Source organism: Melitaea cinxia, chromosome 4 (assembly GCF_905220565.1).
Source record: "Melitaea cinxia chromosome 4, ilMelCinx1.1, whole genome shotgun sequence".
In the NCBI taxonomy this organism is placed as follows: Eukaryota; Metazoa; Arthropoda; class Insecta; order Lepidoptera; family Nymphalidae; genus Melitaea; species Melitaea cinxia.
Genome location: NC_059397.1, coordinates 2,518,834 through 2,590,922, shown reverse-complemented (window position 1 = coordinate 2,590,922; position 72,089 = coordinate 2,518,834). Strand labels below are relative to the sequence as shown.

The window sequence follows — 72,089 nt, the reverse complement described above, 5'->3', positions numbered from 1 at the left end:
GTTTCTTTTGATAGTTCACTTATGTTTTTTGCCAAAACATTATGCCATAATAATTATTGTATTTTTTATCGATCGTGACATTTTTATTAACTGCAAATACAAGTCTATTGAATGAATATCAATGTGATAGATGATCAGTATAGTGTTTCACATAGTGCACTAACTAATAGTAACTCAATAAAAACGTTACAAATAAACTGTGTGGCTACGGCAGTAAAGAATATAACCACCCTCTCTCTTTCTGTGGCTGTCGTAAGAGGCGACTAAGGGATAACACAGTTCCATTACCACCTTTAAACTTAAAAGACAACCAATTGCGGGATAACCATCTACTGCTGGCTTTGAAATACACAGGTCGAAGACCGGCAGCAGCGTCTTCGGTGTGTCAAAGCCAGCCCTGCGGTCACCAACCCACCGACCCAGCGTGGTGAGTATGGGCATGCTATTTTTGGCGCGAAGTTGTGGATGCCTATGTCCAGCAGTGGACTGCGATAGGCTGAAGTGATGATGATGAGTGATGAAATAAGTCCAAAAAAATCACTAAAGGCTTTATTCAAATTCAAAATTAATGATTATTCTAAGGTTATTCTTTAAAATGTTTCACATTTTATTTAATGTAATTTCTTCATTAATTATAAAAGATAAATCTTATGATACAGATGTACTACACATATTTTACAAATTATATCAATTCAACCTATCGCAATCCACTACTGGACATAGATTTCCACAAGTACATGCTAAAAATGGCACGAACTCATGTGTTTTGCCAACACAAAATTTGTGTTTACAAATTATATAAAAATATTTAAAATGAAATATCGTTATTTTAAGCTTCACTCTTGTTCACTTCTAAATTCTCGTTAAGCGGAACATTTTGAATGTACACAAAAACAAACAAAAGTGGGACAACTAAAACGAGCTAGAAATAACGAAAAAGTTCATATTAGAACGTAGAATACGGTCGGAAATAAAAACTTTTTTCAGGCATAATTTTAATACAGCGGTTTCAATACAAGAAAATTAAAACTACGGATAGTCTAAAAGTTTTGTAATGTTACTATAAAGAATAAAATATAAAGGTAAAGATTTGAAAACGGTTTTAATCTAAAAACACCATTAAGACTTAAGAGCTGTTTTTTCATATTTTCCTATCATCATCATTGGCCTTAGTCCATCTATTGCGGACGATTTAGACAGTGTCAGACAGACACTGTGTCGCCTAGGACACTCTTTAGGAAAACGCAGAGTTGCCGAAGCTCTTCGAACGAGACGAGTCGATACATGTGAAGCTAGTTCGGATGCAAGAGTCAAAGAAATGAAGAAGAGGCAGAATAAGAGAATGCAGAAGAGGAAATTGAAATAATTTCAGTAATAACAAGCATATTTTTGGGTTATCAAATATGTCGGTAATGTGATGTATTTGAACGGATTTTAATGCTTTAGACAAACTTAATTTTCTCGCGCTGCAAAACCTGGCCGTACTAACAAAGAAAAAAAGAAAGAAAAATATTTTATTGTTCACAATAATACAAATCAAAACAAGCGCTAAAATCAAAATAAGCGCAACAGCTACTCAGCATTTACCACACCATTGCAACAATGGTGAGACGCTAATTTTCAGTGACTCCTCATTGTCACTCGCTTGAAGCGACATCACTGACAGCACTCAACCAAACACACACTCACACAAATTGTAGCTCACTTAAACCATCCACTTAACCGACACCAACATACACCACTAGTACCCTGCACATATCAGAAAAACATAAACATTCATTTGCAGAAAAAAATTATTACGGGGGAAACGAAATGAAAAGAATTAATGACACAAAGCGGGTTTTTGCAGATTCATTATTTCGTGCGGTGCTGAGTTAGGTATAGTAAGATCTGGGGCGAGGTAGCGAACGCTGGCGCGACCCTATCTTGCCCAACCCAGGCAGACGACTGCTCACACGTGGTGGTTTTTTTAGCCAGTAAGAGTCTGGCATAACCGCTCCCGCGCCATCCATGATGGATTTTCCCCACGTAAAAAAAAAAGGTATAGTATCTTACTACGACTTTGCTATATTACGATTCAGCCTTTAACACTCCAAGAGTTTCTTTCTCCATGTAGGAGAAGGATCGGAACTTAATCCACTACGCTGCTCCACTGTGGGTTGGCGGATATATTCCCTACTTTGAAAAAAGATGGCTATCAGGTGTATACGATTACAACCGAGACCAACAACGTAACGTGTTCTCCGAGGCACGGCGGGAAAGCCCACAAGGACTGTCCAAACACCCAGTCCACAGCAAATATCTCTGTGGCTAATACAAATATTTATCATGTGCGGGCATCGAACCCGCAACCGCTTGCTTTCTTTAGCTTCAAAGTTTTTCAAGTATTATACATATTTACAATGTAGGTACATATTAAGAACAAATTACTAATATTTTATTCCCTTTATAGATTTTATTTACTATTGTCTTTAATTTCCTTTCCTCATTTTATATCAGATGTATGTATAATTTAATGTTTTGAAAATCAATGTATTCAGTGTTCAATAAAATTAAAGTGATAATCAATTTTCCCCTCACGTCGTGTCATTGCATAAATAACGCAATCACGCTGTTTGCCTGTCGACTGCCGACTAATTAACCGCAAGACATACGTGAGGTGGCAAACACACCAATATACAGTATAGAAATGTACCATACTACATATGACATGGTTCCACTTACCCAACTTCCTATGCATATAACAACATGGCTCAGGATCAGAATCGTCGGTCGTAATACTGTCTTCCAGGTCGGAAGAAGCATTTTCATTTTCTATTTCGATCATTTGTAAACTATCATCTATTACAAAGGTGTCTGGTCTCCATCAAGCAGATTTGTTTGCTCTAAAACGCTTCTTTATATTAGTTTTATTACTATTTTTGCTTAGACGCGCGTAGCTGTAGCATCACATAGTACGCGCAATGCTTGTCTGTCATACATCGGTGCTTGCTCCGTTTTATAATTTAAAAGTCAACTGTTATTTATGGACGGAGTATAATTATAATGTTATATATTTCAAGTGGTAAGCATGTGAGTGCAACTACTTATTTTAATTTAACTGTTTGTACACGGCATCCAAATAATAGACCAGAAAAAGATAGACAAGCTAGCTGTTGCATATTCTGTATGTTGTGTGAAAGCATACAACATTTAAATTTCGTTCATTTGGCAAGCGAGTAAGTAAAATTTTTAAAATAATTTATTTTATAATTTTATTTATAGCCATAGCCATGTCCTTAATTTTATGGCATTATATGTTCTGATTATTTTTTGATGAAATTTAATTTTCATTTGTTAAGCAGGTGAGGGAAGATCGATCTTACTTGGAATCTACTATAACTAGATAGAAATAAACCAGAATAATTTTGTAAAGAAATGTAAATGTTTCTCATGTATGTAAATGTATATTTTAAAGTACTACACTGATTGTCTAAGGTAAAAGGGACATTGCAGTTTTTCACGCTGAATTAGCATATGTGCATGTCAGTGAGTTTGTCCTGAAACATGCAGATTTCGTCGCAATATTTGTATAAATTTAGCATTTTAAATTTCATACATTTTACATCAAATTTATAATTTAGTTGCTCGATGCCTTGAATCGTCTCAGACAATTGCACCTAATTTTTTTAACATGAAAATTTAAGAATAAATTACAAAACCATCTACATTGATACATCAAACGAAAATACGTTCAATCAAGTGACTATACCATACAAGTGATATTTCTCCTGGGACCCGTAAATATTAATTAGAAGACCTAACAAGAAATAAGGTTAAAGGCATCTTCTTGGTAAAGTTACCTAACTTCGGTAAGATACTTTGTGTACCTTAATCTCTACTAGTCATTATCATAATGACATATAAGTAAGTCGAGTCATTAGTGCGATTAACTTGTCAGGAACAGAATTCCATGGGTGATAAGCGTCATCGCTTATTAAGATTAGCTTTTAAGAATGATATCTGATTGTATACTTAACTAGGATGAAACGACAACCCTAAAACTATAGTTTCATCACATCACCATGACGAGCCACTGTTACAATGAAAGACAGTACGGTACAACGATTGACAATGCTGATACTGATTTATGCATATGTACTATTGATTGATTGGTTTAATGGCTTTTAGTTATGCCAGTGGAGCATAGTTAATTCCGCCAATGTCACGAGGAGTGAATACGGCCTAGTATGGTAAGAGATTAACACTCCACCTTTTGTTGATGGTGTTATATGTTCCGTCACACGTTTTTCATTACCCTTTAAGACTCAAAATGTACTCTAATTCAGCTATTGCTAATATTGATGTGAGATAAGGAAAAAAAATTTAATACTCACTCTCCCAGTTTTAACAGTCAAGTCCAGATTTAACACGCATTAGTTCAAATTCCGTAAATATTTTAATATCGTGACATTTTTTTTTTTTTTTTTTAATGTATTTCGGGGATAACTTCATCGTTTATGAACCGATTTTGATAATTCCTTTTTTTGGAAAGGAGATATCCTAAGGGTGGTATCGTGATAAGGAAACCAGGATCTGATGATGGAATTCTAGAGAGATCGAAGGAAACCCTCGAAAATTGTAGTGATGACTAGTGCATTTGTTAACTTTTTTCGTCTACTTACATTGTATTACTTGTCGATGTAACTGAAACCGTGTTTTTTTTTTGTTTGCTAGCAAACACAATTATTAATTCGAGACTTCGTTAATTTACATAACAAATTTATTTAAGCTTCAGAAGATAGTAAAAGACATCAACAAACAAGCACCAAACATTCAACTTTAAACAATATCTTGTTTGTAATATTTAACATATTTATGCGGTTGTATTTTTCGTGGATTGTACCTCATGACGTCACACTAAGTACAAACTAGCCAACGATCTAAGTGCTCAACAAAGCGCCCACAGGTGCTATAAATCTCGCCTCAAGAAACCCACCTTATACGCTTTATAAGCTCCATACATCCACGCTTATCTGCTAGCACTAGCTCTTATTTATGACTCCCATTTCACAGTACGTAGAACGAGAGAATTTTATTGATTTTATATTTATAACCTTCAATAAAAATCTTATTACGTATTCTAGTGTACGTCCTCCTTCATCGTGTATGTACTCTCTGTAATAAAACTAGCTATGACCCACGGTTTTACATGCATTAATTTAAAAGAAAACATAGTCCATAGCCTTTCTCAATACATGGGATATCCAACACAAAAAGAATTTTTCAGTTCGAATCAATAATTCCCGAGATTAACGCGTTTAAACATACAAATAAATAAATCAACTTTTCAGCTTTATAATGTTAGTAAAAATAGTAATGGCTGTAGGCAAGAGACAAACAAAAAACTACTAAAGGGGATTTTACTTAATCTTGGCGAATAGAATGTATTGATGTTCAAGATTAGATGTTGTTTTATAGTTATGTTCATGAAAGCTTGTAGTAAAATCTTGTATTCTTTAATTTGCTATTTACTTTTGCTTTTAGGACATTAATTGCCTTGAAATTTGTACTTGATTTTTGTTGTACAGTAGTCTTATTCAAGTTTATCCCTTGCATATAAAGGCTAAATATTCTTATGATAAACAAAAAATGATTAATATTATTGTAGGACAAAAATCCTAAACAATTTCACATTAATATCAAAATGTTGACTGACTTTAGACTGATTGTTAGAGTGAAACGTCACCGTTTGTAAAGTGACGAATTAGGCATTCTATCTGCAACAAACGCACAAAGTGAACTCCACTTCGCTTCAATAGTATAATTATCTTGTCCTACATGCAACTCGTATCATTAGACTTTGTACCATTAACTCATTCTCTAACACAATAATGACATTTTCTTTGTTTTATGTTCATTATTTTTATTTAAAAAAAAATGTATAAAATAATATAAAATCTAATATGATTAGAAATTAAATTTCTTATACTAAAAATTATCTCAGCTCGTATCTACTATAATATTAATAAGATAATTTGATATATATGATAATTAAATAATAATATAAATTCAATATATTATCTATATATTAATACGTGAAGCAAAAACTTTTTACAAAATTTGCGCGGACGGAAGAGTATGAAATTTCGTAAACTTATAGTTTATATAGAGGAGTACAGAATACTAATATGTTTTTAAAATTATGCAAAAAAATATTTTAAATCAATAAAAAAACATTACACACACTACCGCGTATTTGACACACACGCGCATATTATACTCTTTTGTTGATTGTCAAAGTCTGTAGTCGAATTGAAAATTTTAAAGAAAGGTTCTTTATTTTCATATTTTTTTTGTTTTTTTTTAATTTAAAATTTTAATTATGGTCGAATTTCGAACTCTGTGCGACCACTAGTAATTATAAAAACGAAAAGAAATCTATTACATTGTCAATTGAGACAATTTTTCTTTATAGAAATTATCTACATAATATATAGGCACTTCAGAGTAAATCTCTCCAGGCCTAGAGGCATAAACAGCACTTGTTTATGACCCACATATATTTAAGCTAATGCTACTACTGCTTCTTATGGCTCATTTAGTCTCGGTACTCGCACCTCGCCTCGTACCTCGCGCTCGTGATATATAGATTAAAAAGAGACAGATAGATAAAAGAGATAGAGACGAAAGATTGATAGTTTTAGAACCTCGTAACGCATAGACTCTTTGAGTCAGTAATAATGGAGGACGGCGAAATATAAGCGGCAAAATCAAATTATTGAGAGTATATATTGTGTGGTACTGTATAATCTTTTGTCGTAAATATGTCTGTTTTTGTGTTTTTTTTTTTATGTCAAACTTGTCTTAACCATAACATATACAAGAAAATATCAAATCTGTTGGAGTTTTACAAATACTCAGGACAACCACCCTTTGTTGACTGAACCGTAATTTTCATCAACAATGGACATGATCAAATGCACACATTTCTTTTGAGGCACAGCAGGATGTTCCTGCCCAAATCTGGAGAAAGTCGTCTAGAGAAGTACCACAACCTTAAATTTACAGCTGGTTAACACTGTTCTCAAGTGGTGTTGTGTTCCTGTGGTGAGTAAAGTGCTCAGAGCTCCTGGGGAAGAATGGACGGTAGAGTTGGCTACGCGCGTCCATAGGCTACAATAATCCCTTACCCGCCAAGTGACTGGTATGCGTGCTTCCACTCTGTAATATTTAAAAAAAAAGTATTTGTAACGATGAACCAGTTTTCTATGAAAAAAACATAATTTTCTTAACTTTGATTGATAGTATAATTAAATTCTGGGAATCATTCGCATCATACGTCTACATACACACACATACACACACACAAATAAACCCACGCATATAACAATAATATTAATATATTAGTATTAATTATAATAATTATATATTAATAATTATCATATTTTATTACCTCATACTAAAAAATATTGTTCACCTATCAACATATCCGACCTAATTTTTCAGTCATTCATTTTGATGGTTATCAATACTGATGACAAATAGTACAGACAATTACTAACGAAGTGGATTTTTGTCGAGTTGATTTGACAGTTGTCGAAATAAACAATGAACTCACTAAAAAAATCAGTAAGTCGTTCGGAAATGGTAGCAGCTAAATAAAACTCATCGATATGTATTTCACGCGCTAACAAAAATTTTCGTTCGTTAATTGACAGCGACACATTGCATCATTGACGCTGGCGTTCAGTATCGAATGAGACAATGGATTTATTGATCACCGTTTTAATGATTATAGTTTATGTATTAAATACACATTTATTACACTTCAACAAATGGCTATATGGTTTGCCGTGGTTTTTTTTATGTCAAATAGGCAGGTATTTGACCACAATCTCACCTGATGTTAAGTGACGATGCGGTCGAAGGTGGATCATGCCTTCCTAATGACAGCCTATTCACTCTGGCCTTGAAGGCACCCAGATTGTATCGTTCGGGAAACACAGACGCGGGCAACGAGGCAGGTCTGGGCAAGCATAAAGCTTCTCTGTCGTTTATTAAAACAAAACTCATACAATCCCCGAAATTGGTACTAATATAGTGCCATTTTCACTTGAAGCTAATAACATTTCATAAAAGCTGACTAGCATTGACATTAACCCATATAAAAGACTCAATTTTCAAAACAATTTTCGTAACAGCGAAATTCCGTTGATTTATCAAATATATTCAAATAAACACGATAGAATGCGGAATATGTGAAATCGGAATTGGCAAAAGTTATTTAATTAAATGAATATGCGAACAATACGGATCCTAACAAAATTGCTTTCGATATTTTATTCGATTCGATATTCTTCGACATCAACTATATAGCTTTATGAACAGTTGCTAGTAAGCAATAACCGTGCGAATAATTCGCACTAAATAAGTAAAGAATTTACCGACCGTCAATCATGTTGACGTTCTTTCAAAATTAAAGCCGTCTTATATGTAATTTTAATAATTAATTAATTTACAAAAACAAAGGCAATAATATTTTTAGCAATAATCTTATTTAGTCCTCTGCCCAAAGGTTGCCTGGAAGAGATCGCTGTATTAGCGATAAGGCCGCCTGTTGCAGCTGATGCAAATTTTATTTTTATATTTTATTTGTTATGTTGTTAAAACCTTTTATTAGTGTGCGAAAGTGTAAATAAATAAATAAATAAATAAATAAAATTTTTTAGTTGCTGGTGCCGGTAGATCAAGCAGTAATTGTGAAGTTTTTTTCTAAAAAGGGAGGTAAAATATCGTAACCTTAACGTATTAATATATATGATGTCTCATGCGGCTTTACCCGATATCGTCTAACATAATTTATAAATACATGTGCATAACATTAGCTTACAGCGCTGATCCTTTTTTTGGCTTTGATAGGAACTCTTATATCCTAATGTATTGTAAATATAATCTTTTCTTGTTGTTTTTATTCGGTAAAATAAAACTTCAGTATCATTTCCCACTAACTCATTATGAAGAAGTTACATCGCGTAATATGACAAATGTCAAAATTTATTTTTAAAATCTAGACGTACATATTTTTTTATGAAAATATAGAAACACAAAGGAGATTATATATATTTTTAAGTACGCCACATTAAACTTATTTTTAGATAATGCGTAATAATTCTAGGTAAGCATCTAATGATAAAACAGTAATTAAATCAGTTAAATACAAACTACAATCAAATACAAATAATTATTTCATGTGTATTATATCACCATTAATAATAATTATAATAATAAATACTCGTTAAAATGAAATATATCGGTATAAAAATACCACGAAACATTACAAAAAAATGTGTATTATTATAGTCTTCATGTAGTTTTTAATATTATTACTGAACGTATTTAAAATGATATCAACTAATCGTGAAAAAGTACGCTCTCAGCGAAGCTAAGTTCACACGAGAGCACGATAAATCTCGCCTTAAGGGGTCGCAGATCTTACACGCTTTATAAACTCCGTACACCCTCGAATATACTCGTATACCCTACCTCGAATTTACTATTATTACGCACAAACTATATGTACGTTACATTTATATATTTAGTAACATATTAATAATAACAATAATACCAAACACATACATATACATATACAACATATAATATTCAGCTACATCAGCCGGCTGTTACCTATAATACAAGCATTAAGTTGCTTACGTTATAAACAGACGACTATGTGAATGGTATTAAAAAATTTCATTTTCATTCGAATAAACTTTATGTGAACATATATAGACATAGGAATTAGAATTAATCTTGAGCTAGTACCTAATTCAATTAATATTAAGATACCATCGCTTTTCCTGATTTTTAAATATCATCGTCATCAAATATACAAATTAATCAGTTTCTCCTTTTCTTGTAAAAAAATCAACTGAAAAAGCTGGAACAAGATAAAAATTCAATATGCACACAAAGTCAGCGAAATAAATAGAAACAATATCAAACATTTTGTGCTGTACATTTAAAATATATTAATACGGTAGTCCTTCGAAACTTTATGCAACGTCGTACATAACATGCAGTCGGAGACATGCACAAAGAGAGAATGATTTGATTTATCCTTCAATTTCATGCCTCCGACTGCATATTATCTACGACGTTGCATAAAGTTTCGAAGGACTACCGTATTAATATATTTTAAATGTACAGCACAAAATGTTTGATATTGTTTCTATTTATTTCGCTGACTTTGTGTGCATATTGAATTTTTATCTTGTTCCAGCTTTTTCAGTTGATTTTCTATTAGTTGTTCTTCACGCAGGCGGGTTTTTTTTTTTTTTAATTATTATTTTATTTATGTCTTTTTAGTCAGACAAATTACGTAATCGGTTCAATTAATTAAAACAGTTTACATCATGTGGTTGATTAAGTAAATTTTTAGGGTCAAGAGAACTGATAGCAAGCCCGGAGAAAGATCTCACTCTGCTCAAAGCAACGTAAGCCTGACCTTTAGCAAATAGGTGACTGCTTAAATCAACAACTATTAGTTTTAATATAATGAAATTATTATTAAAATTATTTGTTTGTATTTGGTATTATGTATTTGTTATTAATTTTATTAATGTAATTGTAAATTGGTGTGACATTTATTAATTTTTATTTGTAATTTTAATTGTATGTTTTTTTTAACCATTGTATTTTATTTGAAAGGCTACACCCCGAAGTTGATCGTCGCCTAGGAGGCGAGTTTGACATGGCATAGGCGTGCGAAAGAGCAAAGTCCACATTTTTTAAACTTTAATATTGTATTTCTGTCTTAGTATTACGGTAATAATAATCATGATATACCTTTTTAAAATCCTTGTATTGTGCCCTTCAATTTGATACCCATATTGTAGTATTCGAGAAAAAAATTTTTTTTTTCATTAAATACAATGGCTTCGCACAGCCGCCATGTTTGATTTTTTTTAATGTCACCTATCTAAGAACACTTGGGCAGCAAAGACGAACCTAACGATACCTCAGTTATGTAAATCCGTTTAGTGGTTCTGGAAATATGAGGTAGTAAAGAATATTACATACATACATACATACAAGATACGCGCGAAAAACATAACCCTTCCTTGGCAGTCGGGTAATAACGTTTTGTACTTGAATTACTGAATGTAGAGTCAAAAAACGAAATTACAAACTTTCGTTATTTTTTTTATTCAGAAAGAGTATCTGAGAAACTCTTGAATGCTGATATTGGTTTTATAAAAATAATATTTTTTATACAAATGAAATGAACAAAAATAACAATCAAAATAGAAGCCAGTAAAAAGTTACGAGATAAATATAAAAATACTATCGAATCGAGAACCTCTTATTGAAGTCGAACATGGTAAACATGCAATTGTTACAAAAAGATGAACAGTGGACAAAAGAATTGGTTTCATTTTACAAATGAAATTGTAATTTAAGCATAAATTAAACTTTTAAAACCAAAGTACGCCATTAACTTTATATGGGCATTTAATCTTTCGATTACTTTAAAATCGAAATTCAACGTACACGGAATACAGTGGCCAAATATTTTTAAATACAAAACATTCGTTCTGTGTAATGTACGCTCACGCGGGATGGCAATCGTGAACCTGAATGGTATATCAAAATGTCTCCGTTCGATTAATTAAAATAATTGCGAATCTTTTAAATTCAGCACAGTGGCGCGAAAAAACCTATATCGACGCTCCAGTAAAGTGCTCTTCGTTCTGACAGAATATTTCCATAACCTGAATTAAATTTTATAATATTTCAAAAGGACGATAAGATTTTTTTAATTTTCTTTTTGATAGAAAGTTTACATAATTTTGTGTTACTCTATTTGTTTCACAAAACTATTTGTTTTTATAACAAACCCTGAGCCATCTTGACCTCTAGTGTCGATCAATGACTATCAAGTTTTGATTTGCTCGTGCTAATTGTAACTAATGTTATAACTATTGAAGTGTATTTCAAAAGCATTAGTACGCATTATGATATGACGCTTAATTATTAAAATGTATACACGAGCAGAATTGATGAATCAAATTCGCAACCTAAACAACTTGGTACAATTATTTTTAAGATAGTTCTTAAATTGATAGTTTCATTTTACTAAGAGGTCACAACAAATCTAACTGAATTAATAAATAAACGAAAACTAAGATCGAATATACACGTTCAAAAAATTGTGAAAAACCCTCATTCAAGAAAAGAAACTCTCGTAAACGTAACACGACGCCGGCTAAATGGAGCAATTATATGTATTAAAAAAATTGTTGCACGAGTAACAGTCTTTGACCGATATGCTCAATAAAATCAAACTCACTTATATATAAAACAATCGTGAGCTTTAACGTATTTCCACAAAACAATGCTAAAACAAAAATCAAAATAGAAAAAATTGGAACGAGAAGGGTTGAATAGATTTGTTAGTAATATTTTGCTAAGCATTATATGGTTGTTATTATTTGATGATTAGTTTGTTATTATCATTTCCCGCCCTCTCTTGAAATCCTTATTGACATTATAAATAAAAACCTAATTCAACCTAACCAAGAGTAAAATGCATAAGGATACTCTTATCTTGATTTATTTATATTTCAAACGCTAGCTTTAAATACAACTAGAAAAGCTGAAACAATAAATAGATGATTAAAAAAATAAACAAAAACTTGATTCCAGACGAAACACAGCGAAAACGTTTCAGAAAGCATCGCGTGCATTTTCTTCAACGAACCGAAATTCAATCATGCATCCAATGTTTGTAGCGCTAAAATTGTAACGGCGAATTTCGTTTTCCATTTTTCGAATTCGCACCACTCGTCTGATAATTGACACTGACACAATGCACCACTGAGGCGGCCGTGTTGTAATATAGAACGGGACAATCGCTTGCTGTATTACTTGTTTTCATTTCACCGTGAAATATTCGGCGTTTATTGCTACGTTCTTTAACATCTTCAATCTTTGTTATTACTCTATACACTGACAGCTCTGAATTTGGTATTTCATATGCTAGTATCTTTTATTTTTGTATATTGATTTTTTTTTTTATTTTGATTGTTGCGTTTTGGGTTACTGCTCCGTTTTTAACTAAATTTTTATCTTTCTATATCTCTTAAACTATGTTTATAACGAGTCCAAACAAAAATTACATTGTCTTGATGCATGACATGCAGAATTATTATTCACATAAATAATTCCTGAATTTTAGTTAACTTTTGATACGAAATGCTATATTGTGGTCTTCCTACCAGAAATGAGAATAAGACGTAATTTTTAGACTTTTGGAATTTACACCTTAAGAATCGATTTTCATATAAGTACCCCGGGATGAAAAAAAAATATATGGAGTAAAATCTACTGAACGACGTTCAACGACTTCGTTACGTTTTTGTGCGCAACCTATTCCTTTACTTTTCGGTGTGTGCGCGTCGTTGTCGTAACGCCATCTATTGGAACTCAATAAAGTTCCGATAGATGGCGTTATTTGATGATTCTTATTTTAATCGAAAGCTGATGCTTGCCTTGTGATCCCATTTAAATTTGATCGAGATCTGATAACTTATATATAATTTTTTTTAGGTATTTTATTTATTCGTTTATTTACAATTTTAATCTTATTCTTAGACTAGTAAGCCTTTTTTGTGCCTATTTAGACAATCGATTTAAAAGAGTAAAGTCCAGTCGTGCATCGTAGCTGACACACACATTTTTTTTAGATCTACAAAGACTATTTGTTGATATGTATTATACTACTTAATTGTTTTACAAATGTAAGTTTTTCCCACAAAAAACTTGTTATTATGGCAATAATTTAAAATAATAAAGTTTTTAACCTATATATATATAAATAGTGCGTAACATTTATTTCGTAGCTGATGTGCATTCCAGAATTAATCATTTAAATAAAATGTTAGTTACTAGTCCAATTAAGTAAATCTTGTGTTTATTTAAGATATAAAATAACTAAAAAGTTGTCTAAAAATTACAAACTCATTTTAGTCCTTTTTGTAATCAACGAACCCGCTTTAAAATGTTAGTTAGGAAAAAATTTCTCCTAGCGTATGTTGACCTAATTCACTTTGTCTCATAAAAAATATCAGACAATATGACCCACAGCATTCCCAAACATAAGCCAATCATGATATTAAAGCAGCATATCAATAATATTTTAATTTATTAGTAGTTTTACGCTAATCGAAAACCTTAAATTACACTCATTGTTTTGTTCTGGTGTAATGGTGTGAGACCAGCTGAAGATTGTGGGTTACATTGCTTATTAAATATTTTTATTTCTTTCTTATGTGAGTGTATATCTTTATCTGTCTCTACAGTATTAAAACCATCGGTGCTGATTTTTCTAATAGACATCAGTTTTGAATTTATTTACTAAATATCAAACACAGTCACTGCAGAAGCGAGGCGTGGTGAATTCCATTTCAACGATAAACTATATGTGGAGGGGACTTTGCTCAGTATTTTAACGATTAACACCAATTAATTCATTATTCTAATGTCTATTTAATTAACACTATGAATTAATTTTAATGTCTTATTAACTTGCTTCTAGACCATAAATAGTAGATGCATATTGCTTTCATAATGTAGTCTATGTAGATATGCTATTTTTAAATGCAAAATAATCATCACTTCAGCCTGTTATATTCCATTGCTGGGCATAGGCCTCTTTTTCCATATAAGATCAGAGCTTAATCCACCACGCTGCTCCAAGGCGGAATAATCATACATTAGGAAATGCTAGTGCAAAAATATTTAATAATGTATACTATATAAAAAACAATACTAAATAAACATAGCACACGGGCTTAGTCATAATTTCTGTAAGCGGGTAATATAGGTCATTAGCACATTGCACTAGTATACTCAGCGCCACACATCTTGATAAAAGATCAAACAATAGTCTTAATGATCTAGCACAGTGTAAGTGCCCCACTAAACGCACCATAAGTGCCATAAATCTCGCCTTAAGGAGCCCCACACCTCACGCTTTATATGCCCGATACATCTGCATTTATCTGTTTAGTTTGTGGCTTTGTTTGCCTTATGTTGTATGTATAAATGTGTAAAGCTTTTAAAATTTTACTTTTATTATATATTTATTTTTAATTAAAATATTATGAAATTTTTACAGTACAAAATAGAACATTAGAAGAATAAGCCGGATAAAAAGTTTCTATCATAAACATTGTGCATAAGTAAATCTGTGCAATTAAACAATATTTTACTATTGTATCCTTACGTGAGACGCATAAAATTCTTCTTTAAGTTGATTTGGAATCGTGATTTTCTATAAAAGTCATACAAAACTATTTAGGACTAGCCTAGTCCTAAATAGTTTTGTATGACCAAACAGACCCAACAGACTTCTCTCTCTTCAACTCATTCTGTTAAAAATTCATAGTAAAAATACTTTTTTTTTGTGTTCAAACTTCACGTTACCTTACGTTTGAGCCTCACGGGCCTTAAGGAACATGACAAAAAAAAAATAGTCGAATTGGTCGATTCATTCTCGAGTTATGCGCTTAGCAACATTCATTTTTATTTATATTGAGATAGGAGGTAAGTTAGAATTATTTGTACTCCCCGTACTTATATCTTAATTACTAACTACTTATGATATGATTTAATGGAAAGCTACAGGATCAAAAATGAATGATTACGTTATTCTTTAATATAACCCACTCCTAACAGCCTTAAGTTTCATCTTAATTTATTCCTTAAAATTTTATAATTTTGATATCTATACTTTTTACCTTGTTCAGCAACAAAAGATCTACTAACAACACGTAAATGTTTTTAGACAAACTTGTTTGTTTTCTCACTCGGGATATAGTCGTTAGTTTGCGTGTGTAAATTAGATTGCTATTACAAGCTCAACCAATTAGTGCATGTGTGCTTTGTGGCAAACATGGGAAACGCGTGATTAATTTCAAAATGATCAACGTTTAGACGTGAATAAAATTGAAATATGATTACAGGTTTATTAGTACGCTGTCAAATTTCCACTGAATTTGAATATTTTAGAAATAATAATATGAATCAGTGCAGAAAGCTTCCAAGAATATATGCCACGTTTAATAATCTCGCGTTTTAACCGACTTCAAAAAAGGAGGAGCTTCTCAGTTCGATTGTATTTTTTTCAATCCACTACTGGACATAGACCTCCACAAGTTCACGCTAAAAATGGCGATGACGTGACCCGTACGGTGCCCATAGTCACCATGCTGGGTAGGCGGGTTGGTAACCGCAGGGCTGGCTTTGTCGCACCGAAGACGTTGCTGCCCGTATTCGGCCTGTGTATTTTAAAGCTAGCAATTGGATGGTCAAAATGGATGGTTTGGAAACCTTTTGCTTTTCTAGAACTTATTCGTCTCTCAGTGAATTTTCTAGAGCTGATTAGTTTAAAATCTGTAATATACTCAGACGTAAAGAGAAATATAGTAACGAAAACATCATTAGGAATTTAGAAATCCATGCATCTGAAATCAGTTGTCAATATTAATCAACAGTTGAGAATAGTTTGATCTTCAATTCTTTAATTTATTAAACTCTTCGACATTACGTCAAAATAACAATATACGACAGAAAATGAAAAGGTTATTGAAATATCTTAACTTAAATAAATCTTACTAAGAATGGAATGAGGAAATCTCGTCAACATTACGTGCGCTCACTAAGCGCGTGGCATCTTCGACCAATTTGTTACTCGTCGGAACATCGAGCTTTAATGTTCAAATATTCAGTACGCTAGGTGTAAGGAGTGACTGATGCCCGACCCGAATTTGAAAAATATTTTTAAAAAGAATTCTTATGTTACAGATCTTGTTTACGTAAACTAAATTGGGACATCACATCACAAGCGTCCCTTAGAAGATGAAGATTTACTTATTTATTTATTTATTTATTCTCAGTCAATTCCAAAACATTTTGTGGCATTTTATCATACATGCGAATACCATAAGGCATAATTGTGTTTGCTCGCAAACGAAAAAAAAACCGACTTCAATTACATCGAAGAGTAATACAACGTAGATCGACGAAAAAATAGTAATACTTTGTTCGTATTCCATATAACACGACATTATAAAATTGTAGAATTATATAATGTTCTACTGTTATTTCTAACATTTTGTTAGCGATTGTAGGCAGAAATTTCATAAAAGGCCCGTCGTCGATTCGCGCGAAGCGCTGACGTCGCTTATTACGGCGGGTTTTTTAGTTGAAGCGGATTTATATTGAATTACGGTTTATGTCTTTTTTATTAAAAATATGTAATGTTCATGTTTTCACACAGCTCCGATGCACGACTGGAGTTTACCCCTTCAGATCAACTGTCTAAATAGGCACAAAAAGGCTTACTAGTCTAAGAAATATATTATTACTATATCAAATTGTAAATAAATGAATGCAATAACGCCATCTATCGGAACCTAATTGCGTTATTAGAAAACGTCTGAACGCCATCTCTAACAAGGTCATTCGTTCAGTAGATTTTACTGTTCAATTTTTTCATTCCGGGGCCTTAAATGAAAATCGATTCTTAAGGAGAAAACTCCAAAAACAGTCGAGTAAATACGCCATATCAGATATAGCTCAAAAAGTTTGAGTCAAATCTCAATTATATTTAAATAGGACCACATGACAAGCACCACCTATCGATTAAAAAAAGAATCATCGATATCGGTCCACCCAGTAAAATAGTAATGAGGTTAATATAACGTTGGTCGACGTAAAATAGCCAAGTAACTACCCAGTATTAGCGATAACTCAAAAGTTAAAAGCTCAAATATATTTATAACGAATAAACTGCTACTCTCTACTCTAGTGGAATATTGTAATTTGATCGATAGTGAACGAAGTAATTTCATTACATTTTGATAGATGGCGTTGTGGCAAAGTATTGAACATGACCGCAGTCGTCTTAACATCGTCATGTAAATACGTGTCATCAAAGATTACTCAAAAATTGCTCATTATATCTCAATCATATTTAAAACGGACGACATGACAAGTATTAGCTTTTGATTTATACAAAAAAGATCAAAATCAGTGCACCCAGTAAAAAGATATAACGTATAATACAACGTAGGGTGACGAAAAAACCGTCAAGTAAATACGCAATATTAGATATAACTCACAAATTACGAATCAAATCTCAATTAAATTTGAATGGGATCACGTGACGAATAGTAGCTTTTAATTTATATAAGAAACGTCAAAATCGGTGCACCCAGTAAAAAGTTATGAGGTATAATACAACGTAAGGTGACGAAAATAATGTCAAGTAAATACGCGTTATCAAAGATTAATCAAAAAGTAGTTATCAGATCTCGATAAAATTTATATGTGACCACATGATAAACATCAGCTTTCGATTAAAGTAAAAATTATCAAAATCGATACACCCAGTAAAAAGTTATTGCGGATTTTCAAGAGTTTCTCTTGATTTCTCTAGGATCCCATCATCAGATCCTGGTTTCCTTATCATGGTACCAAACTAGGAATATCCCCATTCCAACAAAAAAAGAATTATCAAAATCGGTATACCCAGTAGAAAGTTATGTGGTATAATACAACGTAGGTCGACGAAAAAAGCGTCAAGTAAAAACGCATTATTAGATATAATTCGAAAAGTAGTTGTTAGATCTCAAATAAATTTAAATGGGACCAATCGGCACACACCACCTTTCGATTAAAACAAAATTTGTCGAAATCGGTCTACCTGGTCAAAAGTTCTGATGTAACATACATAAAAAAAAAAAAAAAAAAAAAAAAAAAAAAAAAAAAAAATACAGTCGAATTGAGAACCTCCTCCTTTTTTGGAAGTCGGTTAAAAAAGGAGACGTTTACTTTGCGCAGTCAGAAACTTGGAGTTACAATTTTGTGGTCCTTCTCGTGTTTATACTGCATATATTAAAATCGTTTAATAACCGTCGAATGTTTCCTGTAACTTGGTAAATATGGAAGACAAGCAATTTTCGTCTGCCATATTTTTTATGTCGACTCTTGTACAACGTCATAAAATATTAAAGTATTGAAGTATATTTTTAAATGATTTTATACTAGTTATCGGGCTATTCGAAAAAAAAATATCTAGGAAAAATAGTATGCGCCATTATTCTAAAGTTTTTATTTTTAAATCCTCAAACATTTCCCACGATTGTGGTCACCCTGGTGTATGGTCACCAAAAAATGCCATATATTTACGAAAATTTTTAGTGAATTTCTTAATAATGGTAATTAGATACATGGTTTCTTCGTATTTTTGTTTTTTTTTTTTTTTTTTTGTTTAGACAAATACCAAAAAAAAAATATGACCGATTTCATGACGTTTACGTTTCATTTTTTTTTTTTTCGGAACTAACATTGGATGCTCAACAACATTGGATGAATATATAACAACCATAAAGGTTGTATTGACAAACACAGATGTAAGCCACGTAACATAGAACGCTTAACTAACTTAACGCTTAACTTAATTAAAGCATATATTTTCTTTAATTTTCTTTTGAAATTCTAGGATAATATATTTTTATTATTATGGAAGAAGATTAAGAAAATTATGAATTCTGACTCCGACGTAAAGTTAGAACATTTTGTGTAACGGAGCTTGCGGTTGCGGTAAGACAAGCAAACCGTTATTCCTATAACGAGCTTTTCAAGCTAGGAATTTTAAGATTTTAATTAAATATTTGTTGTTAAAACAATTTATATATTACATAAGACTTTTTTTCAAATCTTAAGTCACATGCAGTTTCAGCCTGTGATATCCCACTGCTGGGCATAGACCTCTTTCCTCATGCACATCTGCTCCAGCAACCATCGGTACTACGACACAGGTACAGTCACCTGCCATTTCGACTTGCAATTCAGATCATATCTTTGAGAGAAACCCCAAGCATAGCCCGTTTCATTGTTTCATCGCACGTTGAGTGACTTTAAATTTGTGGACCAGTCCCTTTGTCAGTGTCCACGTCTCGGCACCGTATGTCAAAATAGCTCAAATTTTAAACATAATTATGTTTTTGCCATCCCGGTGTAAGTAAAATTTACCTTTGTAAATGGATTTTTTTTTTTAATTTGTGGCTTTTTTGTGATGCTAAATATTTTAATAATTACCACAATAATTCCTACATGATTAATAATATAATATATGAAATGTGGTAAAATGTGTTAGTGGTGGTTTAAGTAAATAAACTATGGCGCTGTAAATATTTTGTATAGAACATACGTTTATAATATAAGGATTATTGAAATGCTTAAGCAATAATGTTTTTATTTTACGAATATAAAAACTTTTCACGTCGATCCCACCAGGATTACAACTACAACAATAAAAATAATATATATAACAGCATAATACAAGTTTGTAACTTACAAAGGTTCAAGGTGTAGGTTCGAACACATTTACAGCACACCTGGGACCGAATAATGGGCAACTAAGTCAAGGTTGCCTACTGATTGCCTTATTAACTGAACTATAAATACTGATATAGGTACAGAACATTTTGTGATTTTGTACTGTAACTATAGTTCCAGAACTGTAGTAGCTATTTTAAAATAATAACTTTTGAGGCTTTCCTTAGTACTCATGCCCGCCAACCCGCATTGGGGCAGCATTGTGGATAAAGCTCCAATCCCTCCCCTAATGGAGAAACAGGCCGCTAATAAATGTACAAAGAAATGAAATTAGGTATATTGTTTTTGATATACGCATAGGAACTAAACGGTGAAAATAAATCCTAATTTATACCAAGTTATGGATAGCAAGGCAAATAAAACCACGATAAATGATAAGCTGAAAACGAAATATTGAAGTCTATAGCTTGATACATAGATGCTATCTGGCTTTAATAGTTCTCAGGGCTAAACGCTAGTAATGAAAAATGTTCAGAATGGATGATCCCCAATAGAGCAGGCTCAACTTTAAAAAAAAGGAGTTCAAGAGTTCAATGAACTGACGATATAACATGCTCCTTTGAAATAGTAGATATATTTATTATACAATAAAAATATACATGTAGGTAATAACTAAATAATTTCGGTGTACATATATTGATCGCTGTGTGGCTACGATAGTTAAGAATATAGCCACCCTCTCTTCCCGTGGGTGTCGTAAGAGGCGACTCAGGGATAACACAGTTCCACTACCACCTTGAAACTTAAAGAGCCGACTGATGGTGGGATAACTATCCAACTGCTAGCTTTGAAATAGACAGGCCGAAGACGGGCAGCAGCGTCTCGGTGCGACAAAGTCAGCCCTGCGGTCACCAACCCACCTGCCCAGCATGGTGGAGACCTATGTCTAGCAGTGGACTACGATAGGCCTAAGTGATGATGATGGTGATGACATAATATGTTGAATACATTATTATGCATTATATTTAAGGAAAATAATTTAAAACAAAAATACAAATTTTAACGAATTAAAACACATTTTCACTATTGCCAGAACCAAAATTCATCCAAAGTTAAATTAAAACAAGATATCATTTTCGTAAAATCAATTTCTACTTGAAATCCTTGTCATTCATGTTTTGGAAATTCTGTTACCATTTTCATCGATGTATCTTTATTGGTTGAAATATAATTTACGATTTTTTCTTCTTTTTTTATTTTGCGTGTTCTATGTCCTCATTATTTACATATAACCTGAGGCGTGTAGCGAATACACGTAGAAAATTTTCACAAAGATTATTCAATGATATTTACTAATATACATATGACGTCTTCAAAAATAAAGGAAATACAATACCCAAGGGTTATAAATTTTATAAGCATATTTATATTTGCAGTCCATGGATTACGTCTCATTATTTCTGCTGGTGCAAATGCAAGTTAACTGGAAGTTACCACAATTATTTACATAAATTTTTAAAAAAATAATCTTCAAGCACGATGTGAAGACCATTCACGAAGACAAACCATTTTGTAGCTATTCTAAATTTTTATATGCCTGTCTTTTTTTTCTCTTCTATATCTATACAAATAAATAAAATTGGAGTGTCTGTTTGTAATATTAAAATAACCGCTTTTTACTCAATGCATGTATACATACATTTTCTAAAATAACATTTTTTTACAATTTTTGTCTGTCTGTCTGTTTTTTCTGGCTAATCTCTGAAACGGCTGGACCGATTTTTGACGGGACTTCACTGGCCGATAGCTTATGTAATAAGGTGTAACTTGGGCTACTTTTATTTTAGAAATTTATGTGTAATCATCTGTATAGAATATGTATGTATTTACTTATATATTATAGTGAGTATGTATATGTTTATATGTATATATAAGTACATTTGTATTTCGGTATGTATGTATTTTTTAGTATGTAGTGAGTTACATTTTTTTAAATATATATAAATTTTATTATCTTTAACTGTCTATATGTATTTTTCAATGCAATAAAGTATATATAAATATTGTATATAGTAGTAGTATATATATATTATACAGTACTATTTTCTCATACATAACAATCATTTCTTAAGCATCACAGGCGACTGAAAATGATACTAGTTTTTTTCTTATTTAACAGTTTTTTTAAGTAACGAAATCGAAGAATATACCAAAGTGACCTACTATAGAGAACTCGCTCTAGTATTTAACTGTAATGACTTTACTTACAAAGTTCTTATAAATTACAGCGACGGCGTATTCAAGATAAACTATCCTAAAACGTTGAAACAATGAAGCTTTCGTTTCATGAAAACTTCATTATGAATAGAAACTTTTCATTTTATTACATTTAATTCTATAAAAGTCTTTGTGTTAGAAATAAGTAATGAGAGAACCATTTTTTTAAATGATTGTTATTTTTCTACTTGTTTTAATGAGATAATGTCGACAACAACACAAGGCGCTTATGATTCTCCTATTGACCAGCATCTACAGTCTACTATAACTGCTTATACTTAAGTAGAGAGTAACCTTGTTTTCTACCTTAGTGGTATAATAAAATTACTTCGTCTTCTATACAAATAAATAAAATTGGAGTGTCTGTTTGAAGATTGAAATAACGGCTTTTTACTAAATGCATATGGATGTACACACTGTAAATATACCAAAATAATTTTTTTTACAATTTTTTTCTGCCTGTTTGTTCCGGCTAATCTCTGAGATTCCTCGATCGATTTTTACAGGACTTTCGCTTGCAGATAACTGATGTAATAAGGAGTAACTTAGGCTACTTTTGTTTTAAAAAGTTATTTATTTTATAACTCTGCGAACAGAAAAATAACTTTTTTATCAAATTTTACGCGAACGAAGTTGCGGGTACAGCTAGTAGCTTAATAAGAAACGTGTATGTGACTTTAAAATAATTGTAAAATATCACAGTAATACAGCCAGTTATATTCGACTAGCTTGTTATTTCAATGTGAATTTAAAATGTTATGAAAACTTACTGACGCAAAGTGTGTCGTTACTGCGACTTAACTTATAGTTACCCTTTAAACTTCTCCACACGAAGCTCTTTGTAAACTCCATTTGATAAATAGCTGTTATAACTTCTCGCGAAAAAGGAAAATAAAAAAGTTATTCATTGTATGTTACAAGAATTAAAATGACTAATTAACTTTTTATTAAAGAATCATTGAGAGATTTGACAAGAATTGCAGGACATTTATATATTATAACTAGCTGTGCCCGCGGCTTCGCCCGCGCTGAAATCAGTGTGTGTGACGCGTTTTCCCGGTAAACTTCCAGTGAAACTCTCATCAAAATCGGCTTAGCCGTTCCGTAAACCTTCCTCTTGAAGCCCTCTCTCCGTCGGTGAAACCGCATGAAAATCCGTTCAGTAGATTTTGAGGGAATCAATCACATACACTTTTGGGGACTTTGTTTTATAAAACACTAACTGTTGCCCGCGACTACGTCCACGTGAAGCGCGCATCGCGTCGAACAAAATGGTTCGTTGAATTCGTGAGAATTGTGGCATGAAATAATGTATTAACAATATAGTATTGTAGTGTAAATATGTTTAAAATAAGTATACTACTTGCAATTTACTTTTTAATATGGTTCTGCGTAAATATATGCCACTGAATAGCGTAACGCACGCTCCTCCGTGACTCTGTGACGACAGGGGTAAATAAAAAAGTAATATAGTAAAATAAAGGTTGGATATTGTAAAAAATATTTTTTTTTGTACTATTTAAAGGTGATCAATATAAATGTTTCTTGAACGCATAGGGTTGCAAACGCGGCTATTTTCCTTTAAACCGACCCTGCTGTATATGTTTCATACAAACTATCAACCCCAATTAAACCCCCTTAGTGGTAGAATATCGCAAAATCCGTTCTTAGCGGACGTCTACTAATTATAATCTACCTCCCTGCCAAATTTCATCTTTGTCCATCCTGGATGGATGGACCATCCAGCGGTTTTTGAGTTCTCGTGATGAGTGAGTTAGTGACCTTTTTCTTTTATATACATTACGATGCATTATTCCTTAGGGGTCGAGTTTCGTAAAATTCGTTCTTAGCGGATGTCTACACCCTGTAAGAAACCTACCTGCCAAATTCCAAGTTTGTAGCTGTTATAGTTTTGGAGATTTCGTGATGAGTGAGTCAACCTACCATCCCCCGTTTTAACCCCAAAAATTATTGATTTCTATGGATACATTATTTGGACACCTTCTCACCATCTATAGAGCAAACATTTTAAATTTCAAGTCTCTTACTTCAAAAACATTGGACTTTCATACAAACTTCCAACCCCCGTTTTATTCTCTTAGGGGTCGAATTTCGTAAAATCCGTTCTTAGCGAATGGCCACGACCTATAAGAAGCATACCTGCTAAATTTCAAGTTTTTAGGTGTTATAGTTTCGGAGATTTCGTGATGAGTAAGTCAACCTACCATCCCCCGTTTTAATACCAAAAAGGAGTTGATTTCTAAAGATACATTATTTTGGACACCTTTTCATCATCTATAGAGCATATATTTTAAATTTCAAGTCTCTTACTTCTAAAACATAGGACATTCATACAAACTTCCAACCCCCGTTTTACCCCCTTAGGGGTCGAGTTTCATAAAATACATTCTTAGCGGTAGTTTACGCCCTATATGGAGCGTACCTGCTAAATTTCAAGTTTGTAGGTGTTATAGCTTCGGAGATTTCGTGATGAGTAAGTCAACCTACCATCCCCCGTTTTAATCCCAAAAGGGAGTTGATTTCTAAAGATACATTACTTTGGACACCTTTTCATCATCTATAGAGCATATATTTTAAATTTCAAGTCTCTTACTTCTAAAACATAGGACTTTCATACAAACTTCCAACCCCCGTTTTACCCCCTTAGGGGTCGAGTTTCATAAAATACATTCTTAGCGGTAGTTTACGCCCTATATGGAGCGTACCTGCTAAATTTCAAGTTTGTAGGTGTTATAGTTTCGGAGATTTCGGGATCAGTGAGTCAACCTACGATCCCCCGTTTTAACCCCAAAAAGGAGTTGATTTCTAAAGATACATTATTTGAACATCTTTTCACCATCTATAGAGCATACATTTTAAATTTCAAGTCCCTTAATTCAAAAACATGGGACTTTCACACAAACTTCCAACCCCCGTTTTACCCCCTTAAGGGTCGAATTTCATAAAATCAGTTCTTAAAAAATGTCTACGCCCTATAAGGAACCTACCTGCCAAATTTCAAGCTTGTAGGTGTTATAGTTTCGGAGATTTCGTGATGAGTGAGTCAACCTACCATCCCCCGTTTTAACCCCAAAAGGGGGTTGATTTCTAAAGATACAGGATTTGGACACCTTCTCACCATCTATAGAGCATATATTTTAAATTTCAAGTCTCTTACTTCAAAAACATAGAACTTTCATACAAACTTCCAACCCCCGTTTTACCCCCTTAGGGGTCGAGTTTCGTAAAATCCGTTCTTAGCGGATGCCTACGTCTTATAAGGAGCCTACCTGCCAAATTTCAAGTTTGTAGGTGTTATAGTTTCGGAGATTTCGTGATGAGTGAGTGACCTTTCGCTTTTATATATATTATTATAGATTACCGTTTCCTCCAGGGTAATTCAATACCAAACCTCTAATAACTCAACCGAAAAAAAGGTTTATATTTAACCTTATCAAGAGTAAAATCACGAGGGATCTCTCATCTTCAGCTGTTAGTGCTCTTGGAATGTCTAAAACCAGTGACTCATAATGACTTCACAAAGTCCCAAAAACTAAAGTCCGAGAATCTGATAGATTAGTGCATGGTTATGCTTGATGGATGACCAATTCGAGCCACATTGAGTTTTTTGTTTTTTTTTTATATCACTAGGTCGGCAAACAAGCGTACGGCTCACCTGATGGTAAGAGATTACCGTAGCTTATAGACGCCTACAATACCAAAAGCATCGAAAGCGCGTTGCCGACCCAATCCCCAATCCCTCCCAGGAGCTCTGGTCACCTTACTCACCAACAGGAACACAATACTGTTTGAAAACAGTATTATTTAGCTGTGATCTTCTGTAAGGTCGAGGTACTACCCCAGTCGGGTTGCTCCATATTTTGAGCAGGAAATTCCTGCTGTGCCCTACCTCGGTAAAGTTGGACATTAAATAATAATAAATAAATATACACAGTACTAGACTAATTGTCGACCCTGTTACCCAACATCTTAGCATTGTGTCGTTCTAACCATCGAAACTGTTAAACTGATACTTACAATCATTGCCAGTCAGAAAATATAAAATATGTGTGTATATATTCAAAGCGTGCAATAACACTCATAGGGATTACTAGTGTAAAAAAATATAGAATATTATCAAAGTTTACCGATAGATTCGTTAAAAATTCAAAGCTCAACCCATTTTAATCTATCACGTAAAACCTGTTAGGTAGATGGGAACATGTCTAATATTGAACAAACTAATTGAAATTCATGTATCGTTAGCCATATCTGTTTAAAAATATATTTACCTGGTTATATGCGGTACAAGTTTCGAATATATCAAGATATTGCTCTCGAGATTTACTCATAATACATTTAATCTATTAATATCATTATTTTTCTTTAGGACTTATTTTTTTATATAAAAGCTTGCTTGGTAGTTAAATGAAAATGAAATCTTTGTTATAGACATTTGTCTCAACAGAAAAATAATATTTAAGTCGTTAAAAAAATCGTATGTAAGTAAATCCTAAAATTTTTGTATTCTCCATTACACAAGACTCCAATAAAGACACTTATAAATACTTAACATTAATATTAAAAAAAAAATAAGAAATATTTCACTCGTCTCTCAAAGTATCGTAAAAATTTAATTCAATTTATCGATATACGTCAGAAACATGAGCACTTTGCCGAGATGGGCGATGTGAGTTTTTTTAACGTATTCTAAGATCACCAGTCGTTTAAATTTCCCAGGATACATTAATCGGCATGATAAGTACAATCACAAAATAAGAAGTTGTTTGTGCTTAAGAAAGAATGTCTTTATTCTATTTTATTGTATGATATTAAAAATTAATATGTTGAAAGAATTATTAATTTCTGACTTATTAATTAATTAAAATTTCTGTAATTTTCGATTGAAATTTCATTTACAATTAGGTACATAAGCTTTAATGTGCCATGCAATTTGGACTTCAAATTATGATGAAAGTCATCGTAGAAATTGACTTATTGTTTAGTGCTATCTATATATATATATATATGTGTGTGTGTGTGTGTGTGTGTGTGTGTGTGTGAAGAAAAAACTTTGCACCCCTTTTTACGAAAATTGCGAGGCTGGAGGAGTATGAAATTTTGCACACTTATAGTTTATATAGAAAAGGAGTGCAGAGTGCTAATATTTTTATAAATAATACAACAATTAATATAAATAGTAAAACATTGCACAAACTACCATGTATTTGACACACACACGCATATGTAGTCTTTTGTTTATTTTTCTTTTCTTATTGTTTATTGTTAAAGTCTGTATCTAAATTATAATCGAATTTCGACCTAGGCGACCACTAGCTAATATAATTTTCAAAGAATTATACATATTAAAAAACTAATTTGATCTAATATTACGTAGGTATACAATTTGAATTTTCAATAAACTCTTGAAGTAATTAGTAACATATTCCTTATAATTCAGCTATTTTAATCGTATGATCCCGTTTTTCACTCCGATATGGTAGACCTAGTGGAACTGCGTATAATTTGAAAGATTCGCAATTATTTTAATTAAACGAGCCATCTCGTATGACAAACCATTCCTGATTCGTGATCGCCGTAGGTTGTACATATTACTGGAAGTAAATATTCTTTATGTTTAATTTCACAACGTTGTTTCAAGCGTTTTACTGTTGTTTTAAAAAAATCATTTTAATATGTAATTATTTCAGATAAAAGAGGTGTAAATTACCGAGCAAAGTTTAGAAATAAATAAATAAAAAATATAAAAATAGTGGCAAGAAACATTTTTGACTGCAATTTTTTACCTCCGTATTTCTTATGGTGATTCTCAAATATAGCAATAAACATTATAATTATAATTAATTAAGCGTATAAATATAGTAGAAAGTGTTATTGTGGTTATGATCTCACCCAAAGCATATAATTACTATTTATTTTTACATTATGTAACACTGTAAGATATATTTATATCGTATATAAAATAAATTACAGAGTCTCGTATACACTATACGGACATGATGTCGATTGACGGACGTTAGTATGAAATGAAATTGAACGATATGTTTAATAAATTATTCATCTGACAATACCGAGTGAAAGCACTGAGCGCTTACATTACTGAAATATGTCGATTCTCTGGCTTGTAATTTATTATTGTCTGACGTTAGCACGAAACAATATAAAGCGCCCTTATGATGTGTATGCAGTATTTATGTATGTGGTATGTATGGACGTTTACGTGTACATGTATATGTGATTTTTTTTTTATATAACTAGGTCTTTGTTTAAACGCGCAGATCTCAGTAGCTAGGTTTTATTTCGAATGAAAAAAATATTTTTGTGTTGGATAGCTACAGAGGAAGGCTATAAGATCATTTTTTCCTCAAATAACGCGGAACATAGTTACTATATTAAAACAGTAATCAATATGTAGTTTTCTTCCTAAAAACAATATGCGTCGTCAAAAGCATACAAAAATTTTACACATAAATTAGTACACACAAAACAAATGTACACATAATGAGAAATAAATATTTTCCAGGCTTCACTTTCGCAAACATTTTGTCTGTAATTTACCGGAAACAAGGAAAATTTTAATGAATAGGCTAGTGGCTGGTATCGTTAAGTTCCGTTGCGCTCTGTTCCAACGTTTATATCACACGGAATATATTAATTTGCGTGCTACGAACGAAATTAACTTCACATCGTTAACTTTTACGTTGATAAAATTATTAATTTTTACGATTTAATCATTTAATTTTTGCTTTTCGTTTATATTTGATTTATTATGTTTATTTAGTATTTTATTATAATTAGTAACTAAACTATAATGTATAGAGAGCACGTTAAGTCGTCGGTCCGGGTTGTTATCATGTATACCTGATAGCGATCGTTACTCATACTAGGGAATATATCCGCCAACCCGCATTGGAGCAGCGTGGTGGATGTAGATCCTTCTCCTACATGGGGAAAGAGGCCTATGCCCAGTAATGGGATATTATAGGCTGAAGCGTAATTATATATGATTTTCTCAGTTGCGAATCTGTGAGTTGCGAATCTATATAGCCAGTACTCGAAAAACCGACCGAAAGCTGACAATATAATATCCCGAAAGTATTGAAGTTGTAGTTATATGTGACTCAATAAATGATTCTTCCCCATAAATTGTTTTGCTTCGAAAGCCCGTAACCAGTTGGCTTCAAAGACGGTGATTGACTGATTGATGGTATTACGCCACTGACCTTTTTGCTAGACCTCACTTTCCAACTGTCGATGGGGATATCGCAAACGAATTAGCTTTACGCATCCCTGTATCTAACCTAACCTAACCTGCGCCTTCATGATTATATATGACAATAGGCCGATACGTTAAATTATAATACTTAATTTTGGCTTTAGAATCAACTGTAGAGTGCGTTATTTTTTTTCTTATGTCTTCAATAACGAGAATAAGACCTTTTATAGTTATATTTTTAATATGTAACAATATAAATTGTTAAATTTGTCACTCAAGAACTTTAATATGAAATAACACCAATATTCGTGTTGCCTGTTTGTATAGACCCCTTTCTCGGTCGTCCTTAATTATTATTATTTTTAGTATCTTAAGCTTTATTGTTTTTTTATTACCTCTCACTTAAAAAAAATAAAACAACAGTATAAAATGTTAAACTATTTTAATGGCGTCTTATATACAAATCAAATTTCTTAGTCCATTAACATTATGAGTATTATTCTAATTTGTCAACTTCCTAAAATTGCAAAATGATAAAAAATGTAATGACTGTGATACTTGTGACGTGATAATATTAGTAAATAATCATGAGATATTAAAAAAAAACTCATGGATATTTCATGGTTATTTACATCTTAATGAAATAAATATGAATATGAAAAATGATAACATTATGGATAAATGAATGTCTTCTGTAACAACAGGGATTTCGAATTCTAAAGACTAAACTTGTGTCCTAACTTTTTACAGTGAAAGATCAAATTTACAAAAAAAAAAGAAAAGAAAGAAGTAATTTTAAAACGAAACTAAAGCGATTAAAATTTTTAATTTAGCGCGAAACTAAATAATTCAAATACAATATATTATTAAATAATTCCTAAACCCCTGCGTTTACAAATATTTGATTTAATGAATTTGTGAAATTGAGCGTGTAGCGTGTGTAATAAATATTGTAAAACTGTCGTCACCTGTTACACTTTAGTTTATCAAATAATTCTCATAACATCTTATTACTTTTACTTAAAATCAACTCAATCTGATTCATAATAATTAATGGTAACATTCACCACAAATTTCACAATGCAATAATAAAATACAATATTTGTTGTTTCCTTCATAATTAATTTAAATTGTTTTCTTCACATCAAGTTTAGTTTGAGTTTAGAGTATACTGAAACTATAGTTTGTTGGTGACGACATTAAAGTAACCTAATCGTGTATCTTTCTATAGTAAATGCCGTGCGGCGCCTCTTGTAGCTCTTCTGGTTTCGGCTTTGGCACGTAGGGGTTTTTCAGGGGATCTGCGTTCAACCTGAAATCGTATTATTATATTTATTATCACAGCAATATGTTTACGCAATAGACACTTGTGATGTTGTAGCATATAGCTTTAGGATATTTACAATCAGAATTACTACGATTATTATAATAATAACAATCGCATAAAAATCACGACACATCGGTTTGCTGGTGACAAAAAGGTTAACTGAGGCTGCTGTACCCACAGCAGTAAATTTTCTGCTCAAAATATAGAGCAGCCCGACTGGGGCAGTACCTCGCCCTTACAGAAGATCACAGCTAAATAATACTGTTTTCAAGCAGTGTTGTGTCACTATTGGTGAGTAAGGTAACCAGGGCTCCTAGGGGGAATTGGGCGTAGGGTTAGGAACGCAGTTGCAATGCTTCTGGTGTTTCAGGCGTCTATAAGCTACGGTAATCGCTTACCATCAAGAGAGTAGTACGCTTTTTTGCTGACCTAGTTGTATAAAACAAAATCCATTTTTGACCGAAACTGAGTTGGTATATATTGAATAAAATAATAAAAGTTAAAAATTACTTGTAGTGTTCAATAGCTTTCGAGCAGTCGACGTTGTACCACCAGTCACAAGCGAACTTGGTCTGGTCGAAGAGAGTTCCGTTTGTGCAGAGGAATGAAGCTCCCTGGTGACCCTCACGACCATCGTGACACACGTGGTATGCCTGAGCAAAAAAAAAATTTTTTGAGGTAACATACATAAAATACAAAAAATACAATCGAATTGAGAACCCCCTTCTTGAGTGTGAAAAAGTACTCAGCACACGAATATTTTTTCGAAAAAACGCGACATCTAAGTTCTATACTATCCATACAACTAATCAGTATCACGGACAACTTTGTCTAAGTACAAGTTTTGTAATCAAATATATCAATATAATATTTAAACAGAGATTCAGATTAATATTATTTGAGTCCAACTATTCCCCACCCAAAGATTGTATCTCGCGAAAATTTCGTCTTAATTAATTTTATAGATACAACGCGATTGAAATTATAATTACGGATTACGAGCCCCGAATTTCAGGTTAGTCAGAGGACTAACAATGTCTTCAAAGTTATTTAATTTACGGCAAATTGGTCGGCCATAGTAATTCGCTACGTGGAATTTCACTTAAAGAACATGATTATTTGAACGAACTAAAGGTTCAATGATTTTGATGAGGAAACTTCAGAATATTATCGGCATTTCAATCACAGATTTGTAAATGAAAGGAATGAATGGGTTTGATTATATTACGATTTTCAAGTACTGATAGTCAACATTATTATAAATATTATGACACATAATAATATTTCAATACTAAATAAATATCAGACGGAACACAGATATAGAAGTAGAGAATAGAAGAATGAAATATTGTGGGGTCTAAAAGGACTAAAATAATTTCAAGAAATCTTTAAATCTCAAAGGAGTTGTAATATTAATTATCAGTTGGGAATGAAAAAAAAAATAAGAGATATTTGTTTTCTTCTTATTGACAAACTTATGCAAAGAACCTTCGTTTATTATTACCGTACTACAGAATTTTATAAAACCCTTTTGAATCAAAATATAATTTATTTATCATATTATATTTTAATTAAAAACAGAAATATTTTAATTTAAGCATTTCATAATTACACCAATTCTAAATAACTATAAAAGCGACTTGTTCTTAATAAATTAGTAAGCAATTCATCTCTGTTGACATTTATAAAGACAAACGCAATTAAAAGAGGCGGGCAAAGGCAACAGAACCGACTTTCAAACCATTAGCTAAGACCTCAGAACATGAATTTCAACGTAAAGGATACTTATACATCTCATTACACACTCATATTTAGAACTTTTGAGAAAGAAATGGTATTTATACTTTTAGATGTAAATGTGTGAACAAAAAATTAGTGTAATTTATGACAATCGTTTAGAATAAAGCTAATTTAAATTTATTTATTTTATTTTATTTTAAAAATACATAATATATAGAAAAAATGTGACATTTTTTTTTAATTAATTTTAAATAGAACTAACCGTGTGTTAAGAAATATTAGTTCAATAAATCTAACTTGATATCACTTTTGTCTTTATAAACTCAAAATGAAATAATTCATATATTAAACTTTAAATGTATTTTTTTAATTTTGACACACCGAGGTTTTATCAGACTACTTAAAACTACAGAATATAAATTTTAAATGTCGAAAAAACGAAAACACTGTAGTTAAATTAAAAAAAAAACAATTGTGCTTTAGACCATACGACTGAAATAAAACTTACGAAACGTAACGCTCTATCTTCACTAACTTATATCTCCCTCAAAACTTCCTTTCGCCTCGTCCGATCACACTTTTTGTAACGCTCGTTACGCATTCACTAGCTTACACCCCAAATCAAGCGTGCGTAAAGAAGTCTTACTATAATAACATTATAATTATAATAATAATGATATTATTATTTTAGTAAGACTTCTATTACCTATATATTTATTATATTATAAGTATGTATCTATTATATGTTGAGCAGATGGAGTGACATCCAGTATAATGATATTCTATTAAGTAAAAGTCACCTGAATCAAAAACAAAGGCAATTCGTATACTATTGCTTTTGCTACCATGCAATGACGAATTTCCTATCAATCATATGGTGCAATAAATAACTACAAACTCATAGTTTATAGATAGTCTAAGATGTCTTATAATCTTTTGTTTGCTCTGCTTCTTGGGAATGGTTTTCGTTCTTAATATAAAAAAATCTTTATAATTATTTTTTATTACAAACTTTATTTTAGACGGTAATCATTCTACTGTAGACTAGCGGAGTCGTGACTATCTAGTGAGTGTATCTCTTATCTATAGACATCCTATAATTAAATTCTAATAACATAATGTGCTTTGTGATTACGGCCGTAAAGAATATAGCCACCCCCTCTCTTCCCGTGGGTGAATGGTGAGAGATACTATCTGGCTTAACAGTTCTCAGGGCTAAACGCTAGTAATGAAAAATGTTTAGAATGGATGATCCCCAATAGAGCAGGCTCAACTTTAGAAAAAATGAAGTTCAAGAGTTCAATGAACTGAAAATATTACATGCTCCTTTGAAATAGTAGATACAATAAAAATATACATGTGGGTAATAACTAAATAATTTCGGTGTAAATATATTGATCGCTATGTAGCTACGGTAATTAAGAATATAGCCACCCTCTCTTCCCGTGGGTGTCGTAAGAGGCAACTAAGGGATAATACAGTTCTACTACCATCTTGAATTTTGAAAAGCCGACCGATGGCAGATTAACCATCCAAATGCTGGTTTTGAAATACACAGGCCGAAGACGGACAGCAGCGTCTTCGGTACAACAAAGCCAGCCCTGCGGTCACCAACCCGCCTGCCCAACGTGGTGACTATGGGTAATACACATGAGTTCACTCCGTTTTTGGCGTGAACTTGTGTAGGCCTATGTCCAAAAGTGGATCGAGCGATAGGCTGAAGTGAACACTGTAAATGCGAATATTTTTTTTTATTTGTGATTTTCGATTATACCTGAATCGTATCTTGCGTAATGTACTTTTTTTTGCTATTCACTCATATCCCATATTCATACGAATCATCATTGTCTTCTTTTTTCCTTATTCATTATTTATTTATCATTACTGTTTTCCCATCTACACGTTCATCCACATTCATACAAACGTAACGAATGGTACTTTTACAATCACTACCTTATTATGTCCCAAGATTAAAGCATTTCTGACATGTTTAAATTACAAAAAAAAAACGTAATTCTTAATTCATCGTCAAATGTAACTCACTTGGCATCCAGTCTCTACATTCGCGTACATGCCAGGGTGAACTGGCACATGAGCGCATGAGAAACTCGTCTCTGGCACGCTGTGGTATATAGGGAAGTCGACGCCTGGCGTGCCAGGAACATTGCGTAGGTCCTGTGGCTTCTCGTGCTCTCTCAAAGGCTTTTTGTACACCGCTTGTTCATATTGGAATGGATAGGGCTCGTACTGCTGTAACAACATATTTGGTTAAATATAAGGCTAAGATCTAGACTAGGTAAAACCGAATTAGAAAAACTGAATTATGGGGTTTTTGCGTGTGGAGGGTGTAGGGGAATCTATACAAGGTAACACTGTCACACCTCAAAATCCCATGGTTATGGAGATATCCATGGTTAAAGTTTTGAGGTTAGAAGAAGAATTTAAAGCTATTATAATACCTTTGAGCTCGTACTGTTTGCATTGTGTGACAAATCGACACTTTTACACAAAATAACGCGTCAGACATAATATTCTAATAAAATTAGTAACATTGCGTGCTAGAATATAGGTTTAGAAATTCGAAAAATACCCAAAACCGAATCGGAGCACCCCACTGTCCACGTGGTCTTGGTCTGTCCTACCCCTAGAGTGTTTTTTTTGTGCCGCGGAGGCGCGGAGGGAGGGGAACCCCATAACCATGGGGTTCTGAGGTGTGACAGTGGTACCAGGGGTAGCGTTCCCCACCCTCTCCCCCCCCCTTCCCCCCACGGTCCCGAAATTCGGTTTTACCTAATCTAAAGCTTTACCAAATATAATGTTAACAAAGACTGTCGTTTTGTTTATTTCTTATAGGCTTTGACTCTACAACTAAACATTTTTTTTTAATTAATGATTAATTATTTTAAAATTAATGAGCAATACTATTTATTACTTGTAGAAAACATGAAGGCCTATATAGAAAACTTATGTCCAGCAGTATATAGTTAACAGCTTCAGATTATAACACTGATTATCAAGAAATAACACATGCTATAAAGCGTTGCTCTATGACTTCTAACAAAATAACCGTAACAACAAATGTCGATGAAAGTAAATTGGACGAAACATCTTAATTTTAAAAATTTAAGTGAATATTAATATTTTCAACTAATATTGTTAGATAATTATGTAATTAATAACAATTTTCATGGTTAAATCACAAAAAAATACAAATATTTTATTACGAAACACATAATAAATATTACCAATAAAACTTAACCTGTTGATTACACCACGAAAACGTACTTTGCTAATCATTATTTTAATCCACTTCAATGCAAAATAGACTCTATTTAAACCGTGTTAAGATTGTATTTAGATTAAATCAATCAGATATTGTTGAGCTGAGGTCGGGACCAGCGAAATGTCTTAATCATGTCGGCAAATTGTCCCACCTTGAGTGAAAGGTGGACTAACAGAGATAATCGAATGTTATATAACATGTGGACAACCTTGACATAGTTCTACATTAAGGCTCAATTGTCGATATACAAGCGCTTTGTACGTGTTTCTTTAATGCCTTTTAATGTCAAATTTTTTTTTTTGTATAACTAGGTCGACAAACAAGCGTATGGCTCATGGATGGTAAGCGATTACCGTAGCTTATAAACATCTGCAACGCCAGAAGCATCGCAAGTGTGTTGTCGACCCTATCCCTAATTCCCGCCAGGAACTCTGGTCACCTTACAAACCAACAGAGATACACCACTGCTTGCAAGCAGTATTATTTAGATATGATGTAAGGTCGAGATACTACCCCAGTCGGGCTGCTCCGTGTTTTGAGCTGGAAATTTTCTTCTGTGCTCTATTCAGTTTTTAAATTATAGAATTACCTGTAGTAAAATAATTGCTTAAAATCGTTTCGTGTAGAATCTATTTTTTTAGTACATTTGAACTTAAATCACTGCACGTATTTCATTACGGATGCAGATGGTTCGGAATTTATTCCAAGAATCGAAAAAGATTTCTTTCTGCTAATTCGCCTTGTTAACAAAAAAAATTCCCCCGGCCTTTAATGTGTAAACTTTTTGAGGGCAATACTAGCCTGATTTAGAACCCACAACTTCGATATGTGAAAAAATGACAATATACAATGTTAGATGTTAAAAATATTATATTACAACAAGCAAATCGTTTGTAAATTAATAAATTAAATATTGTTTAAATACCTTCATTAATTTACAACTACAAGACCCATGCTTTGTACAAGTGATTCTTTATTATATATCTTTTTTATTTTATTTGATATTTCTGTTTTCGAGTAGAATAAACAATATTATCATTATTGTACGTACTAAAAAAAAGTATGTGTCAGCTCCGACGCTGGGGCTTACTCCTTCAGATTGACTGTCTAAATAGGCACAAAAAAGGCTTACTAATCTAAGAAAAAGTTTAATACCATGTCAATAAACGAATCAATTAACGCCATCTATCGGAACCCTAATGGGTTAACAAAAACTTAACGAGGTCATTCGCTCATTAGATTTTACTTCTGATATTTTTTTCATATCGGGGCCTTATATAAAACTCGATTCTTAAGGACTAAACTCCAAAAAATACTCTTTTAAGGTATTGTATTGTTTAAAGAAAATAGTTGTGTTTGCGGGCAAACGAAAAAAAAACCGACTTCAATTATATCGACAAGTAATACAACGTAGGTAGATGAAAAATAGTCAAGTAAATACGCATTATCAAAGATTACTCCAAAAGTTGTAATGACATCTCGATGAATAAATGTGACCATATAATAAAAATCGGCTTTCGATTAAATCAAAAATCATCAAAATCGGTACACCCAGTAAAAAGTTATGCGGCTTATCGAGAGTTTCCCTCGATTTCTCTGGAATCCCATAATCAGATCCTGGTTTCCTTATCATGGTATCATACCGAGGATATCTTCTTTCCAACAAAAAAAGATAAACGGTTCATAAACGACGAAGTTATCCCCGAATATACATAAATATATATATACACGGTCGAATTAAATAACCTCCTCCTTTTTTTGAAGTCGGTTAAAAAATAAAATTCATTTCATTAAGTCATCATGCATTAAATCAATCTCTAAATTACTTTGATTATCACTAAAATCTTATAGATGGTGATGGTGGGCGTAGACATCCGCTAAGAACGAATTTTATGAAATTCGACCCCTAAGGGGGTAAAACGGGGGTTGGAAGTTTGTGTGAAAGTCCCATGTTTTTGAAGTAAGAGACTTGAAATTTAAAATGTATGCCTTATAGATGATGAGAAGGTGTCCAAATAATGTATCTTTAGAAATCAACTCCCTTTTGGGGTTAAAACGGGGGATGGTAGGTTTACTCACTCATCACGAAATCTCTGAAACTATAACATCTACGAACTTGAAATTTGGCAGATAGGCTTCTTATAGGATGTAGACATCCGCTAAGAACGGATTTTACGAAATTCGACCCCTACGGGGGTAAAACGGGGGTTGGAAGTTTGTATGAAAGTTCCATGTTTTTGAAGTAAGAGACTTGAAATTTAAAATGTATGCCTTATAGATGATGAGAAGGTGTCCAAATAATGTATCTTTAGAAATCAACTCCTTTTTGGGGTTAAAACGGGGGAGGGTAGGTTGACTCCCTCATCACCAAATCTCCGAAACTATAACAGCAACAAACTTGAAATTTGGCAGGTAGGTTCCTTATAGGGCGTAGACATTTTCTAAGAACTGATTTTACGAAAATCAACCCCTAAGGGGATAAAACGGGGGTCGGAAGTTTGTATGAAAGTCTTATGTTTTTGAAGTAAGAGACTTGAAATTTAAAATATATGCTCTATAGATGGTGAGGAGGTATCCAAATAATGCATCGTAATCTATATGTATATAAAAGAGAAAGGTCGCTAACTCACTCATCACGAGAACTCAAAAACCGCTGGATGGTGTATCCATCCAGGTTGGACAAAGATAAAATTTGGCAGGGAGGTAGATTATAGTTAGCAGACGTCCGCTAAGAATAGATTTTACGATATTTCACCGCTAAGGGGGTTTAATTGGGGAAACATATACGGCCAGAAAATAAAACTAAAAATGTGGTGTATAGAGAGGTTTTATAAAAATAACTATTAAATTATACTAAATTGTGCCTTTTAAAAAGTTACTCAGTGTGATAAGCATTTCAAGTGACTTAAATAAAAAAATAATTTGCGTTAAACATCTTAATAGTAATGCATATCTTCATAACCACGCGGACGTTAGTCGCGGGCAACAGTTAGTGTATTATAAAACAAAGTCCCCAAAAGTGTATGTAATCGATGCGCTCTAAATCTACTGAACAGATTTTCAAGCGGTTTTACCATTGGAGAGAGGTCTCCACCATTGGCAAGAGGAAGGTTTACGGAACGGCTAAGCCGATTTTAATGAGAGTTTCACTAGAAGTTTGCCGGAAAAACTTTGTGACACACTAATTTCAACGCGGGCGAAGCCGCGGGCACAGCTAGTTATATTATAATTAAAGTTTATTAATACAATTACAAAATCGCCTTCTAGGAGATTCACTTCACTAATCTATAATCATTCATCTACAATTACACAATCAAATAATAATAATTCTAAAATAATAATTTACTAAAATAACACACACATTATCAGTTACTGCAGAACCCATTATCTAATAACCGCTATTAACTGCTCAATATACATGCTCTGTTCCACTTATTTTAGTAAATGATTTTAATCTTTATATCATGGTAATAAAGTTTACTTTTAAGAATTTGACTTAATGGCGATTAATATAAAAGCAATAGCACATATCATTCGTCTATCAATCAAATAAATATATCGTGCTTATTATACATATATAGACATTACTAAACAAAAAACTATTCAAAAACGATATATTTAGCGTGGTTTTTATTTTCCTTTAGCGGAGCTCGATATTTCGACGTTAACTGCGAATTCACGAGACTGAAATTTGCGGATAGATTTTGACGGCTTTAGCAATGTCAATACCGAACTACCTCCTTTCTTACACGTTTAACATGGTAAATATCCCGTTTTTTAATAGTTTTAGTAATAGAAGTATCCATGTTAGTCTAAAATCTTATTTAGACATTATGTTTCGTTAATATGATTCGAAAAAAAATATATGTTATATTATAGTGCAAATAATATTTTTTGGAAAAGTTTTATTTAGTTTTCAAATAAAAACGTGTGCTTTAGACCACACGGCTGAAGTAAAACTTCTGCACAATAAGTCTGCGCTGTGTCTTAGATATACGATATGTTGGCTGGTTACGAAAGGGAGAGAAAATATGTGCTCGCACTTCTCTCTCTCTTTCTTGCACCGCCCGATCATTTTTTTTTTTCAATTTATTGACCAATAAATAACAAATACATCACAATTTGCAATTTAAGTACCACGAAAATTGCGCGAGTTTTTCTGGGTACAGAGAGTCACTCAGTTAATTCCGTTTGTTTTTGTAAAAAATATTTTTTAAAACTTGATTTGTTTTTCGTGGTACTCTTATACATTTCTTGCAGTTCGTTAACATATTCGGGTATTAAGTAGTCGTCAGTTCTCTTTCCATACTTATTGTTAGTTTTTGGTAAGTGATATTTAAAGTTTGAATCAAGTATTACACTTTTCGTAACGCTCTCGTCACGCATTCACCAGCTTACTCCCCAAGTCAAGCGTGCGTAGAGAAGTTTTACTTCGATAAATGAATCCTGAACAATCCAATAAAACCTAATAATACTGTCGTGACAAATTTCTGTTATGATATCAATTTATGTTTAGAAATAAACGTTAAATTAAGGAAAGGTTTGGGTTTATTTCGCCACGCATTCTTTTTACGGAATGTAGATAGTCAATATTCAGTCTTTGGTAATATTGTCCCAAAAATTGTCAGAGATATTCTATTACACAATATTTATGAATATTTACATAATTTTCCTACAAGGGTTTCGGACCAAAACTATCAATTGTCGTTATTTTAAAAAGATTTATTCGTGCATAATTATCAGACCTGGTAGTCTTTTTTTTCTTTCTGAATACAAAAAAAAAAAAAAAATTATTTTCGTTTATACAAACTCGATTCTGGTAATACCGAACAAAAAAAAGTTGTACAATTTGAAATATTCGGAAATTATTCGCCAATATATAATAATACATTTTGACAATTCATTTTTATAGCCACCTCAACTCTTATACTTCTTATCAATACCTACTAACATTTCTAGAAATCGTACAATGGGCACAACTGTACGGGTTGTGCAACGTCGACTGCGCAAGCGCCGGTCGGCCGTGACTAGAGAAGGGTTCTCTCACCCAATCCCTTGCCTTAAGCGTTATCTAGACCAGTCCAAATTTCTTTTTAGGGCCTAGTAACGTACAAAATTATTTACCTTCGAATTACAAGGACGAAAGCTAAAAGAACTTGTTAACTTTTTATCCATGTATATGTTTTTTTTTTTATATCATATCAAAATATCATTTCTATGTTACTAACTGTGTGCCGCGGTTCTATAAGATTTGCGCGTTTAAACAAACAAACTTTATAGCTTTATAATATACTAGCGGTGCCCGCGGCTTCGCCCGCGTTGAAATTAGTGTGTCACAAAGTTTTACCGGCAAACTTCCAGTGAAACTCTCATCAAAATCGGCTTAGCCGTTCCGTAAACCTTCCTCTTGCCAATGGTGGAGCCCTCTCTACAATGTTGAAACCGCATGAAAATCAGTTCAGTAAATTTTGAGCGAATCGATTACATACACTTTTGGGGACTTATAATACACTAACTGTTGCCCGCGATTACGTCCTCGTGGTTATGAAGATATGTATTACTATTAAGATGTTTAACGCAAATTATTTTTTTATTTCAGTCACTTGAAATGCTTACCAAACTGAGTAACTTTTTAAAAGGCACAATTTAGTACAATTTAATAGTTATTTTTATAAAACCTCTCACCACATCTCACCTCATACACCACATTTTTGGTTTTATTTTCAGGCTGTATATGTTTCATACAAACTATCAACCCCAATTAAACCCCCTTAGCGATGGAATATCGTAAAATCCGTTCTTAGCGGACGTCTGCTAACTATAATCTACATCCCTGCCAAACTTTATCTTTGTCCAACCTGGATGGATAGACCATCCAGCAGTTTTTGAGTTCTCGTGATGAGTGAATCACTGACCTTTCTCTTTTATATATATAGATTACGATGCATTATTTGGACACCTCCTCACCATCTATAGAGCATATATTTTAAATTTCAAGGCTTTTACTTCAAAAACATAAGACTTTCATTCAAACTTCCGACCCCCGTTTTGTCCCCTTAGGGGTCGATTTTCGTAAAATTAGTTCTTAGCGGATGTTTACACCCCATAAGGAAACTACCTGCCAAATTTCAAGTTTGTAGCTGTTATAGTTTCGGAGGTTTCGTGATGAGTGAGTCAACCTACCATCTCCCGTTTTAACTCCAAAAGAGAGTTGATTTCTATAGATACATTATTTGGTCACCTTTCTACCATCTATAGAGCATACATTTTAAATTTCAAGTCTCTTACTTCAAAAACATAGGACTTTCATACAAACTTCCAACCCCCGTTTTACCCCCTTAGGGGTCGAATTTCGTAAAACCCATTCTTAGCGAAGGTTTACGCCCTAAAAGAAGCCTATCTGCCAAATTTCAAGTTTGTAGGTGTTATAGTTTCGGAGATTTCGTGATGAGTGAGTAAACCTACCATCCCCCGTTTTAACCCCAAAAGGGAGTTGATTTCTAAAGACACATTATTTGGACACCTTCTCATCATCTATAAGGCATACATTTTAAATTTCAAGTCTCTTACTTCAAAAACATGGGACTTTCACACAAACTTCCAACACCCGTTTTACCCCCTTAGGGGTCGAGTTTCGTAAAATCCGTTCTCAGCGAATGTCTACAACCTATAAGGAGCCTACCTACTAAATTTCAAGTTTGTAGGTGTTATAGTTTCGGAGATTTCGCGATGAGTGAGTCAGCGTACCATCCCCCGTTTTAACCCCAAAAGGGGGTTGATTTCTAAAGATATGTTATTTGGACACCTTTTCACCATCTATAGAGCTTACATTTTAAATTTCAAGTCTCTTACTTCAAAAACATAGGACTTTCATACAAACTTCCATCCCCCGTTTTACCCCCTTAGGGGGCGAATTTCGTAAAATCCGTTCTTAGCGGATGCTTACGTCTTATAAGGAACCTACTTGCCAAATTTCAAGTTTGTAGGTGTTATAGTTTCGGAGATTTCGTGATGAGTGAGTGACCTTTCGCTTTTATATATATTATTATAGATTAGTATCGATAATAGTTTTGTCATTGATTTTATAAGATGTTTTTCACTCATGTACTATGACATAGCACTGGTTGTTACGATTATGGGTGCTGATTCAATCCTCACTCATGGCAAACTTAGGCGCTTAGGCTTGTGTAGACGGGACCAGAGAACTTATATCAGTTATACTGAGTGTATCATCACTCAGACCAGAGGTATTGCTTTAACAATTCATATCGTTATATTTACCTTTAAACCGTCAATTACTGTAATCAGCGTCTTCAAGTATGAATACTATTCAACTGTATTATTTTAAAATATTTATGTAAAAAATGTGGAAGATTGAAAATTTTTTTCGTTCGTTCTAAACAACGGCGCAGGTACGGAACCGACAATTTCATTGTAACGCCAACAAAGAGCCGGGAAAAGTTTTAACTTAAGAATTTTATTAGTTTCACGGGCAACTTTTCTTATTTCTCGCTTATTACTTTTCCCATTTATCCTTAAATAGAACTAATGAATCGACAATCACCTTTCAGAATCATCTTTGATAAGACTGAATATAAAATTATATAACTATTTCGAACCTTTATGTAGCTTGTGCAAGATCATACTTTATGTAATAGGATTATTTTTAAGAGACATTTAAAGCTAATATATAAGTAAAAGATTAACATAAAAACGATGGTTATATAACAAATTGTTTCGCTATTCCATTCTCATTTAAGAATGATCTGAGTCTAGCTGCTTATGTTTATTTTTGTACTATCTACTGCCAACACACATGAGATTCCTAGTTATTGGGATGCATAGTTGTTATTAGACTTTACAAGGACCCATTGAGTGAAGTATTGAGTGACATATTTAAATAATATAATCATAAAGATATAAATAGTAACATGTAAATATAAAAATAAACAAAATTATTGTGGAATATATGAAATCAAACATAAAATGAGAAATGAATAAGTTGAAAGTAAAAAAACGAACAACTCGAAGGTGAGAATACGCAAACACCTCTGAATACAAATTTGACTGAGTTGAAGTTTCTAACAATTTCCACTTTGTGAAGCTTGATCAAAGAAATGAAACTAAAAAACAGACCTTACGAAAATGAGCAAATTTAACCAAGGGTAATTCTCCTTTGAAGGGCTCCGAGGGTAGTCCGAGGGAAATTGCTAAAGTTAGTGTTCCCTTATGAGAAGCGGAGTTATTACTTATAGATGTAAGAACTCGTGCCTTTATCGCAATAATTCCAGTCCGAACACCAATTATATCAAAAGTTTCAAGTGAAATACGCACCGCTTTGCAAACTTTAAAAATTATAAAGATCTTTATCAGTATTTATTGCTTTAAAATACTTCTTATCATTTATTTTCATTTATTTATATATTATATTTAATATTAAAACTTGGAAATGTAATTTTTTACTATGTTTAGTGAGAGATAAAATACATTTTTTTATTTCTTAACCAAAACTTCTTTTGTCATTGAGATTTTAAATAATTGTGTTTCCTGGTAAACGAAAAAAAACCGACTTCAATTACATCGACAAGTAATACAACGTAGGTAGACGGAAAAATAGTCAAATAAATACGCATTATCAAAGATTACTCCAAAAGTTGTAATCAGACCTCGATGAAATTTAAATGTGACCACATATTAATCATCGGCTTGGATTCAATTAAAAATCATCAAAATCGGTAAACCCAGTAAAAAGTTATGCAGACTTTCGAGGGTTTCCCTCGATTTCTCTGGGATCCCTGATGTATATATATTACGGTCGAATTGAGTAACCTCCTTTTTTAAAGTCGGTTAAAAATGCGTTTTGACAATACCATCGTTATTTTAAAGCAAGTAAAGCTGTAGATTACTGTTGTTATCAGAAATACCTTATGATAAATAATAATAAAATTAGTCTTGATAGGGTCAAAAAAACCTACATATACATGAAAAAAAAAATATAGCGTTAAAAAGTTACCATGTCGACTGCTTTATTATAATATTACAAAACTCAACCATAAAACATATAGATACGTTATCGAATAATTCAACCTTTTAACTAAAACGTCACAATTCGTAAAACCAATCAGAGAAACGTGTTCAATTTGTCCAAACTGCCGAACTCGGAGGGAAAACAAAAAGCGTTCCTGTGCGTGTCGGAAACGTAACTACGTAGTTTTTATTTTGAACATCGCAATATGTACTCCCAGTACTCGGAATACTCCCAAACTTCGACAGTGAATATATTAGTTTTCCGAACTATACTTACGTATTAATCAAAAATCGAAAAGCTCAACTACAACTCGTTACTCAAATGAACAAAAAGCTTACAGGAGTTACAACTACATATTCTGTTGCAAACCGTAGGTATTTTCATTACAACTTGTTTATAGCTTTTTATTTTGCATAAATTCGTTGTATTGAATTTTGAGCTTATATCCCAAATGTATCTAAAAGGTTATTTCTATTTTCAAATATTTAAACAAACCCTGTTATTTTCGATAATACGGAATTTTTTTTAAATAATTATTTAAAATCCAATTAAGTAAACAGTTGCGCTACATCAGCATTTTACACAATTAAATTTAAAAAGTAATGTTGATAAATTAGCATTTACTGCTAATTTCTATATTAATTATATTATATTCTAAATAACAATATAAATAAATAATAACGTTATAAAATAAAATAATCTCAAAAATTTTCTGATAGACAAAATCGAATTAAAAATTCATCACTTAAGAAACGATAAAAACAGAGGATTCTAATGAAATATTTATCCTTATACATTTTTGATACTACGTACCAAAATTTCCGTCGCTTCCGCTAAGATATTTGGACGATGAAGTTTAAGTTACAAATATTTAATTAAATCTAGGACTACTTGTATTGTAATTGTTTTCAAATTTAATTTGAGTAAAATACTAAAATCGTATTTCAATAATTCCAAAATATTATCGACATCAATTTACAACAATAAATTAATAAAAACTATTTAAAAAAAAACTTCATTACTTTCACTATTATTTATATCAGTATCAACTATTAGGCTTTACTTAATACAATTTAAAGTTTGTTAAAACTCACTTGTAAGTATGCCGCGTCAGACACAAAACCTAGGAACAGCGCTCCAGTTAGAGCCCTAAGCACAGCTTTGCCCATTTCCCCACACATGATTGTTTCTTTGACTCTGTATACAACCTGCTACACTGCACTAAATGTTCTTACCGACTGCGAAAATGATGGCCCCCACTAGAGAAGTAATGAAGTGGAAGGGTGGTCCCACCAGCAACAGATATAACGTAATAGTTCATTTTTTAACATTTGGTCATTACACAATGTAATCAAGGACGAAGATTTTATGCGTTTGGAAGATGAGATTATCTATATATAGGTATATATGTTAAAAAAATTCTTATTTGTATCGATCACGGCTAATCAATTTCGTTTACGCTTTTTTAATTATTTTTTTTTTATATTTCGGGTGGGAAAAATTAATAATATTTATATATTATTAAAATCAGTTTTGAATTTTCTCAAGTCAAGACAATGTCTGTCGGTTATGTTATAAAATATTAATAAAGTAAAACAAAGGTTTTTTTTTTTGTTTTAGGCTTTGTTTAATTTCAGTATCTATTTTCGTTGGAAACTTTTGAGTATATAAGTAAAACACTGTTGCTATAATTTACATAAGTTAAATATTAAGTATACATAATAAAAGTCAAAGCGAGTGAATCATAACAATATATAATACGAGTATATACTTTTAACTACAACATTCATTTAATAGTAAACAAATTTTGCAGCCTTTTAAAACTCAATTAAAAAATAAATGAAAAAACTTTTCATAAGATTAACACGCGATTAAAATATGTCTTCAAAAAATTTAATTATTTTTGTCCCGCGTTGTAATTTCAATTATTCCTTATCAAACCAATGTATATGTTAAACCCTTTAAGGTCACGCTGTCATGATCATTTTGACCACGAAGGGTAGAGATGACTTGAGGTCGGCACTACCAATATTTTGACCATAATTATGTATGTACACCATATACGAAATGTATCTCTTTCCTGCTCGTAAGTGCCTCAATAACTTAAAATGAGGTAGAGCACAGCAGGAATTTCCTGCTCAAAATATGGAGCAGCCCGACTGGGGTAGTACCTCGACCTCACAGAATACCACAGCTAAATAATACTGTTTTCAAGCAGTATTGTGTTCCTGTTGGTGATTAAGGAGACCAGAGATCCTGGGGGGGGGGGGGGGATTTGGGATTGGGTCAACAACGCGCTTGCGATGCTTCTGGTGTTGCAGGCGTCTATAAGCTACGGTAATCGCTTACCATCAGGTGAGCCGTACGCTTGTTTGCCGACCTAGTGATATTTAAATAAATAATAATATATATTTTCAAGTCAATAGTTTTTACCTCTCATAATTAATTGAATCTAAACATGATAGCAGTTTTCCAGTATATTCCAACTTAAGACCTTGGAACCCGCGTGCGATGCATTGCGCAATTGACCGGTCGGCTCGGTCGGTTTTTACTACAAAATACTCGACGAAAACATCGACTAGAATTTTTACATTAAATTTAATTTGGTTATTTACGAAATATTTTATATGAAAATATTAAAACTAAATTAAGACGGCATTATTTTTTAAGTTTTTGGGTAAAAAAGTTATATAATTATACGATTGAATGTATAGGAATACAGGTATAGGCTTTGCAAATGTTTTTTTTTATTGTTAATATTTTAAGAATTTTAAAGAGAACATTTTATGTGAACAATAATCTAATATATAAAATCCTCGTGTCACAATGTTAGTTATCATACTCCTCCGAATCGGCTGGACCGATTTTTAAAATATTTCGTGTGCAAATCGGGTAGGTCTGAAAATCGGCCAACATCTATTTTTCATACCCCTAATTTACAAGGGGGGTGAGATTAAGGGGGTTTATGATATATGTGGCAAAACAACGTTTGCGGGGTCAGCTAGTAATAATATGTAATTTATACGTACCACAGGTTGACTCAGTGGTTTTAATTGTTATTATTAGTTAAGCTATGTACTGTAAATAGTATAAACAAAAATAAATGAAAAAAGGAAATTATATTTGAATCGAGAAATGCAAAAATTGAAGTTCATTAATAATATAAAATATTTGTAAATATTAAATTGACACGAGTAGTAAGTTATTTTTTCATTTACAATTTATAAATCTAGCCGACGTCACCGAACCGACCGACCGTCGTTCTTCTGTCTTGCAAACTGCGAGAAATTTAAATAGACGTTAAATTCCAAGAAGTTATTCAATTTACTTCACAATATAAAGCTTAAACAAATTTAAATTAAATAATAAAATCTTGTAAGAAGCGTTTTGAATACTTAAAAAAAATAGCCGAATTATTCTCGCCGTTGTCGAACTTTTGCTTAAAAAACATTTATCGATTAATTTTTATTTCAATAGATTTGTAATAATTCCACTAAGCAGCGAGCACACCCATGCACGCACACACACACAGACACACACACACACACACGTGCACACACTTATTCACTTAATTTGTTTGTTAAAAATAATAAAAAATAATATAGAGAAATCATAGAAACCAGCGAAATATACTCATTTTGTAAAAAATGTATAAAAGCATGTCTACTATCTCATTAAATTACTTAAATTTATTTACTAACTAGCTGACTCCGCAACTGTTTTACCATATATGTTTTTAACTCCCTTAATCCCCACCCCGTTATAGCTTAAGGGTACGTACGATACATAGATGATGGCCGATTCTCAGACCTACCCGATATGCACGCAAAATTTCATAAAAATCGGTTAAGCCGTTTCGGAGGAGAACATTATGACACGAATATTCTATATTTAAAATTAGTAAAATTAAAAATAAATCATTATTAATTTCGTAGAATTAAAGTTTTTTCACACGTTTGATACATCGTCGAGGTCAAAGTAACAATCAAAATATCCTTGACTTTTTACATTGTTTTTTTGTTTCGAAATGTTTTATAAATGAATTATTGTATGAATGTTACCTCGAAAGTTTTATAATCTATTCTATTTATTGAAAGATTAGTTTTTTTTATCAACTAATAAAAAAATTATATAAAACTTTTTTTAAGTTTTTATTACTTGTCTATAATTTCCTGTCAAAATATTGTAGGTAATAAAATTTACAAAATGTTTTGTAAACTAATCTAGATTTTGTAATACTCGATATTAGTTTTTTTATTTTATTGTATAACCGATTAACACACTCGCAAAAACTATATCCTCAAATGATATTACTAAGTCAAAGCCTACATCAATAAAAGTATCACATGCATATTGCCGACCCAAATTGCTTTGACTCTCATAGTCACCAAGGGGACACAACAACCACTTGATAGCAGTATATTTTGGCTATTATCTTAAGATTCAGTTGCGTCCCCAGTCAAGCTGCACCAGATTTTAACAAAATATTTATGCTGTGCCAAACCTCACTTTTCAGAAGATCACAGCTAAATAATACAGATCTCAGTTAGCGCTGTCTGCTTATGGTGAGTGAGGCAGTCAGAGCTCTTGATGAAGCTCCGAGCTAAGGTCAGCAAAGTATATGCAATGCTTATGGTATAGCATGGCACAGGCTACGGCATTTACTTAAAATCAGGTGGCCGGTACTTTTCCTTACCACCTTTTTAGCGTTGTAATTAAAAATAAATAATTGTTTGCTTGCGTATTAATTTTAAATCTCTTTGAACTTTAAACGGGACCACATGACAAGGAACAGCTTTCGATTAAATAAGAATCATCAAAATCGATACATCCAGTACAAAAATAGTTATGAAGTAACACATAAAAATACAGACGAATTGACAAAAACGCTTTTATCGCTAAAAAGAATAAAATAATCGTTTACTTCACAACTTTTATTATAAACATATGACGTCATTACACAATTTACATCATGTTAAAACTTGTGGATTTTAAAACTTTGCGAAGGTTTATTGAAAACAAATTTCGATTTAATCCTCAGTTAGTTCTAGTAAAGCCTAAATAACCGTTAAATTTATACGAACACAATCCTGTCATTCTTAATTAAGTAACACACGTGCAAATCTTTAAATCTGTAGTGAAAATAAAATTTACTTTTATTTTTCGATTGTATTGTTTTTTTTTAACCGACTTCCAAAAAAGGAGGAGGTTCTCTATTCGACTGTATTTTTTTTTTTTTATGTATGTTACATCAGAACTTTTGACCGGGTAGACCGATTTCGACAAATTTTGTTTTAATCGAAAGGTGGTGTGTGCCAATTGGTCCCATTTAAATTTATTTGAGATCTAACAACTACTTTTCGAGTTATATCTAATAATGCGTTTTTACTTGACGCTTTTTTCGTCGACCTACGTTTTATTATACCGCATAACTTTTTACTGGATGTACCGATTTTGATAATTCTTTTTTTATTGGAAAGGGGATATCCCTAGTTTTGTACCATGATAAGAAAACCATGATCTGATGATGAAATCCCAGAGAAATCGAGGGAAACTCGCAAAAATCCGCAATAACTTTTTACTGGGTGTACCGATTTTGATAATTTTTAATTTAATCAAAAGCTGATGTTTATCATGTGGTTTCATATAAATTTTATCGAGATCTGATAACTACTTTTTGAGTAATCGTTGATAATGCGTAGTTACTTGATTATTTTTTCGTCGATCTACGTTGTATTACTCGTCGATGTAATTGAAGTCGGTTTTTTTTTCGTTTGCGAGCAAGCACAATTATTATTTATTATTATTTATAACTAGGTACCGTAGTTTATAGGCGTCTGCAATACCAGAAACATCGCGAGCGCGTTGCCGACCCTATCCCCAATTCGCCCGGAGATCCAGTCACCTTACTCTCCAACAGGAACACAACACTGCTTTAAAAAAGTATTTTTTAAGCCGTGATCTTCTGTAAGGTCGACGTACCCCAGTCGGGCTGCTCTATATTTTGAGCAGGATATTTTCCTGCTGTCCCCTTTCTGAGTAAACTTAAGACTAAACGGTTAAAATGATGATATAATGACATTGTCATTTATAACTAGTATTAATAAAAATAATATTTTTATGATACATACATACATATAATCACGCCTCTTTCCCGTAGTGGTAGGCAGAGACCACTTCTTTCCACTTGCTACGATCCTTACATACTTCTTTCGCTTCGTCCACTTTCATTATTGCATGTATGAAGGTAATAATGAAAGTGGATTTTTATAATCTCTGTCTATATTTAACTCCACATCAGATCCAATTACGTAATAACCTACTTGATCTTTATCAATTATAGAAATTATCTCACAGTATTTTGGCACAACATTTATTGACCGATAACATTGATTTCGATAGACAGCAAATGTTAGAGATTGTATCATAGTATAACAACGTTTTTGCTTTCTAAGCAAACTATTTAAGGTCATTAAACTCGTCTAAATTATACACATGCAAACATTATATTACCTTTCATGCTTACTTTGGTTTTAGCACGCGTTACGTTAGCCTCTAAAATACATTATCAGTTATTTAATAGGACTTATTTCAAATTTTAAATATGTAAAAAAAATATAATTACAATCTATACAAATAAATAAAATGCGCTTTTTACTAAATGTATACACGATACATATACCAAAATAACATTTTTTACAATTTTTGTCTGTCCGTCTGTCTGTTTGTTCCGGCTAATCTCTGAAACGGCTGGACCGATTTTGAGGAGACTTTGTAACGCAACTCTGAGAACTTTTTTACAATATTTCTTTGTTAATTCCACGCGGACGAAGTCGCAGGCACAGCTAGTATTATATAATACATGCAAATTTAAAATTATTTTCTCTACTTTATTTTGAGATAAATAACTATTTTACAAATAAGAAAAAAGTAACTTATCACCCACCTAAGCAATTCCTTCTCAACCAATAAAATTACTTTGCATATAGCTCACTAAATGCATTTTGCATAGATTACACAGTGCATTAATTACACGTACACACAGATTCTGTTCTACAATATAACATCTTATAAAAGACTCCTAATCCTGTTGAAGCTTAGAACATCATCTACAACACAGCATACATACAATATACCTTAAGATGTTACATCTAAGTCATTTATTTCTAACTAGCGTCTGCCTGCGACTTCGTCCACCTGGAATAAGAACAATTATGTCATACATGATTTTTGCAAAACTTTTACTGTTTACGTAGGGCAGCGGAAGCTCTCAAAATTTAAAAAAAAAATTTGAAGCCTTCTTTTTTGTGGCTCCGCTCCTATTGGTCTTAGCGTTATGATATAGGTCTATAGCCAACCTCGATAAATGAGCTATCCAACACTGAAATAATTTTTCAAATCGGACTAGTAGTTGCTGAGATTAGCGCGTTCAAACAAACAAACTCTTCTGCTTTATAATATTAGTATAGATTCATCCGATCAACGAGCTGCTTTCGTTTTTTTTTTAATCTTCATCATACACTCCGTCGTCTGTTCCTAAGATAGTTAACATAAGATAACAACTTATTTTATTTTTTCTTTCATATAAATAATATATATCTTACACCTAGACTAGACAGGCACCCACAATCCCTGGAACATTAAGCTGGGTCACTGTAAACTATACTGCTTTAAATATAAACTATGGCGGTGACATTTCGCTGGCAAGGATTTTGCTCAAGATGCTGAGGCGTAGGTTCCAGGTCTATGAAATAGTGTCACCAGTGGGGGTCTTTGATGTACAAAGAAAGTAAAATGACCTGTAGGTGGGGGACAAATATATGTGAATATGGATAGATAATTGTATAAGTGAATATATGTATTTTATGTATGTGTATATGTATACATAAAAAAATTAATAATAATAATAAAAACCGTCAGCGTCTGACGACGTCCTAGCTTTACTAGGCAGTCACAGGACTGTCGATTTGTAGTTCTAATAATAAATCGCCTGTGGTATGATAATGCATGTTTAATAAAAGGCATGGGCATTTTGAACCCATGGATTTAAATTTTTAATTAAAAAAAAAATATACATGTAAACTAAGACTCGATGTATAAAATGCGCACAACGCAGACGAAATTCCAACAGTTCTACCAGCAAATTTCAGAGCAAATGACTCTTCAAACAGTCGCATAGAATTTACAAAAAGCCTTCCCACCGGCCCGTTAACACTGAATTAGCAAACACATTCAAATTTCGCTTTGGACCAAGACAATGTTATATACATAACTCTCGTCAGCAATATGGCGGCTAATTTGTTCTAGGAACTAGTTAATTATCAAACGCTTTCAGTTTTCATGGTTCGTTAACGGACCGTCAGAATACCAGACGCAGATACAAAACTGACTTTCAGAAGCGATTACACAAAGCCTTGTTATCTGCTAAATTATATACATTTGGTTGTAAAACTATCTTTGTATAGGGAAATAATGGTTGAATACCAAGTTGCTATTATGCACTGGGGAGTGTTTATATGATTTAGTTATGAAGTATTGTTACTTGATTATTCATCCTAAAAATCAGTGGCAGATCAATATAATGAGTTATTGCTTATTACAAGTTTGATAAGATGTTATTGTGAGACGAAAAAACGTATGACGAGAAACATGGCACGAGTGTAACGTTAATACGAGTATGTATGTCAGTTTTCAGAACAAAAGTGTAAGTATGTCAAGTAAAACTTCCAATAGATACAGATTAATGTCATGCATGAAATAATTAAGTACTAAAAATATTTATTGAAATATTACACATATTTACAATTCACAACATATGAACTAAATATTTATAGATAGTTATGGTACAAATCATGACCACGTGGAATGAATGGTGCCAAGAATGGTGGCAGCATTTCCCCTTTCCAATAATTAAAACAATTATAAATTAATACTTAATAGAATTAAAACTAGTCTGTAACTAACTGTCCAACTTTAAATGTTAAGAATTGTTCTAGAAATCTATCTATATGGTCTAAATGAACTTTTTTCATAAGCAGGAATCGAGCCCGCGAATGTTAGTGCAACAATCAGTACTGTGGAGCAGTAACAATATCGTGCAATACGACTCCAGCAACCTACCGTTACATTTTTAATTGCTCGTTATATTTAAGCCAAACTACAAGACAGGAACGGTAATATGTAATACCTACTCTACTATTAGAAGATATTAGTTTTAAAATTTTAAACAGTATATGTCTACATTGTGTTATATGTAATAGTATTGACGCCGCGTTGGCACAACGGTCACAGCCATGGATTGTGCTGGTTACGCTGACGGTTGCGGGTTCAATCCCTGCACATGACAAACATTTGTATTGGCCATGGAGGTGTTTGCCGTGGTCTGGGTGTTTGTGCACTTCTTATGGGTCTCCTCGCCGTGCCTCGGAGAGCACGTTAAGCCGTCAGTCCCGGTTGTTATCATGTACACTTGATAGCGATCGTTACTCATAGTAGGGAATATATTCACCAACCCGCACTGGGGCAGCGTGGTGGATTAAGCTCTGATCCTTCTCCTACATGGGGAAAGAGGCCTATGCCCAATTGTGGGATATTACAGGCTGAAGCGATATTACTACATATACACATTGATCGTTAACACAGACGTGATAAATTGCATGAAAACACGTACCATATGTATATTTCTCTTCTATCGGAATACTCTATCAATAAACTAAACCTTCAGACATTAGTAATTCGAAGCTACATTTTAATGGGCACTTGACCTCTGTATCCATTTTGAGATATTTGTTTAGGCTTAGTTCCCTTCAAGATTAAGACCTCTGTGATGAGACATTGGGAATAAACTTACATAAGAGATCTCAGACTTTGATTACCTTCTTAACGACCAGATTTTCTGCTGTCGTCTGGATAAGTCGCTTTCATTAAACCTTATTTACTGAGAAACTCTTTTGGTCGTCAACAATGTTTTAAGGGATAATAGCATTGTAGGAGTGTAATAGATGTACTTTAATAACTCGTGATATTTTTCAAAACACACCTTTTGTTATTATGTTCAAATTACTAATAATTCAAGTGAAACTTCTTTAGAGTCGTTGTGATTTGTAACTCTATGAAACGGAAATGCGTCACGATAAAGAAACAACACAAAATGTATAGGAGAGAAGGTAGAATACATCACTGCTTAAAACCCGTAAGCGACGCCTTTTACATGGCGCTTACGATCTTTTTCGTGAAACGGTGATCATCGTCGATAGAAAAAATCGCAAGGTTCCTACGACTTTTTAAAAGTTTCATTTCTGCCGTATGTAAATTGCACCCACGTCCTGTTTTTAATAACATTATTATTATTTTAAGACGAAAATATTAAAGATAGAAGTACGAATTTGCTGTTTTAGAATCACTTTCAAACAGAAAATGTACATTATCATTTCATTCACAAAAAAATTTAAACCCCACAAGAACATCTTTTTTCGACGTAGTTGGATGAAAATACCGTGAACTAAGGACAACGACAGCAGCAGATATACATATATATATCTTAATATATAGAAATTACACGTCACGTTGTTTGTCCGCGATGGACTCCTAAACTATTTAACCGATTTTAATCAAATTTGCACACCGTGCAGTTTGATCCAACTTGAAAGATAGGCTGTATTTTAATTTGATATACGTATTTAAAATATTATATTTAATAATAAAAAAAAATAAGGCAATACGAAGTTCGCCAGGTCAGCTAGTTGATGATAAAGTTCAGAAGAATCTAATTCCCACATTTCCATAAAAGCCAAAGTAGTTTAAAATTGACACCTATTAACACACTGACACTTGTTTGCGTTCCAAGTAATAATTTTAATTTGCAATCTTACCGGGAACAAAATAACAGTTCCTTTCCAATTTCAAACCTCCAATAAAGTAGGTCAGTTGTAACCGACCAATACTATTTATAGTAACAATCTAGCTAAGTTATGAACTTGTTTTGATGACGCAAGAATCTTTTGAAAACGTGGTCTTCTAAAAATATGGAAAATATCTGCTCTATTCAACTGAAATAACAAGTTAAATTAATTTAATTTTCTTGGTAACATAAATTAATTTAATCATTTTCTTTTCTGATATTTAAAGAAAATCTGAATGTTAAAAATTCCTAAATTAAGTTACTTGTTTTACCGAAAGGTAAATTGTAAATAATTAGCAACGTTTAATATTAATACCTCTTGGTAAAAAGAAGCGGAAAGTATTCCAACTTCTTCATAACCGACTTTATTGTTATTCTATTCGGTAAAAGGAGAAATAAAAAAAGCAAAATCGCGAAGACGTCAAATCTATGTAAATAAAATTGAATTGCAAAATGTCGCTATCTCGTTAAGCGCAAAAGGAGAACGTTTGGACCAATTCTAGTCTGATTTTTGTAAAGCTTTTAATACTTAGATGATTTTTATTACAAAATATACATCCTAATTTGAAAAGGAAACTAACCTTTCGCAGAAAAATGATTCAAGTGAAATAAGAAATGTCATACAAAGTTATCAACTTCATAGTAAAGGGAGTGAGTTTAGTGTCAAAGACCCGACAGACCAGTTATTGTGAAACCACACACCAGACCTTTAGTTTCGCTGTACACCTAATGGTCATATAAATGGCATAACAATTTAAATCCTTAGTTCTCTCTTCGTTACAAAATCTTGTTTTCTTAGGACACTGACTGAAAATACAATACAAATACTTACTATGTATACATATATTTTACTAGCCCATTGGCGCAGTTTGTAGTGACCCTGCTTTCTGCTCCGAGGGTTGTGGGATCGATTTCCACCCCGAGTCTGGGTGTAATATATTTATATTTATTTATATATGTATTACTTATAAGTATGTTTATCGAAAAAAAATATGTAGCTATACCTGGCGGTTGTTATCTATAACACAAGCATTAAGTTGCTTACCTTAGGAACTGACGACCGTGTGTGTATTGTGTAGATAATTATTTATTTACTAGCTGACCCGGCGAACTTCGTATCGCCTAACACAAACTTTATCGTATGGTATTAAAGTTCAAATTGACTCTTAAGTATTATCACAAATCTTTTGTTTTTAGACTTTTTCAGGAAATTTAAATTTTTTTTTTTTTAGAATTTTTCTCTCCGTAAGAACCATCCTCGTACTTAAAGGAATATTTTAAAAAAAGAATTAGCGAAATCGGTCCAACCGTTCTCGAGTTTTGCGCTTAGCAACACATTCAGCGACTCATTTTTATATTATAGATATATACACTTAGTTGTACGACCAGAAACAATACATGTTATACAGAAATGTGCTAGAAAAAGAAAAAAAATACGGAATTTTTTCTTTCCTACGTAATAAAAAAACATACTCGTATTATATTATATAAATGAAGTTCATAGTGTCGTTGAGTTGACTGTAAGCAAAATTTCATTTACTAAACACTACAAAAAGACGAGACAGTGACATGACTAGAAGAGACGAATGTAATTTAGTAATAAAAATTACGAGTATTGGAATTATAAACCAAAAAAAAAACATTTTTCATACGTACATATTATATACGTTAATATCAATATATATAGGTTGATTGATCCGGGCTTGTAAAGTATCTAGAATGCGTTGCGTAACTACAATTCCAACTTATATGGTTCCCTTAGTTAATAACCTATATGTTTTATCACCTATGACATTCATATAAATTATTGATCTGGATTTTTTGTTATTTTCTCATCTTCGTGTAAATATCTCTCAAACTAAGAACTACGTGATCGTCACATTTTTACTTGTATGCTTTTATAACCCCTTAAATCGTACAGTAAACGTTCCCTAGACGCCTTGGCTGCTTTACTTGCCACAATAAAACAATACTGCAAGACAGCAGTGCTATTTGGATATGATCATCTGTAAAGTTGAAATAATTCTCGAGTTGAGCGATTTCAAACACAGTGATGAAACCTGAATGTGTAAAAGATATACTTAGTATTTATTAATTTTAAATTCGTCATAGCCAAAATATTTCTCCAAATACTAAGCTATTTATATAAAGTAGCAATTACTTTGTATCTAAGTTTAGGCTAGTTAACCCTTTCTGTTCTAAGTCCTAACTTCCAAGTTCCGGCTTACTTGCAGATAACGAGCCCGGACACGGCACTAACTTCACTTTGACCGAAACAAACTACTATTTTCACAGATGTAAACTTTCCAGAAGAGTCTGAAATACCATGATTTATGTGTAAACAGTAAATTTATCATGTGTAATCTTCAGTTTCCGATATTTTAGCACTTTTGCAAGCGCTGAAGAGTGTATAGAACCATCGGTTCAAATTGTCACTATATACACCCAAAAGCTGTCCTAATTTTTCTTGTTAGAAATTTTATTTACTGGTCTACACTAGAGCAGTGGTTGATTAAGCTCCAAACTTTCTCTAATATGGAAATAATATGTCTTTGCTATGCATAAAACGTCAACAAGGCTGATTCAGAATCAAGAACCTTCTTCAGAATATCAGATATTAACACAAACTAAGTTGTAAAGTAAAACACATTACTTTGACCAAATCAAAAGTCAACCAGACGGATATTTTATAAACAATACTACTACTACTGCGGACTAAACCTCTGTCTTAACTTCACTTGTGCTGAAAATTACTACAATTGCTTCAAAAGGTTTAGTAGAATATTGAAATGCCATTACCTAAATGTGTAATAATCAACAAAATCATGAATTTGTCATAATCAACAAATTGTCCTTTCAAATTAGTAGACTGAGCAATTTACGGCTAATATTCCCAGTTAAATATACGTACTAGGATATCCTCGTGTGTAAGCCGTAGAATGTGAGACAGCTACTCCCATAGTTGTAAGATTAACTCACAGATAACAACTTCAGACACACCGCTAACTTCCATTGACCAGGTCAGAACTGGTACACAGATGTACGTGTTCTAGAAGAGACTGTATGTTACTTATATAACAAATTATTTAATAAGAAAAAACTTTTGTGGAATTCGTAATATGTAATATGTTTTTTAAATTATCAACAAAGTTTTTATTATGTTTATCTGTTTGCTTGTTACATTATTACGTTTTGATCACTGAACTAATTTTGATACATTATGGCATAACGATAATTCTAATCTTGGGAAATGAAAAAAAGGAAAACCTACCTGGTTATACAAAATTAGAAATATAGAAATTAAACTAAATATTAAATTATTATAGATTACCCATCATTATTTTCTGTAATATAAAATTTTCTATGTAAAATTTTTAAATCCTTTAAATGCATTTTTGTTTATAATTAGAGCTGCTGATCGAATTTTAGCTTACTAAAAAATGTTTTCTAATTATTTTATTGTAATGAAATCATATTTATGCCTTCAAAAAAAATAATAAAAATTATTTAATTACTATAAGTTCTCTACTTAATTTTGTCTGTACTAGAATCGTATCCAGACAAATTGTATTCAGTGTATCTGTATATTGTATAATGGAGCATAAGGAGGAAGGTGGTGTAGAGGAAGTTAGTTCGACGGCTAATTTTCGCAGTTTAATAGTTACTAACGATATCGAACGACTTTCGGATAAGGGGTTATTATAGAAACGATCGACATTTTACCGTATACGATAAGTGTTATGATACTTTAAAAGAATGCGTTGTTTGTAAATGTTTAATAAGGTGTGTTGTTGTGTGTTATGTGTATTAACTTACAACATTAGCACATTAAATGTGTATGTCTACAAATACACTTCCAAATAAAGGTCATCGCACCATAGAATGTACATCTATAATTAAAATATCACATCACGAAAGATACAACAAGCTTATTTAATACTAATAAAAATCATAAGTATTTTATTTTATGATCATAAATATTAAAATTTACACCGGCGGTATGATTGCAATGCTATTGATTAGCCTAGCTTTTGCAATAATTTTAAATCGGTTCTGTTAGTTTTAATGTGACTTTGTATACTCTTCAACTTTGTATAGTAACATATAATTATTATTATGACCCAACATTGAAAGAATTTTTCAATTCGAACCAATAGTTCTGAGATCAACGCGTTCAAAAAAACAAGCTCCTAGATTACATAGCAGTCTGTCTATAGAAGTATGACGGCGAACAAGCAAGTGTTGTGAAACAATTAAATAATACTAAATTTCATTTAGGCACTACAACAATAAGGCTTCTAAAATGAACATGTGAAAAAACCGTCAATGGTATTATTATAAAATAAAAAATAAAAAAACACTGTCAATTAAAATAAATTTTCTGGAAAAATTAAAAAATATATTTTACGTAAAAAAAATCTTGTTCGTCTTTTGGAATAGGTACTCAGTCACGTATCAAGTTTGAAAACGATGAAAATACTTATGACTAAATCATTCTTAAATGTATTTATTACAGTAATATATAAAGAGTTAATATATTCATATATTTACTTCTACAATGTAGATAAGTCGAAACTTCTTTTACTATTTATTATTTAATGATTTAATAAAAAGATTTCTATGTTTTTATTACTCGTGGAGTCACAGCGTTTTTAATCATAACAAATCTTTACTAAAAATATATTAAATGAAAAAGAAATTTATTTATTCAGTGGTATGGAAGGAAAGTGTTTTTTTTTATCATTATCTGTTTAAAATAGAGGCCATTCACGGCAAGTCAGTCGCAAGGATAACGATAATATGAATTTAATCTGTCTTTTGAAGAATGTATAATTGTGGTTGCACTGTTATTGTTTATGATTAGTTTGATTGTTAGAATTAGTTAGTAGAATTTTCAGTTTTTGTTATTTACATTTATATCATTCTTATAATAGTTTGACAAAAGTAATTATTTTTAGACGAAACTGTCATTTACAAACATTTAAACAAAACACATTTGTAAAAATTACTACAATTGCTTCAAAAGTAGTGAGTGTGTTTTTTGTAAGTAAAAATTATACGCGTATTTTCAACTGTTTTAACGTACTAAATTAGTATTTAACTGACTGTAAAACCTTTGTTCCAGAGTAATCGAAAAATATGACAAGAATTTTAATACTATACGAAAGTCGTAAATTTACCCTTCTTTTCGATCAGAGATTGGCATGGCAGGTTATTTCTGTTAAATTTATAAATTTATAAACACAATTTTTTTAAACATTTCGATGACATTATCTGATCGTTAAAATAGACAATTAAATTTAATAAAAACTTGATAAAATATAATCTACATATTGTTTTTTTAATTTTGTTTTTCAACTTATTTTTATATTTATTTTATTACCATCTTAGCTTAGTCTACCTTTGCAGCTTAAAACCAATATCAACTCTTGTTTTTTGACTAACGCATTCTTAATTGAACTTGTCGCAACATGAACGGTGGCTTTAAGGTTAAACAAGTCGCTCGTCTTTCCATACAAACGTATAACAGTAACTACTACAATGTTCGACGTTGACCATTCAAAATTAAGGATAATATCAATTGATCTCGTCATTATCTATGTATGTATGTACTCAAAACCGTAAAAAAAGTGTACATTTAAAAAATACAAGCTTCTAAACTTTCGTATTTCAACACTGATTTTAGCCCAACTTTGGGCGAAAATAAATAGTATACGGAGAAAGAAAACTCTAAAATAAAGCCCATACCGATATAGTTTAGTTATTCAAAAGCGGAAATAAATTTATTTCGAAAAGATACATTTAGTAGTTTTTCTATAATAACTGTTATGCTAAAAGTCTATTCACATTTTTTTACGCGGTCGTTTTAGTTATGAATCTATGTGCCTTTCAACCTACGCGCGGGGAGTGGGAGGGAAGGCAAGCGCCGCGCCATCCGCGCGCGCGGCTTTACATTATTATTAAACAATGTCTTGTTCTGCTGCCTGTCTTATTATTACTTTGAATTCCCATTTTGGGTGAAACATACGTTGCGTTTGAATTTTGACTTTGTCTCGCTAATCGCTATTATTAGTACAGTGAAGGGAAGTGACTTGTATATTGTTTCTCTATAAAACAATCAATAATAATAATAATAATAATTATTATTATAATAAATTCTTTATTTGACCAAATACTGTACAATTTTATAATCCACCAAACTGCGTGACAGATTATCGGCGGAATTAATGCTTGTCAATCATTGATCTATAGTTTTTAACCGACTTCCAAAAAAGGAGGAGGTTCTCAATTCGACTGTATTTTTTTTATGTATTTTACATCAGAACTTTTGACCGGGTGGACCGATTTCGACAATTTTTTTTTAATCGAAAGGTGGTGTGTGTCAATTGATCCCATTTAAATTTATTTGAGATCTAACAACTAATTTTCGAGTTATATCTAATAATGCGTTTTTACTTGATGCTTTTTTCGTCGACCTACGTTGTATTATACCGCATAACTTTCTACTGAATGTACCGATTTTGATAATTCTTTTTTTGTTGGAAAGGGAATATACTTAGTTTGGTACCATGGTAAGGAAACCAGGATCTGATGATGGGATCCTAGAGAAACCGAGGGAAACTCTCAAAAATCCGCATAACTTTTTACTGGGTGTACCGATTTTGATAATTTTTAATTTAATCGAAAGCTGATGTTTATCATGTGGTCACATATAAATTTTATCGAGATCTGATAACTACTTTTTGAGTAATCTTTGATAACGCGTAGTTACTTGACTATTTTTTCGTCGATCTACGTTGTATTACTACGATGTAATTGAAGTCGGTTTTTTTTTCGTTTGCGAGCAAACACAATTATTTACATATCAATGTTGTCAATAAGTAAAGTACCTTTTCTAGTCGTTTACTAAGTTCTTAGTAACCTGCCAGCAACATTTTACACACTAACTAAATAAGTTTAAAAGACTCGCAAATTTTTATGAATTCTGTGAACATAGCCTCGAATGCGAATCTGATATAGGTATACGCTGACAATTGGTGGTCCTTGCTAAACCGTTCACAATATTTTTTTGACAAGAAATAGGCAACAGTCGCGTCGTTGTCGCGTGTCGCGGCAGTCGGTACATCAAAGGTAGACAGACGTATTTACGTAAACATGAATGCTCTTATTCATTGCAGCGGTTGTTCGTGTTAGCGCAAAATTTATAAGTAGTGTGAAAAATATTTTGTGTTTTTTATTATTATTGCGTTTTACAAGGAAATAAACTAGAAAGTAATCTGAAGTTTATTATTCTAAAAACTATATTTATTAGTTATACTATTTACCTAAATGATATCTTTGGGGCACTTGGGAGCAAGAGATTTAGGGTTTTATATAAATCATCGTTTTCCCTAATACTACGAAAAAAAAACAATTTAATCGAAATTTTGTTTTTATCGTGATTTATAGAAAATAGTTTACAATTGCAGTAAATTCCCTTTCCCTTTAGTTGTACCTAATTTGTAACCCTTGTAGGATCCTGTAGACAATGCGTACCTACCACAGCGTACCTATGTAGCTTTAATTTATTTACTAGCTACTTACATCTGACAACCTCCGTAGCGCGGTGGCTAAGTCGCCAGCTGAGGGACTCGTGAAGCCACAGGTTCGATCCCGCACGGCGCAACAAAAAAAAATTTAGGCTAAAAACTTTAGATTATGGACCGTCGATTTATGGGGATTTGTGAGCATAATCTAAAGTTTAACCAGTATGTATATTCCGAGTCTAGGTGTGTATGTATTTATGTATGAATATTCTAGGATCACCCCTAGTTCACTAGGTACATAGTAACATAACACAAGCCTTTGCTTTTAGTTAGTGTGATTGTTTGGGGAGGTTATTCTTTATTTTAGTATAGTTAGTAGTCTCACTACTTCCGAAAATTTTGACACTTTGAGACTAAATGAAGCACAGGAATATCTTCATAATATTATACTATACTTGGTACAAGTATAGCATAATATCAGTAGCTCGGCTGGAACTGAAATCTCGAAATCTACCTATCAGATCTGACAAATACAATACCTACAATACAATTAATCTTTATTGCAAACTAAGTAAAACAGATAATACACAGGACAGGATAAGACCAATAAAGATAAATAATACTAATACAGATTACGTTGTACAAAAATTATTTCCTTTGTTTTTTCCTACTCCTCAAATCCTATAAATCAACTTCAACTATCACCAATTAGTAGGTAAGTAATATTTTATACATTACTAGCGACCCGCCCCGGCTTCGCACGGGTGCAATGCTGATACTAAATGTACTACAGAATGTCTTTGCTATTGTTTTTATTATTACTTATTTAGGAACGCGCCGCCGGCTGTCCGGCCGTAGTACCGCCGCAACCGTTATGTCCTTGCAATTTAAATTTGTAATATCTTCGAAAATATTCATTTAAATTACATGCTGTAAAGAGCTATATTGATCTATATTAAATGCACAGTGTATTGAAGATACTTAATGGGACAAGAATTAATGCTGTATTGCTTAAAATAGCTTCGTAAATAAGACATTATTTCTCGTAAAAAGTAAAGGATAAAAAATGGTTTATTGTGGGTTATCCCTAAGAGCTATACATATACTATCGCGGACTTTTTTGTAGATCTTTTTAAGATCTACAATACTGTAGTACAATATTTTGATCCATCTCGTAGGGTTCTTCAGCCAGCGCGAGCGTTTGCAATGTAAGCGCAAAAAATGTGTTTATTAACGACATCACATTAGAAACCTCTAAAATTATCAGTGTTTCTCTACTATATTATGCATGTATTATACATATAAACCATCCTCTTGAACCATCCTATGTAGTAAAATCGCATCAAAATCCGTTGCGTAGTTTTAAAGATCTAAGTATACATAGGGACAAACAGAGAGCGCGAAGCGACTTTGTTGTATACTGTGAAAGTGATAGCTCATATCTCAAAAATATCTTGAAAAGAAATAGGTAAGTAAGTAATCTAAATAATTGTGTTTGCTCGCAAACGAAAAAAAAACCGACTTCAATTACATCGACGAGTAATACAACGTAGATCGACGAAAAAATAGTCAAGTAACTACGCGTTATCAAAGATTACTTAAAAGTAGTTATCAGATCTCGATAAAATTTATATGTGACCACATGATAAACATCAGCTTTCGATTAAATCAAAAATTATCAAAATCGGTATACCCAGTAAAAAGTTATTGCGGATTTTCGAGAGTTTCCCTCGATATCTCTGGGATCCCATCATCAGATCCTGGTTTCCTTATCATGATACCAAAATAGGAATATCTCCTTTCCAAAAAAAGAATTATCACAATCGGTACATCTAGTAGAAAGTTATGCGGTATAATACAACGTAGGTCGACGAAAAAAGCGTCAAGTAAAAACGCATTATTAGATATAACTCGAAAAGTAGTTGTTAGATCTCAAATAAATTTAAGAGCCATTTCACAAAAATCGGTAACAATCCGCGAAATTGTAATATTTTGACGTCATTAATCTCAGTGTTGGATGCAATAATGTAATTTATATTCTTGAAATATAATAGAGCAACCTTTGTTGTAGTCCATAGTCAGATCTGAATTTTGATTTATATTATGTGTATAAAATTATTAACCTTTTCATCAGCCTCCTCCCTGGGTAAACGGTCGCAATGTATACTTTGAAGTCCTACTTTTCAATAACCTCTACGTTGGAACCATTTTAAAAAAATATCATAATATGTGGAATATAATTTTGTTGTCCACTATCATAGATTTTTATTCCATTTGTATCTCTATTAAACGATAAAAAAAATTTAAAGTTACGAATATTTTCCAAATAAGTACAATTTTAATAGCGATATTTCTCTTAGAAAACTAAGAAATTTTAACGAACTATCTTCATCAAAGTAAACTTACATCATTAAGGAATACAAAAAAAATAATTAAAAGATGTAATTATTTTTAATACATTTTATATTAAATAATAAAAAGATAGTATATATTGCCACGCATCAAGCCCGGTAAATCAGTCGAGCGCTAGCGCTCTTAGAGGTAAGGTCCACGCCAAACTCTGCGCAGCCGTCTCTTTCGCTCACACGCGCCAAGCGCCTGTTGTGATAGCGGATAAAACGCATTTGATACTTTCATAATAAAATATAAATAAAATAAACATATTACGAAAATGACTGTAAAATAATATAATGATAATTTCTGTAAACAAATGGATAATTTAATTTTCTTTTCTCACACTATCAATAAAAATAGGCATTTCAATCTGTTTGTCTTGTTATTTGTTAATTAATATGTTTGTCGGTGTCGATGTCATTAAATGCTTTTTTATTCATATCGTAAATATTAGATTCATTCGTAAACTGAAAAAAACTAAATCAATTTAAAAAAATTGTTTCATAAAATTGATTTTTTTAATTTTATTTTAAATTTATTGATTGTTGTTATATAACATACTTGAAATTTTTAACAAATTAATTATGTAAAAAACATTTTATACCATAGTTATAATTTTTATTATACATCAGAAAATGATCACGATGGTCTTTTGGTTGTCACACTATACGTACTAGCACAAAGATCGCGCGGCTCGTACGACTCGCGCGATGCGACCAAATTTACCTAAACTTGCAGAGCGTAAAATTGTGAAATGGCTCTTAAATGGGACCAATTGGCACACACCACCTTTCGATTAAAACATAATTTGTCAAAATCGGTCCACCTGGTCAAAAGTTCTGATGTAACATACATTAAAAAAAAATACAGTCGAATTGAGAACCTCCTCCTTTTTGGAAGTCGGTTAAAAATGAGCCGCGCCGATGCCGACGCGCGCTTTATACCTACATATAGGTATCTACCTACCGTTGCGCCCCAAATTATTTATTTTATGTTTTTTATTTTATTGTCATTGGTGTTCAAAAAATAAAATAAAAAAAAAAACATCTAAAGTAAGCAGTCTTGTTATACGTTACCATGTAGTGATTTTATGCTAATAATGTGACTGGTTGTTTGATGTTTTTTGAGATTGAATTGAGATTATTTCAGTAATGTTATTATTAGGTATTGATTATTTATTTCTCTATGATAATACGTACTAATTTATTTCATTTCATTTATTTATATTATGATATCTTTATATAAATAAAAATGAAATGCCAAAATGTATGTACACGCAATTTTTTTTTTCACTTATATACTAATAATAATAAAAAATCTACATATTAACTCCCAGATGGATCCCAGATGGGATTCCCAGACTCGGAACTCACGAGACTCATAGTGGTGGCGGTTTAGCCACCGCGCTACGGAGGTCGTCAATGAGATCGTAAACGCATTTGCTAGCTTGTCACATGCACGCGCGCGATATTTTCTCACTGCTCTTCTCGGAGTCTTTCCCGTTCGCACACTATGTCAGGTGAAATAGCATTCATTTAGGCCTCGCCTACCAACGAGTTCGCGCCGTCGACTTGTTGACCCTTAAGCGCTACACGTGTCACACGTTCCACGTTCCACGTGTCAATATATACACAAACGACGTTATTTTCATAATATCAAAGTACGTCGTTTGTTAATCCGTAATATCTTTATAAGCAAAAGTTTAAATTGTTCTAGTAGAATTAGCTTGTACAAGTTACTCAACCAAATAACGTTATATTCCGGTATTAACCGGAGCGAACCGGTGTTCCAGACAAAACGGACACAGCAACATAGGCCAGTCCATTAGCAGAGCATTATCATTGTACTTAACAATGTTACTAATACCTTTTACAGTGCTAATGCTCCACAGAGGTACAGGACCACTTACGTTTGTACTGGTGTCTTTATATTTCATGCTATATGTCCCCCGCGGTTACTCCCTATTATGGCCGTTCTGTTAGAATAACACAAGCGCGTTGTTTCACTGCCTGTGTTAGTTACTCTTGTTATTATACAACCCGGCTTCGCACGGGTGCAATGCTGATACTAAATATACTACAGAATGTCTTTATTTATAGTATGAAGCTAGATTATAGCATGGTTATTAACATAATAACAACATTCAAATATGCGTCGTTAGATTACACGTTGTTACAGAATGCGTTGAAGAAATAAAGGTCCACTGCTCGTTCCCCGTAGGTGATAGCGTGATAATTTGTAGTCTAAATGTTGTCCCGACTTCTTAATAATATTCGTGCCAAATTGGAAGTAAATCCATGCAGTACTTTTTGAGTTTATCCCGGACATACATACAGACAAACAGACAAACAGACAAAAATTCTAAAAACTATATTTTTGGCTTCGGTATCGATTGCAGATCACACCCCAAGTATTCTTTTAAAAAAATATTCAATGTACAGTTTTGATTTTCCTACCATCTATAATATAAAAATGAGTCGCTGAATGTGTTGCTAAGCGCAAAACTCGAGAACGGTTGGACCGATTTCGCTAATTCTTTTTTTAAAATATTCCTTGAAGTACGAGGATGGTTTTTACGGAGAGAAAAATTCTAAAAAAAAAAATTAATAAAATTAAAGAATCGACTGTTAGGCGATACGAAGTTCGCCGGGTCAGCTAGTTTTATTATAAATATATATAGTTAAAGTAACGCTTTATACAAATAAGTTTTACACATTCCACCTTTGTATTGTTTCTCAGGCCAATTTACTGAGTTCTGAGTTATATAGTTCGTAGTGGAAACTACAAAACATAGAATTTGTTATAATTAAACAACTTTTTGGGATTTTATCGTGGTTTCTTAGTTTTTTTACATTCTCGACGTTTCGGATACTTTACAGCAACCATGATCATGGGAGGACTGAACAGTTGTTTAATGAGAGTGAAATTCGCGTAAACATTAGAAAACAAAATTAAATTTGCTTTATATTCTGATATTTGCAATGTATGTTTGAACTTCGCTTTTCCTTCTATGATTTCTTAAACCCTTAGAATGTATTTTATTATACAAATATAATTTATATTAAAAATACACAGTCACTAGCACATGCACACACACCAACACACACACATACACACACACATACTATATTTCAAAAAAAGGAGGAGGTTACTCAATTCGACCGTATATATGTTTTTTTTTTTAATGTATGTTCGGGGATAACTCCGCCGTTTATGAACCGATTTTGATTATTCTATTTTTGTTAGAAATGAGATATCCCTAGTTTGGTACCATGATAAGGAAACCAGTATCTGATGATGGGATCCCAGAGAAATCGAGGGATGCTCTCGAAAATCCGCATAACTTTTTACTGGGTGTACCGATTTTGATGATTTTTAATTTAATCGAAAGCCGATGTTTATCATGTGGTCACGTTTAAATTTCATCAAGATCTGATTACAACTTTTGGAGTAATCTTTGATAATGCGTATTTACTTGACTATTTTTTCATCTACCTACGTTTTATTACTTGTCGCTATAATAGAAGTCGATTTTTCTTCGTTTACCTGCAAACACAATTATTGTCTATAATAGTTCAATGAAATATTCCAATTTGATTGTTAAGCGAAATTACATTGGCCTTACGTGCCCGTAACGTTATTACGGATATGAATTGTATAATAATTGAGTGGGAAAGTTCTTTGCCGCATGAATAATCGCCGGTCAGTGCTCGTTTACCTGAGTATGTTCGCTATTGTATATTATACATACAATTAATACGCAATGAAACTGTTCTACATCTTTACATATTTCCCATCTCATTACAGCCTATACAGTCCACTGCTGGACATAGGCCTCCACAAGTTGACGCCAAAAATAACGTGAACTCATGTGTTTTGCCCATAGTCACCACGCTGGGCAGGCGGGTTGGTGACCGCAGTACTGGCTTTGTCGCACCGAAGACGCTGCTGCCCGTCTTCGGCCTGTGTATTTCAAAGCCGCCAGTTGGATGGTTATCCCGCCATCGGTCGGCTTCTTAAGTTCCAAGGTGGTTGTGGAACCTTGTTATCCCTTAGTCGCCTCTTACGACACCCACGGGAAGAGAGAGGGTGGCTAAATTCTTTAGTGCCGTAGCCACACAGCACATTTCCCATACTTGTATGTAATATTGAGGTACAGCAACGCAGGAAATGTCCTGCTTGAAATTGGGAGTAGACTAAATAATACTGCTTCTAAGCAGTGTTATGATTCCATGGTGAGGTGCCCGGAGTTGCAAGGAAGAGATGGGGGGGGTTGGAGAGGAAAGGGTCGGCAATACAGTTGCAGGGACGGAAAGGTTATAAATAACCGCTTACCATAAAGTGGGTCGTACGTATGTTTGTCCTTGTCGTATAACAAACATACTTATTTACTAGAATACATATATCATGAAAATAACTGATGGAATATACTTTTGACGTACAAGTATATCTGTATAAGCTATACATATATGTATGTAAACAAATTACTGTACAGTTGATCGTATGTTAGGGAGTATTTTCAGTACACAATTTATTACTTAACAATGTACATTACTTACTTCCAGTAACAAATTTATATAACTTTCATAATCATAACAAACAAGCTATGGCGAAAATTTCAATTAAATATAGATAACGCTCTTCGTACATTACGCCTATAATGTTATCATCGCCCATTTTATAAGGTCTTCGCATAATATTATTAAGGCCATCACAGCAAAAATGCACTCTTAAAAGGTTTTAAATGTAAGGTCTTAGAGCTTAAGTAGACTGTAAAATTTACATTTTTTCGCATTATGACGCCTATAACCAGTTTATGGTAATATGAGTCTTGATATTATTTTAATTTGAGTCTATTCGCATAGTTTCTAAAATGTTGTTTTTAAAATTAAACACCTTAAAGGAAATAGTAAATAAATATAAATAAATAATTCTTATTTATGTTCTGGTGTTTACTGCTTAGCAATCAATTTTGATATAAGAGGATATGAAAAAAATATGACTAGTCTATTCAACGATTGGCCTCGTTCCGTTTCTCGCAACGCCATCTATCGAAACCCAATAGAGTTCCGATAGATGACATTATTTGATACGGTATTAATCTCTTTCTTAGACTAGTAAGTCTTTTTGTGCTCATTTAGACAGTCGATCTGAAGGAGTAAAGTCAATTCGTGCGTTGGAACTGATACATACACTTTTTTTCTTTTACAAGGATAAAAGAAGAGAGAGTTTAGACAAGACAGTGATAGAGAGGTTTTGTTTGTTTTTGTTAAGTGAGTATACCCATATACTTACAAATATACTTACATTTTTTTTCAACTTCATTTGCATAAAACAACAATTTCAATCTATTTAACTTCAGCTGCATAAAATAAAGGTTTTGAGTACACGGGTTGTGAATAGAAATATTTGACTAATAAGGTGGAATTTGATATTGAAACAGAAAAGTATATCTTAAACTTTAATACATTGGATACCATAAGCCTCAGATAGCTATCAGCAACCGCGTGGCGTGTCCACATATACACAAACTTTTTTATATATAAATAATAATGAAACCTCGTTTCATGTTTTATATTTTTTATAAAAATATTTGGCTATTATGTACAATATAGGTAGATTTTTTTATCGGAGGTTAAATTTTTGTTATTTCTGACTCTACCTTAATTCCGGTGCTGCGGTAAGTGTACTCATGCTCCGTTCTGCGACTATCACGCGTCATTGTCGAACAAATTTACGTAAAACGATCTTTACTGCAAGATCAAAATACGATACGAACTGACCTTTAACGACTGACAAATAGACACTTTTAAACAAAATAACGCGTCAGACATAATATTCTAATAAAATTAGTAACATTGCGTGCTAGAATATAGGTTTAGAAATTCGAAAAATACCCAAAACCGAATCGGGGCACTCCACTGTCCACGTGTTCTTGGTCTGCCCTACCCCTAGAGTGTTTTTTAATAAGCTGGAGGCGCGGAGGCTC

General features: G+C 32.5%; 1 protein-coding gene across 1 annotated transcript; it reads right to left on the bottom strand.

Moving 5' to 3' along the window:
• Positions 1-30,327: 30,327 nt before the first annotated feature.
• LOC123670122 (U-scoloptoxin(01)-Cw1a-like) lies at positions 30,328-46,461 on the bottom strand. The gene is made up of 4 exons (XM_045603628.1): positions 46,375-46,461; positions 35,013-35,219; positions 31,740-31,882; positions 30,328-31,214 (listed from the first exon to the last, which is right to left on the bottom strand). Exons 1-4 carry the CDS (start codon positions 46,459-46,461, stop codon positions 31,112-31,114), a joined length of 540 nt encoding a protein of 179 aa, XP_045459584.1. The 3' UTR covers positions 30,328-31,111.
• Between the last annotated feature and the right edge of the window lie 25,628 nt (positions 46,462-72,089).

Excerpts from the sequence above, each read along its gene's own strand:
- LOC123670122 (XM_045603628.1), bottom strand. The coding sequence starts at position 46,461 with ATGTGTGGGGAAATGGGCAAAGCTGTGCTTAGGGCTCTAACTGGAGCG. Across the intron at positions 31,883-35,012 it reads ATGTAGAGACTGGATGCCAA|GCATACCACGTGTGTCACGA; the intron begins GTGAGTTACATT and ends TTTTTTGCTCAG. Across the intron at positions 31,215-31,739 it reads AAAGCTATTGAACACTACAA|GTTGAACGCAGATCCCCTGA; the intron begins GTAATTTTTAAC and ends ATACGATTTCAG.